Here is a 72,089-nt window from a genome sequence, read left to right on the forward strand (position 1 = left end):
GAGATGATGCAGCAGGCCATGTGCCCGTGCTTAATGTGTGACCTCAGGAGAGAAGAGGAGGGAGCTGTAACTTCAGCACCACGGTCAGAGCTCAGGGACTGGCGACCAATAACACCAGCTCATCCAAAACACTTTACACCTTCATACTGTGCGAGATTAAAGCAAAACGAGAACGTGCTGTTCATTTTTACTCACCCTCAGCCATCCATGATGTAGCTGACTTGTTTCTTCAGTAGAACAGAAAGATCTTTAGCTGAAATTGTGGCCATTGTTGATTCATAAAATGCAAGTCAATGACTACCGCCAGTTGATAGTCAAAGAGCACATACAGGCAATGCAAAATTAATACCGTGGCCCCTGACTATACTGAAGTATAATGAAGTGAAACTGAGAGCATTTCTTTCTGCTGATGCACTGGTGCGATTAAAACTAAAACATGAAATAAACAAGAAATTAACATGTTATATAATTAGTAACTGCAATTAATGCAAAACAATAATATTTATTTTTAATTCTCCCACAATGCCACCATCTGCAGAAATTAGTGGTGCTCGTGCCACCTCATGTTTACATTTGATTTATTTGTTTAGTTGTTTTTTGTACTGGACACATAATTTGTTTGCATTTATGAACGTTTTAATGTAATGAGCATTATGCCAAATTAAAAGAATACCGCACATTCGCATGCGCATGGTCAGGAGCCATGCGCATTCATTTATTTATTTATTGTTTGGCTGCATAGGAATTGTTTTTATTGTATTTATTTTTTTAAGTGACGGTAGCTTTTGCATATTCTGAATAACAAAAGAGCACAGTTTGACAGACGTCACCGGCCCGTTACGTCACGAGCGCTCGTGAGAGGGAGACCCCGGCGTGAGAAGCGTTAATGGGAAACAAGAGCAAACACATAGTAAGCTGCGCTGAGTGAGATGCGAGGAAGATTGTGATGACAAAGCCACCCCTCTAGGAGAGCTGTCGGTCTTTATCAGTGTGTGTTCCTCTCGTTGACCGGTTGCAACAGTTTTGAATTGCAGCTTTTTGAGACCAGTTTTCCCACGACTGTGTTGTGTGCGGTGGTATATCGACCTCCAAAGTACAATAAGAATTTTATCCAGGACTTTGCAGAATTTGTGGCGGCGATTGCATTGAAATATGATCGTTTTTTAATTATTGGTGATTTTAACATTCATGTGTGCTGCGAATCAAAACCTCTGGTTAAAGATTTTCTCAGTCTAATTGATTCATTTAATCTAACGCAGTCAGTCACTGGTCCGACCCATGAAAAAGGACATACTTTGGACCTTGTGTTGTCCTATGGTTTATGTATTACTCTCAGTGAAATATGTGACACAAGTATTTCAGACCACCTGCCTGTTTTATTTACTCTGGTTGTTCCCAATTTTGAGATTTCACCCTGTGCTTCTGCGCAACCCAATTAACCCTTTAACTGCTTCACAGTTTTCTAATGTTTTTAAGGATTCACTGTTGTACAATCTTGATGACTGTAATCTCAGTGTAGAAGAATTCAAGGCCTTATTTGACTCTACTTGTACTGAGATTTTAGACTCGCTCGCTCCGTTGAGGAAAAAACGTCCCAAAGTTCTTTCAGAACCCTGGTTAAATGACACTACCCGCTCTCTCAGACGTGCCTGCAGAGTAGCTGAGAGAAAGTGGAAAAGAGATAAACTTAAAATCTCGTTCGAAATTATGCAGAACGCATTATGTAAATACCAGAGAGCAGTTAAAGCGGCCAAAACTAAATATTTTTCTGACCTCGTAGCCAGTAACAGCCAGCGGCCTCAGGTTCTTTTTAATGTATTTAATTCTCTCGTTAACCCACGTGATTCAGATTGTACTGTGCCATCTTTAATGTTATGTGAAAACTTTCTGAAACACTTTGTGGACAAAATTGCTGGTCTCAGTTTTCCACCCTTTACAGTTATCAGTAACTCCCCCGGTTTTTCTTTTTGCCCAGCTTTCTTTCAGCAGTTTGAGCCGGTTACATTCTCCTATCTTTTTGACATAGTTAAACAGCTACGTCCTACGACCTGCCCCCTTGACAGTATTCCTGCACGTTTAGTTAAAGATGTCTTTGACACTGTTGGGCAAAGCATTGTATCTTTGGTCAATACATCTCTCAGCTCAGGGTGTGTACCATCTGTTTTTAAACATGCCATTGTACAACCACTACTGAAAAAGAATAACTTGGATCCTTCCAATTTGTCAAATTTTAGACCTATATCTAAACTCCCCTTTTTATCGAAAGTCTTGGAGAGAGTTGTTTTTAATCAACTTCAGTCATTTATTGATGAATTTAGTATATATGAAAATTTTCAGTCTGGTTTTAAGCCCCGTCACAGTACAGAAACTGCTCTTTTAAGAGTTTCTAATGATCTTCTTTTAACTGTGGACTCTGGTAACTCTGCTGTCTTAGTCCTTTTGGATTTTACTGCGGCCTTTGATACGGTCAATCATTCTATTCTTTTATCTAGACTTGAACACTGTGTCGGTATTAAGGGCATAGCCCTTAAATGGTTTCAATCATATTTGACAGACAGAAGTTTTTCTGTTCACCTTGGTGAATTTTCATCATCTGCCCACCCTCTTTTTTGTGGCGTCCCTCAAGGGTCAGTATTGGGCCCTATGTTGTTTTCTTTGTATATGCTGCCCTTGGGGTATATTTTTAGAAAGCACAATATCACTTTTCACTGTTATGCAGATGATGTACAGATTTATTTGCCTGTCAATACTAATAACAAAGCTTCGTTTCTTTCATTACTGAATTGCCTGAAAGATTTAAAAATATGGTTGGATCAGAACTTTCTTTGTCTTAATGAAAATAAGACTGAGATTGTTGTGTTTGGTCGTCCTGGGGATTTAAGTGCTTGTGTAGATGCACTTGGTAATTTAGGGTTATTTGTTCGTCCATTTACCAAGAATCTCGGTGTGATTTTTGACAGTGCTTTTAAATTTGAAAAACAGATTAGTTCTGTTGTAAAAGCCAGTTTCTTTCAACTAAGACTGTTAGCTAAAGTCAAGCCCTACCTGCCACGTAAGGAGTTTGAAAGTGTAATTCATGCTTTTATAACATCTAGACTAGACTACTGTAACTCTTTATATGTTGGTCTGGATAAGTCATCTCTTCAACGCTTACAGTTAGTCCAAAATGCAGCAGCTCGGCTTTTGACTGGGACTAAAAAGTATGAGCACATTAGCCCTGTCCTAGCTTCACTACACTGGCTTCCTCTCCGCTTCAGGATTGATTTCAAGATTTTATTGTTTGTTTTTAAGATCTTAAATGGGTTGGCGCCTGCGTATTTATCAGAGCTTTTACATGTCCATGCCCCCGTTAAAGCATTGAGGTCATCCAGTCAGGTGCTCCTCAGTGTTCCAAGAACTAAGTAAAAAAATAAAGGTGACCGGGCTTTTTCAGTGGGGGCACCTAATTTGTGGAATAGTTTACCTGTACACATAAGAACTGCTCAGACTGTTGGAATTTTTAAGTCATTTCTTAAGACACACTTGTATTCCTTGGCTTTTATATCAAGCTGAGCTGTGACATTGGTATGTTTTTACTGTATTTGTTTTATTTGTATGTGACTCTCTAGTTTTCTTTTCTAGACATTGTTAAGCACTTTGGTCAACCATGGTTGTTTTTAAATGTGCTATATAAATAAACTGAACTGAACTGAACTGACCGTTAACGGAGACGGACAGAGAGCTCCGAAACAAAGGACGCGCTCGTTCATACTATCTGTGTGTGCTTGTTAACATTGATCTGCGTTATTAAAGATCTGCCATCATTCTGGAAATCATAGCCGTCTTTGTTCTGTTGAGCAGATATTGTTTTAGTAGCTACTTTAATTTATATAACTGCTGTAAAAAGCAAGAGCTTTTGTTGTATTGTTTCTCATTATTGTTCAGAATTCAGAGCTGTAATGCATTATTGCTTTTTTGTTGTTGTTTGTTTGTTCATTTAATTATTAATGAAATAGTCCAGTTTGTATGCTTCTGTTTCAATACATGAAGAATCATAGTAAAGTACTCAAAGATGCACAGTTTTGTAACCTAACTGGTTTTATTTAAGTCAGATATATGACTCAGTAGGTCACACCAATGAGATCATTTTAAAGGGTCGGTTTTTGTGGGTACAATAGCCTACATTTACTTACTTTTTACAATAGACTGTCGACTACCAGTATTGGTAACTATTTGTTGGTACTACAATCTTAACTGGTTACAGTAATAAACATGACCTACCAGTTTATTAATCTTGGATAATGTTAATTTAAAACAGATTGCTACATACTGTAAATGAAAAGTATTGTGGTTTAACTTTATTTTAAGGTGTCCTTGTTATGGTGCAATTATATATTTAACTGTATGTACTTACTATATGGTTGATGATAACTAATGCATTAATGTAAACAAAGAAAAACACTTCACAATAAGGTTTTATATCACATAAATGATGCATCAATTGAAGATCCATTCATTGTTTTGATCACACCCTTCCTCCGCAGGCACCATCCACACCTCCATCCTCTCTCTCTCGCTCTCTCTCCACACGTTCATCTGGATGAGAAGGAACTCAAGCCCATCTTCGAGCAGTTCGGCAAGATCTACGAGCTGACTGTGATCAAGGACAAGTACACAGGCGTGCACAAAGGTAAGGAGACGCGTGAGTTCACGCTTCAGGAGGGGACAGGGCTGAGCGTATCTCACATGTGTAGAGTGCTTTTAAATAAACAGTGTGATTTAACCCTTTCTGTACTCTGGTGTTCATTGCATGCTCATGCTACACTCTGAATGTGATTTATTCTAGCTCCTGAATCTATACTCTGCATCATGCATTTCATTTTCTTGTAGTATATTTAGTGCAGTATTATTTTAGTGCATTTAGGGAATGTGTGTATATGAGTGGTGTTTTTGTCATGGGCTGGACGGGTGTGATGTAGAGGACAGTAGCAGCAGCACAAGCCTGACGGTGCACAGCATGAGTTCTGTGTTAGTATAAAAGGGACAGTATGCTTTATATACCAGGAAAGCTCTCACCGTCTCTCTGTTGTCATCTTCATGATCTTCTCTTGCTCTCTGTGCCCTGTGGTTGAGTATAAGGTGTCCACTCTGTGGTGCGACTCTGTTCTGGGTGTTTGCACTGAATGAACCCTGTTCGGGGGCTCGACCGGGATTTAATCATGTGGATTTCTAAGTGGTTTTAAGGTCGCTGAGGTGATTAAAGAAGAAAGACCTTAAGGGAATAGTTCTCCCATGCATTAAAACATATGCTACTTACTCTTCAGTGGCGGAGCCAGGATGTTTTCATTGGGGTGGCCTGGGAGCAGTCAACAACCAGTCTGGGGTGACACAGAAACAATAAAAATGTGTTTGACTATAATGTACAGGACTGTTTTAGTGCCTAAAACACAACTGAGTACAATTAATTTCTACTTAACTGTAATTTAGATATTTGTGAATTAGATCAAGTGAATTAGTGAATTATTCCTCACCTCCAGGTATTTTAATAAAGGGGCTCAAGAATAGCTTTATTGCTCATTCAGCTTCTCAAAACTCCCAAATGCTTGCTCTCCAACATTGCATACTCATGGACGAAACATCCAGATAGTGATAAAAATGTGAAAAAGGTCAGAATTCAACAGTAGACATAAATGCCAGAACATGTAGGCGCATCTCAATAAATAAGAATGTCGTGGAAAAGTTCATTTATTTCAGTAATTCAACTCAAATTGTGAAACTCGTGTATTAAATAAATTAAATGCCCTCAGACTGAAGTAGTGTAAGTATTTGGTTCCTTTAACTGTGATGATTTTGGCTCCACCAATTCAACAATCTCAATCTCAACAAATTAGAATATAATGACATGCCAATCAGCTAATCACCTCAAAACACCTGCAAAGGTTTCCTGAGTGCATTGAATTTATTTAATACACGAGTTTCACAGTTTGAGTTGAATTACTGAAATAAATGAACTTTTCCACGACATTCTAATTTATTGAGATGCACCTGTAAAATGAGTTATTTTATGCATTTAAATGGTTTCATTTTCTCATATTTTTTAGTATAAGTGCACTGGTCTCACATTTATTTGTGCATTAAATAAAAAAATAAAAAATACATGTCTGCTTGTGCCTTATATTGTGATCTTGAATTGCATATATTTTATATTTTAGTACAGGCATTTGAGACGTTCTTGTGTGCTGTGTATACATGCACAGTATGAATCTTTAATCACCTTTTTGGTCATTTTAATGACTGAGACAAAAACTGCAGTTTTGAGTGGGGTGGCCAAAGGCTCTGCCCCTGTCACTCTCAGATTCATATGAATTTATTTCCTTTGTGGAACAAACACAAAAGGTGAATTTTTGATGAAAATTATGTGTTTGAAGAAAATAGTCTACATCTTTTCTGATTAAGGTCAGGAAGTGGTCCTCATCATGTCTCATGCACTATAGTCCTCTGAAGTCATATGATGAGTAAGTAGTTACTCACTAAAATCTTTGCGGCAGCTTTTAAATCACGTGCGATGGCATCTTAATGCATGTTTTTTTCCTTCTGGAGCATCAGTTGAGCATTTGATTTATCTGTAATATTTGCATATGAATCCCTCAATTGTCCTCAGTGTGAAGAGATGCATTGCAAAATGATACAGTCATTGTTGGAAAAGGTTCAAATACACCGAAATTCTGGAAAACCAAAGAAGAGAGAGAGAGAGAGAGAGAGAGAGAGAGAGTTCAGGGTGAGCTATCCCAGAAGCCTCAATGGGAAAATGTAATGAGTGTGAAATAACATTTTTGTCCTTCATCGTGTGTAATCATGTTGCATATATTCTGTATGAAGTACGGAAAAAAACTACTTGAAATTTAATTTAATTTAAAATGTAGGTCATTGCTTAATGAATGAATATAATTAATAATATCTTAATATGATTGATGATCATTTTGCATGAATTAAAAATGTCTATTTACATAAATAAAAAATATGAAAAATGCAAACATAAACTGTGAATGAATACTAATAGTGTGTCTTTCTGTCTTAGGATGTGCCTTTCTGACGTATTGTGCACGAGAGTCAGCCGTTAAAGCACAAAGTGCTCTTCATGAACAGAAAACCCTGCCAGGGGTGAGTCTTTTCTGTGTGTGTGTGCGTGTGTGTGTGTGTGTGTGTGTGTGTGTGTGTGTGTGTGTGTGCGTGCATGCGTGTATGTGTGTGTGTGTGTGTGTGTGTGTGTGTGTGTGGAGGGCATGACAGCGGTCTCATAACATTTTATCCCCTTTCATGTCCTGCCATCTATCTCTGTGTGTGTGTGTCCTGTAAACACATCCAGACCGCGCTCAGCTCAGAGAGCGTGTGTCCATCTGGATTACTCCACTGGTGTGGGGAGCTGTATGTATCCGCAGACATTATTTGGAGTATTCCCTTTTCAAGCTGCAGGCTCTCAGAAATGTGGCACTAAGATGTAAAGGCGGTGCAGAGCAGAGCCAAGAGCGGCTGTCTGTCACAGACTGGGTCTGAGAGTGATCATGGGGTGCAAATGCAGTAATGAATCCTATTAACAGCGTGACACCAGGCTGACCTTTAGCTGAAGATCACTCCGACTATCTTCTCTCTTTCTCTCCACTCTGCCTCCTGCTTCTCTGACACTCTTGAGAGTTGTATCCTTTCTTGTTTTTTTTCTCCTAATATGTTGTCTTTGTCTCTCATTTGATGTTTTTTTTTTTTTGTCCTTTTCCTTTTGTTATTCCATATTTTTGTCTTCATTTCTGTCCTGTTTTTTGCTGAAAAGTGATATTGGTCTGATATTTTATCAGATGAAACACAGGCGATCCCTGGTTGAGGGACACAGGTGGCCCTTTCTGTGCATCACTGAAGCACAAACAATGGTTTAATTTCAGGAAAGACAACAAGACAGTGGGCAATAACTAAGGGCAGCCAAAGACAGACATTATACTGCTCACAGCTTTTCCTTTCATTCCCTTCTTTCTTCTGAGGAAGCATCATGTTAGTGATGAGTGTGTTTGTGTTTATGTGTGTGTTGTGGCCTTGCTGTCCTCTGGGAAGTGCTATTATGAGCAGTTCACTCTCTAATGCTTCTGTGTGTGTGTGTGTGTGTGTGTGTGTGTGTGTGTGTGTTTATGTTTTATGTTTACAATCTAGCCTGTTCATTTATTGTAGTTCGAAAAACTGAGTGCATAGACACAATCATGGTAGAGAGGGAGAAAAGGAACATGCAGTGCAGAAATATATATATATATATATATATATATATATTAGTGCTGTCAATCGATTAAAAAAAATTAACTAATTAATCGCACAATTTTAAAAATTAATCGCGATTAATCGCGATTAATCGCAATTAAAAGACTGAAACTTTTTGGATATGTAAATGTAAAATGTTAATAATTAATGTAAACTCAAGACAAAGAAACTATTTAAATTCAAAATATGATTGTTTATTGGAATTTTTGTTTAACTTGTAACACAGATTTTCTCATGTAAACAACATACCTGCAATAAACAATCAATATCCTCCAAATTAACTGTTGGCTTGAAAGCCATATTTATTACAGAAATAAAAACACAGAAATGTAAGTACCATTTGAATTTCAAAACAATCAATGCCAATAAAAAACAAAAATGATTTCCATGTTGAATTCTAAGTGGACTGCAAAAAAATTCCAAAGTATAGTCATTGCCAGTGCTTTAAGTGGGCCGGTACGCACTGGTACTCAGTACCGCCACTTCCAAATATAGCTCTTGAGCGTACCGCCACCTCTCCGTGCGCCCAGAACGTGCTTGTAGCGTACCGGTACGCTCATTTGGACATCTGTTTTAATAGAGGTTTTAATCTTTTACCTGCACTGCCGATTTTCAGAGCGCCCTTCACAATGCAAGCTTCCTAATTCATCCCACCCAGAGCAGAAACTACATTACCCATTCACCCTTAAGTTACACAAGTGAATAGCGCATGTGTCGCTTTCCCACTGTTAAGTGTCAACAACTCAACGTGGCCGGAGAAGGTGTGTGAAACTCGTTGTGAGTTATACTAAAGCAAAATCTTGAGTATTTATTGTCTGATAAACATTAAAAACTGTCTGCGGAGGTTGAGTCGTCCTGCAGCACCCGCTGGCTGTTCATTGGCTGCAGCATCTTTTTTCTAAGTTCTAAAAAAATACCGTAGACGGCAAGGCACAAATTTAGATATTCCTTTATCTAATTAATCTATAGCCTATGCACAACGATAATATGATCTTTTTGTCCCCTTTTTGTTTTAAAGCTTGATGAAGAGAGAGAGCGCAAGTTGCTGCAGCTGAGGAGGACAGTGATGCACGCGCACAGGAGTGATTGACAGTTCGCGGCACTGTGTACCAAAAATACTCCGCTACACAATTATTTCGTTATTTTAATGTTGCTGTTTATTGTGGCAGACTAAATGAAAATGTTTCTTGTGGCAGACTGAAGAGTAATCCGGCAGAGTTTTATACTGAAACTTTCCGTCTAAAAGTCCTTCCTTGGTCTTATCCATATTTCTCTGCACGTTGAACACACATAGGCCACAACTGGAAATAAAAAAAACTGCAACCGCGTTAATTGCGTTATTTTTTTTTTAACGCGTTAAATATTTCAAATTAATCGAATGCGTTAACGCGCTAATTTTGACAGCACTAATATATATATATATATATATATATATATATATATATATATATATATATGTAATGGGATGGAGGTAGCATTAGTAGTATTAGTAGTGGCTCCATATTAGGCATGCTTGGGACTACAAATGTGTTGGACTACAGATCCCATGAGTCCAAGTACTATAAAGGGGGAAATCAAAGCTTCTGGCCTTTCTCTTTGTGGGACCATGTGCTGAGTAGCAGAAGCTGTGTGGTATGTTTCAATGCTTGGTGATAATGAAACTAGTCGTTATTAAAGTAAATTGTGGAAGTAAGGGTTGTGACTCATGGTTATGGTTAGTGCGGTCCATTTTAACGGGTGTTTGTTTGTTTGTTTTATAGTATGCTTAAAGGATATATACTGGTGGATGCCTCAGAAATTGAGTAGATTCATTCATTAACACAGGTACTGATTTTGATTGAATATTGGAGTACGTGAAGTTAGCTTTTTTTGTGTTAAGTGTTTTTAATTCTGTTTTTAATTCTAATATTTTAAAGGGGCAATCATGAATTGTATTTTTGTTTTGCAGATGATGCATGATTGCCGTTTACTTTTATCTAAAATATTGGTGGGTTAATGTTGGGTTGTAAGATATGACTTTTAAAAGTTACAGTATGATGAAGTGATTTGAATTTATTGTGGGACTTTTTTGTTTTGTTTATTTGTTTTTGTTTTGTTTTAGTTTTGGTTTTTTTCAACTGCTTGCACACAAAATGATTACTTGTCACACAATTTCTAAAACCTGACACTCAAACACCAGAACCACACACTAAATCTGCAAAACCATACACAATTTTTTGGCCTTTTACTCCGTTTTCAATTTCGTTAAACACTTTTTGCAAAACACAACACACAATTTTCTATGCAACACACAAAAATCTGACAGGAAGTTTCTTGATTTCCTTTTATAAACACAACCAGTCAAAACGCCACACTAATTCATCAGTGCCTCACACTAACTCCTCACATGTGCAAACACTTGTTGCTTTACTTAACAAAAACCAATCATAACTTTAGTAGTGGCCTATAAATAGGCCAAAGGTCAAGTAATAGCTTTTGGACAATGGAAGCAAACAATGCAGACAGAGTAAGAGGAGTTGGAGGGAAAGCCAGAGAACGAGTTCGACTATGAGGAGTTGGAAGGGAGCAAGGGGAGGAAGAGGACTAGTCAGAAATGGAGGACAAGGAACAAGAAGATTCAATTAAATTAAAGTTACTCTAGCTGCTGCATTTTGGACTACCTGTAGCTTGTTTATTAAAGAAGCAGGACAACCACCTAGAAGTGCATTACAATAATCCAGTCTAGAGGTCATGAATGCATGAACTAGCTTTTCTGCATCAGAAACCGATAACATGTTTCGTAGCTTGGCAATGTTTCTAAGGTGGAAGAATGCAGTTTTTGTAACATTGGAAATATGATTTTCAAAAGACAAATTGCTGTCTAATATAACACCCAGATTTCTGACTGTAGAGGAAGTAACAGTACATCAATCTAGTTGCAGATTGTGATCTGCAAGATTCTGTGTAGTGTTTTTTGGTCCAATAATTATCTCTGTCTTATCTGAATTTAATTGGAGAAAATTATTTGTCATCCAATCTTTTACATTTTTAACACACTCTGTTAGCTTAGATAATTGGGAAGTTTCATCTGGTCTCGTTGAGATGTATAGCTGAGTATCATCAGCATAACAGTGGAAGCTAATTCCGTATTTTCTAATAATATTACCAAGGGGCAACATGTATATTGAAAATAGAAGGGGACCTAGGACGGATCCTTGTGGCACTCCATATTTTACTGATGATAAATGAGATGACTCCCCATTTAAGTAAACAAAATGTTAGCGATCGGACAGGTAGGATCTAAACCATCTTAGAGCCTGCCCTTGAATACCTGTATAGTTTTGTAATCGATCTATGAGTATGTCATGATCTATGGTGTCGAACGCAGCACTAAGATCAAGTAAGACTAGAAATGAGATGCAGCCTTGATCTGACGCAAGGAGCAGGTCATTTGTAATTTTAACAAGTGCAGTTTCTGTGCTATGGTGGGGCCTAAAACCTGACTGAAATTCTTCATACAGATCATTTTTATGCAGGAAGGTGCTCAATTGAGCAGAACTCAACTTTTTCTAAAATTTTAGACACAAATGGAAGATTTGAAATAGGCCTATAATTTGCCAGTACACTAGGATCTAGTTTTGGTTTCTTAATAAGAGCCTTGATAACCGCCAGCTTGAATGGTTTTGGGACGTGACCTAAAGATAACGATGAGTTAATGATATTGAGAAGCGGTTCTTCGGCTACAGGTAACCGCTCTTTCAGTAATTTAGTGGGTACAGGATCTAATAAACATGTTGTTGGTTTAGATACAGTGATAAGTTTATTTAGCTCTTCCTGTCCTATGGTTGTAAAGCACTGCAGTTTATCTTTGGGTGCGATGGATGAAACTGAAGTGTTAGATGTTGTAGAATCTACATTCGCTATTGTATTTCTAATGTTATCTATTTTATCAGTGAAGAAATTCATAAAGTCATTACTATTTAACGTTGGTGGAATATTTGAATCAGGTGGCGTCTGGTAATTTGATATCAAATTGAATATTTGATATCATTGTTAATACCTTGTCACCTCCTGGCACTTCTCTACTTTTATGCTGCTTTCTCCCAGAGGGTCTAAAAATAAAGTCGTCTTCTGTGCTGGCATGATCACCTTTAAGGATTTTAAAATACATAGAAACATGGTTATGCACACACTAGTGTAGCATTTTGGTTTAGTTTGCTTAAAAAGAACAAATCAAGTTGCATCCTATACCATAACTGTCCAGTGATAGTGGCCGTTTATGATTCCTATTACATAGTGGTACACTGACAGGTCAATCTGAAAATACAAAGCTGAATTCAAAGCTTTTGCAGCTTTATATTAATTCAACAGCTTTGTTGAATGGCCTTTCCAGATGCTGGCCATTTCATAGCTGTCAATATAAAAGGCGCGCTACGCTGACCGACTATTACATTTCTTGACCTCTAGGTGCATGAATGCATTGTTGTGTTTATTTTGCATAACGACAAAGTAAAAAATAAAAAATGTTTGGTTGTGTACCTCACTCTTGAGCTCCTCACCAGGAGAAGTTTTATGTCGGAAAAAAATGTTTTGTAGGGCCCTATTTTGGAAAGCAGCACATACATCATCTTTCCTCCCCATGCATCTTTAATGCCTGTATTTAAAGACATATTAATTGTAATTTCACCTTTCAAAGAACTTTCCCAAAGTTTAATCACAAACACAATGTATGTAACTCACACTGATCTATGCTTGGACTGAATTCTCGCGGGGTTCCATAAATTGGCTCCGCTGCTTCTATTTTTGCTGTTAAAAGGTGGATGATAACACAGTGATTAATTATTTAATTCTAGGTGACAATACAATAATTTGAAATGTGTCTTGCCTTCCATATGCTAACTAAATAAATACATTTACTGAGTTAAGCTAGTACAGTTCAATAACAAATAAATAATAAAAAAACAACTTGAACACAATATGGGGGAAAACGTGTGTGCATCTATATTTTACTGTTTGTACGTGGAGGTGTGGTCAGAGACCGCAGACGATGTTCAAGCCTCTTCATTTCGACTTTGCTCTCATTAATAAGCCGCACAACATGATGTTGTACTTCCTCGTATCGCCTGCTGACCTGCCTTCTCATTGTCTCTAAAAAGTGATGGAGAATGTGAATTAGGAAAGGGGTTTCTGTGCAAGAAGCCCTAGTTGTAACTTATTCCTTTTGGTTATCCCTCAGCAATACAGCAACTGTGTAAACATATAAATGCACAGAATAAAAAATAAAAGCAAAATAAAATAACAATTCCTAATTTATCCCTGATACACAGCCCGCAAGCTACGACTTACCTAACCTAAACTTAATCGTTCATTCATTTATTCATTCAATCAATCATTTGATGACATACTTTAAAGACATTTGATAGAGTGGGACCAAATTTTGCATGGCAGAATCATTTCAACTAAATCAAGTCTTACCTTCATCCATTGTTCCAAAGTTCATTTCTGACAAATCAAGCATGAAAAAATGACAAATAAGCACCATTCAAAAAGTGCAAATGATAAAGATCAATGGGTGTTTATAATAATATAAAGGCGTTTACAACGGAAGACAAAAGTTTGTTATTGAAATATGTTTGTGATATTTTGACTGTGGTGTTTCATTTTGAAAGAGATGTGAGGCGTTTTGCATCTTGTGTGTGCAATTCTTGAATTTGTGTGTTAAGTTTTGGAAAAAAAAGAGGAAAACTTTGGAAAATGTGTGTAAGCAGTTGAAAAAAACTGTAATCAACCAAAGACAAAGGGGTTCCCATTCTTGTATGTATGGTTGACTCTCTTAAGGTGATTGGGCACAATTTGTAGTGGTTTGAGTTAAGTGCGTGTTGGTTTTCTATTACACTTGTAGTGTTATTGGTTTTGTGCTTTGATTTGAGTGTACTCTTTAATAGTGGAATTGCCATTGTATGGGATTGGGGAACCCTATGGTCTGTGGTGGGTTAAACCTTTTTGTTATTTTCGTTTCTTTGCCACTTCTTATTACCATTCGTGTTTAATCAATTTGTTTGTGCTTTCAAGGAAACACTGTGGTTGTTGCCCTTTTACACCTTCCCCATTACTTGTAAGCCCTTGGGAGGGTTACAAATGGCGTAGTCGGCAGGGTTTGTTTGATGTTGGGCAGCACTACAGTGTGTTACTTTGGACCTTGTTATTTTTTTTATTGTTATTATTATTATTATTATTATTATTATTATTATTTTTCACTGATACCCACCATTTTGTGTAGGTATTTAAAAGGTATTTGTATAAGTAAACGGCAATCGTGCAAGAAGAAAACACTAACTATGGAACAGGAGCTGACAGAGTTGAGGGAACATATACGTAGTCCACAGGCTGCAAATGAACAATTAATGCAACAACGTTCTGCATCCAGCCGTGACTCTCTTAACCAGCCTGTATCCAGCATTAATGCTCCTCCTCCTGTGCCTTTCACTAGAGTGATGTATGTTCCTCGGGAGCGGAAGTGTCGACGGTTCTGTGGGAACTTGGACTCTACTTCGAGCATAGAGGACTGGATTGAGGAGGCTGAAGCCTGCGTTGGGGATGACAGTTGGACTGTGCGAGAAAGGGTAGCATTCCTTTTAGATCATTTAGGAGGGGAAGCCAGAATGGAGATTAAACTCCGAGCAGCAGCTGAACGTCAAACTCCCAAACTCATATTTAAGGTCTTAAGAAGTATGTATGGAGCGAAACAAACATTTGTGCAGTTGCAGAAAGGGTTTTATGATCGAACAAAGAGAGGGTGAATCCCTGATTGAATTCTCTCATGCACTTATATCTTTGATGGATTCTATTCTTGTAAATAGTCCAGATGGTGTCCCGAATGCTGACCAAGTTCTCCGTGATCAGTTTGTGGAGCAGGTTAAAGATGTAGCACTTAAACGTGAACTTAAATGTTTTGTAAGACAAACTCCACACTGTACCTTAGTTGATGTTCGAAGTGAGACTATCAGATGGAATGAAGGCAAAGGAGAGGCTATTCCCCCTGCTGCTCAGTTATGGTGTAATGCTGCTCAGGGTAGAGTAACTGTATCACCTAGGCCTAATGAATCTACTGAATTAAGAGAAATTAAGGAGTTGTTAAAGCACCAACAACCTCAAATTGATGAGATTACGAAGCGTCTTGATGATCTTAAACCCTCAAGTAATGAACCCTCTGTCCCTTTGACAAGGCCAAATGGTCCTCGAAGGTGTTTACGTTGTAATAAATTGGGTCATATTGCCCGATATTGTCGACAACAATGGCCTGTTGATTCTGGCTCTAGGTCAGGTGGGGGAACAACGAGGGGAAAACCAGTGGAGGAGATATATGAATGTGCCTCTCCTGTGGTTACTAGTCAAGAAACTGAAATAGGCATTGAAGGTTTAAAGACCTCAAGAATTGTCTGTCCTACAGTGGTGCAGCGTCTTATCGGCAAATGTCCCACAGTGACGATTCAAATGGGGGGTGTTCCTGTTTTATGTTTGCTGGATACTGGCTCAATGGTGACCACTATAACAGAGACTTTTTTTTACCAATGTTTTCGACAACTAGCACCAGATGCTCTAAAAGAAATGTGGCTGGCTTCAGCTGAGAGCTGCGAATGGTTTGAACATCCCTTATGTGGGATATTTTGAAATTGATGTTAATGTGTTGGGACAAATTCTACCGAAACAGGATGTATTGGTTGTGAAAGACCCTGAAAACATTGTGGCTAAAAAGAAAGAACTGGTCCCTGGTCTGTTGGGGCTGAACATTATAGGGCAGTGTTAAAACAATTTGTTTGAAGAACATGGTTTAGCCTTATTTTCAGTCCTACAGGTTAGACGAGCAGAAACTGGTTGGAAGGATGCATTGTTGCAGTGCCAGAGAACCAGTGATCCCTTTGGTCCTGGTTATATTGGCCAGGTACGAGTGCAAGATAAGCATCCAGTGCAGATTCCTGCCGGAACAATGAGGTTAGTTTCAGCTTACTGCCCTAAAACTTTTCCAAATGTAGCCACTTTATTTGAACCCCTTGGTGGTGATGGGAGCGGTGGATTTCCTGCAGGAATTTTGATGATCTCTGCATTGTTACAATCCTCCCAAACTAAAATTTGTGTATCTGTGGTTAATGTCAGCACAGAAACTGTATATTTACCTGCAAAAGCAAAGTTGGGTATGATTAATGTTGAGATGGTTAATCAATCTGGGGTGCGTTTCCCAAAAGCATCGTTAGCCAACTATGGTTGCAAGTTCCGTCGTTACCAACATAGTTCAACGATTCGGTGTTTCCCGAAACCATAGTTAAAATGAACATTCGCAAATTGCATTGCAAACTTGTGTCGTTAGAATGACAGCTCTCCACCTGTGGTTAGAAGCACAGTTCGTCGTTAATTTGCTGTGTAGACGTCATTGATTGCACAGCACCTGGGCTGTGTTCTATTCAGAGTTATCGACCCTATGACCTATTCCTTTAGAAGATTTCACCATCCACTTTGAGTGATTTAAAAGACTTAAAGTTGTGGTTTAAGTTTATTACATAATTCGCCTTTTTTATTATTACAAATTCAGTTTGAAACTATAAAGCAGCGTGGCCCTCGCGATTATTCTCCCTTCGAAGTGCCCTCTGAAAGCATTAATTTTGCCGATTAGAAGGCAGCCATTGTTTCGTTTTTGGGAAGAAACTGTGAGTTTGTCAAGTGAGTTATATTTGTTTAATTTTAATTAAAAAAAATTCCAAAATACATATGTCTCATATAACAATATTGGTAAAACAGTGTGTTAGAGGTTTTCACTTATATAAAATGTTAACACCCAAATTACTGTAGGCCTAATTTTATAGTAAATTAATTTTTAATTTTAAATGAATGTACCTAAATAAAGTAACAAAAAAATGTATAAACAAGTGAGTGATTTTGTTGTTTTTACAGAATTAGAATATAGAATACCCTCTACAAATGTGTTTGTGTGTGAATACATAGAGAGCGAGAGAGATGGTATACACTGTTTGCAAAAGTTTTTTTTTTATGTTTTTAAGTGTTCATTTAATACATATCGGCAAAGAAACCAAATATTTAACAGAAATTATGTCAGCTTAAACAAATGGTTTAAACTGCAGTGGTGGCTGGATGCTGCACAGGTGACAGGACGTATGGGCGAAGAGGACATGTCTCCAGCAGCCAGCTATCACCAAAGCCATGCAACCTCTTCAGCCACCTGCAAACTGCCGAAGTGGCCCACACAAAAGAGTAATGTATGCTTCCATCACCCACCCATTAGGCCATCACCCACCACTTCCTAATAATGCAGTGTAGCTAACAACTGAATTAAAAGTATTGTTTTTTCTTATTGCCCTCTGAAGATGTGAAGCATGATGTTGAAGGGCCAGACCATGACACGCCCATAAATGGTCCGTGAAACGCCCACAAGTTAATATTCATTGATTGCGAAATCATGGCAAACACAGAGAGGAAATAAAAAAAAACGTAACTTCACTCAATGTGAAGTAGAAGTTATCGTTGGCGAGGTGGAAAAGAGGAGAAAAATGTTGTTTGGAGGGCACAGTGTGGGCATTACTAATGCCAAAAAGGCACTTGAGTGGCAAACGGTGGCAGACGCCGTAAATGCTGTAGCCTCACAACCTCAGACCGTGGCCGAAAAAAAAAAAAGAAATGGTCGGACATCAAAGTAGAGGCAAAAAACGCCTAGCGCTCCATCGCCAGAGTGTATCTGCCACGGGTGGGGGAAAGGGGACACCGGAGCTGACCCCTCTTGATGAGAGACTGGCAGCAATTATTGGGGAATCCCTATTAAGTGGAGTGGTGACTGAGGCGGAGGGGTTCCAGCGGGGCCAGTGGTTACGATGCTGCAGCTGAGCAGCTGTCTGGACTTGAGCTTTCTTGTTTGCCTGTTCACCCGCCATGTATGGAAACTTTATGGAATCATGGGACGAAGCTATTATGCCTTTTAACACGTCTGGCATTACCCGGCTAAGGGTTGGTATATAAGAGATATTCCTGACCTGTCTGCCAATTCCCTCTGAAAAGTGCCAGTCGCCAGGAATCCTAGTGTTGTTAGGACTTGAAGTGGGACTGGCACGGCGTGGTTCCTCCGAGTGCTCCTTTGTAACGCTGGGCCCAAAAGCCTGCAGAGGTCCAACAGGACGGCTCGAGGAAGTCGGAACCGGCTCATAAGCCACTCGTCTTCGTTTGCCAGCAAGTCTTCTTGCTGTCTAAAGATGCGTTCACTCCGAATTCTTCCATTTGCCACATCTTCTAAGAGCGCAAGATCAGCCATTGTGCGTCATTAAACTAAAGGCATATGCATGAATACCATAATTCCGTAGCTTATGAAGAAATGTTTTACTATGAAAACAACTTTCCCCAGTGGACAATTAATACATCTATCTATCTATCTATATATATATCTCCTTAATTATCTATCTATCTAATTGCAACTATATCTGCTCCGCCAGACGGACACATTGACAAGAATATCAGTTTTGTACATTATTTCGTTCTGTTAACTATATTATTTATGAGGATGAATTGCACAACATGTCAATATTGCAGAACATATTTCACCTTTCTTTTTGCAGATATGTGTTCATTTGAATTTCTGTTGTAATTTTCGTTTGTTTTTTTTGTTTTTTTTTCACTGCTGATCGATCAAACGGGTGTTCGTGTAGGCTGTTAATTGTAAGACTTGCTTTGTGAAGTCTTCATGTTATTTATGAGAGGCAGTATTGTCATTTTCACTTTCACTTTCACGTGTTTCTTCCATCTGCCCACGGTGTCGCCATTTCTCATTTCACCCATTTTTGTGCGTACGCCTGGGTCAGAGCTTGCGTGAAGGACTGCAAATTTTCCCGTCAAGTTTGCTTTTTATAAATATAAATTTTTGCTAGAGAGTGGCGTACGCCTTTTGTGCGTATGCAACGTTTATAAATGAGGCCCCTGGACTTTGAAGGCAAAGGCCTGGTTGATGCACATGTATCCATATCTCCAAGGATCCTTCCATTGCAACAGGCCCCAGGATGGCCAAAACTGTCTCTTCCTCTGTAGGGACAGGAGGAACTGAACTGATACCCCATCAGTCTTGTTTGCTTCCCTCTTACGTGCCACAGCCCTCTGTTTTGTCACACTTGCAAAGTCCCTCCACTTATTCCTGACTTTGTCTGGGCTTTGTCCATATCCAGCTAGCATTGTTTATTTTTTGAGTGATTTCTGCCCAGATTTTATTTTTGTCAGCATTTGTAATGCTATTTTTCAGCTTTGAAAATAGCTGGACTTTACTATTTTTCACCACCTTATTGAAAGAACAGCAATTTCAAGCATTGGAAATTGGGGTTTTCGTGTCATTTTCATTAAAACATCAGAATGGCAAGAAGACATAAATAGGAAAGATTGAGCAAAATAAGCAATCCACAACATTAGCCTACATCAGTTTTTCAAAACCCATCTTTTTTCAATTGTGGTTAAGTAGCCTATCAGTATAACATAAGAAATAGTATTTATCTGAAATTGTGAAATTATTGACATTGGGATCAGAAAAGAGCACGTTTTTATCTCTGTGTGTGTGTATTATGTATTACTCGACTCTAACGTCATTTCAAAAGCGTAATTCGAGTCGAAGAAAAGAGAAAATAAAACCAAATTACTGTAGGTGGCAGTATGTGCTCATGTCTCCAGTCAGCCATTATATCGAAGAAGAAGAACGACGGCTCAAACCAACGTAGTTTGAACTATGGATCTGCGACACCGGTACTATGGTTTCGGGAAACAGTGGTGACTAGGTTGTTCATTTTCATAAAGATGCATCGTACTATGGTGGTTAAACCAGTGAGTTGCATCGTTGTACGGGAAATGCACCCCTGACCAAGAAATTTCATTTAAGGAAAATTTGCAAGGCAGTGTCAGTGAAATTGTTATTCAGTGCCAGATGTCAGCTTCCGTTTCAAACCACAGTGAGCTAGAAAGGGTCGAATTACCAGGGCTTTCAGAGGCAGAAAGGGAAGTGGTCAAACATCTTTTGCATAAATATCAGGATGTTTTTGCTAAGGATGATGGCGACTTGGGCTGCACTACTTTGATAGAGCACCATATCCCATTGTTGGATAATGTTCCAGTGAGTCAGCGTCATCGTAGAATTCCACCTAGTCAGTGGGAGGCTGTCAAAGCCCACATTAAGCAGCTGTTGGAGAGTCAGGTCATTCAGAATCAGAAAGAGCTTTATTGCCGAGTATGCTTGCGCATGCAAGGAATTTGTTTTAGTGACATAAGCTTCCAGTACAAAGAGACAACAACACACAGACAAAAAAAAAAAAAAAAACGCTAAAAGAGGAGATTTACAAATTGGCAAATAAATAAGTGTATAAACAATTGTGCTATAAATGGTAATGGAATAGGATTGAGATGCAGGAATGTTCTAGGATGGAGGGTTAACAAATAAATATAAGGATATTGCACATTTATAAGCATAAGTAGGGAACATTTAACTGTTCATGAGGTAGATTGCCTGGGGTAGAAACTGTTCTTGTGCCTTGCTGTTCTGGTATTTGCGGCTCTGAGGCGCTGGCCAGATGGCAAAAGTTCAAAGATGGGGTGACTGGGATGTGAGGGATCCAGAGTGATTTTCTGAGCTCTTTTCCTCACTCTGGATGTATACAGTTCTTGAAGGGTGGGCAGAGGAGCACCAATAATCCTTTCGGCAGTCCGAACATTTCTCTGTAGTCTTCTGATGTCTGATTTTGTTGCTGAACCAAACCAGACAGTTATTGAAGTACACAGTATAGACTCAATGTTGGCTGAGTAGAACTGTTTCAGCAGCTCCTGTGGCAGGTTAAACTTCCTCAGCTGGCGAAGGAAATACAACCTTTGCTGGGCCTTTTTACAATGGAGTCAATGTGATTGTCCCACTTCAGGTCCTGAGAGATGGTGGCTCCCAGGAATCTGAATGACTCCACTGCATTCGAGAGAGTTGTAGCCCATACTCATCTCCCATTGTGCTGGTAAAGAAAAAGGATGGTCCCTTGAGAATGTGTGTAGATTATCGTCAGTTAAATGCAAGAACTCGGAAGGATGCTTATCCACTTTCCAGGATTGAGGAGTCCTTAGATGCTTTGACTAGGGCAAGATGGTTTTCTACATTGGATTTAGCAAGTGGATACAATCAAGTCCCGGTGGCTGAATCTGATCATTCCAAGACTGCCTTTTGTACTCCTTTTGGACTCTTTGAATTTTTTCGGATGCCTTTTGGGCTTTGCAATGGGCCAAGCACTTTTCAACGGTTCATAGAACGAATTTTTGGTGACCAAAGTTTTCAGTCCCTACTGCTCTATCTTGATGACGTGATCATTTTTTCAACAACAGTAGAACATCATCTGCAGCGACTAGAATTGGTACTGAGTCGTTTAAGGCAACAAAATCTTAAAGTTAAGCTCAGTAAGTGTTGTTTTTTTTTGCCCAAAAGTAAGTTATTTGGGACATGTCGTTTCGGCTGCAGGAGTGAGCACTGATCCAGAAAACATAGCTGCAGTGGTAAATTGGAAATGGCCACAGACTCTTCAAGAACTTAGGTCCTTTCTAGGTTTTGCTAGTTATTATTATAAGATACGTTTCAGACCCTTAAGGTAGCTTTGACCTGTGCCCCTATGCTTGCTTATGCTGACTTTAGCAAGTCATTCATCTTGGAGATAGATGCAAGTTTTCAAGGCTTGGGTGCCGTTTTGTCACAGGAGTACAAGGGCAAGTGTAGACCAGTTGCTTATGCAAGTCGAGGGTTGAGGCCAGCAGAACGTAATAAGCGAAACTATAGCTCAATGAAGTTGGAATTTGTGGCTCTAAAATGGGCTGTAGCTGAAAAATTCAGAGAGTGTCTGCTCGGGCAATAAGTGTACAGTATATACGGATAACAACCCTCTTAGTCATTTGCAGACAGCAAAGCTGGGGGCACTTGAACAAAGCTGGCTTCGATTGCAGTTGTGCCAGAAGAGGCAGTCTGTTACAGATCAGGGTCAGGTCTGAAGGGTTAATAATGTATCTGTCTTTCCCAGACCGTTGAAGGAAAATTTGGGTGTGTTGCAGGAAGCTGACCCTGTCATAGGAAGGTTCATGGTATACTGGGACCGCAGGCAGCAACCAACATTACAAGAACGCTCTCTCGAACAGCCAGAGCTTTTGGACCTAGTCCGTCAATGGGAGAAGTTGGAGAAAATAGATGGTATAGATGATTTTGGCCACAAGAGGGTCATAAGGAAATCCAACAGGTAGGGTTACCATCTGCCCTTAGAGAGGAGGTTCTTACCTGCCTTCATGATGACCATGGCCATCAGGGGACGGAGCAAACTGCAAGGCCAGTAATAGCACGCTGTTATTGGCCAGGAATGTATAGGTATGTTGAGGACTGGTGTAGGAAATGTTAGCGCTGTACCCTCTCGAAAGTGGTTAGACCGAAGGTGCATACATTCATGGGGCATTTGATAGCTGACCGACCCCTTGATACTGTAGCACTCGATTTTACATGGAACCATCAACTAGTGGAATGGAAAATGTATTAATCATGACAAATGTGTTTTCAAAATATACCCAAGCAATCCCTACTAAAGATCAGACAGCTAAAACAGTGGCCCGTGTATTAGTGGAACGATGGTTTTATTTGTTTGGTGTCCCACGACAGTTACATTCAGACCAGGGAAGGTGCTTTGAGAGCCACCTGATAAAAGAACTCTGTGAAATCTATGGTATTGCAAAGACTCACACTACACCATATCATCCTCAGGGGAATGGTAATTATGAGCGGTTCAATAGAACGATGCATGACCTGCCCAGTACACTCCCTGCTGAAAATAAAAGAGACTGGCCATCTTACTTGTCACAGTTGGTGTTTGCATACAATACCACAGAACACCAGTCTACAGGTTACTGTCCTTATGTCCTGATGTTTGGACAAGAACCACACTTACCGGTAGATTTTATGTTAGGACTGGATGACTATGGCCCAACAAATGTGGACTGGATAGTTGACCACCGAGATAATTCCCGAGCCCATCTTCAGAAAGCTGCAGCTCAGCGTGCCCGTGTAAATGATGCTAAGGTGTCACAGATGACATTAAGGGAAGGCCATTTGGTATATAAAAAAGCACATGATCATCAAGGCAGAAAGAAAATCCAGGATGTTATCAAATTGTTCGATGTCCCGAGGGGCAAGGGTCTGTATATTCTATTATTCCAGTTGATGGTGGAAAAGTGAGACAAATACACTGTAGTGAGTTGTGACCAGTTTATGTCCCATCAGAAGGTCGAACCGAAAGTCCAGGACTATTCCCTTTAAGTGAGGATCCTTAAGGAGCAGAGAAGGGATATGATAGTCATGTTATCAAGTGAACCTGGTGTGCCTGCAGAGAATGAGTCATGCATACCACTTCCAGCAGAAGAAGGTGATCCTGAAGAGCTGACTTTACAGCCATGTCGACAACCGGAACAGCCAGTGCAGCGACAGGTGGACCTAGTAAGGCGGACAACCCGGTCCACAGCAGGGCAGCATACAAATCCACATAATCTTCCTCAGTCAGCCGTGTGTAGAGAAGTCCATTCAAATGGTTATATCTTTCTCCCGAGAACAGAGCTCTCCAGTGTTACAAACACCCTGTTTTTTTGACCATGGTCATAGAAATTTGATCGACGGGACGTCAATTTAAAGTAAGGGAGGTATATTGTAATGGGATGGAGGTAGCATTAGTAGTGGCTCCATATTAGGCATGCTTGGGACTAAAAAATGTGTTGGACTACAGATCCCATGAGTCCAAGTACTATAAAGGGGGAAATCAAATCTTCTGGCCTTTCTCTTTGTGGGACCATGTGCTGAGTAGGAGAAGCTGTGTGGTTTGTTTCAACACTTGGTGATAATGAAACTAGTCGTTGCCTTGTGAACATTATTAAAGTAAATTGTGGAAGTAAGGGTTGTGACTCATGGTTATGGTTAGTGCCGTCCATTTTAACGGGTGTTTGTTTGTTTTATAGTATGCTTAAAGGATATATACTGGTGGATGCCTCAGAAATTGAGTAGATTCATTCATTAACACAGGTACTGATTTTAATTGAATATTGGAGTATGTGAAGTTTGCTTTTTTTGTGTTAAGTGTTTTTAATTCTGTTTTTAATTCTAATATTTTAAAGGGGCAATCATGAATTGTATTTTCTTTGTTTTGCAGATGATGCATGATTGCCGTTTACTTTTATCTAAAATATTGGTGGGTTAATGTTGGGTTGTAAGATATATGACTTTTAAAAGTTTACACTATGATGAAGTGATTTGAATTTATTGTGGGAGTTTGTTTTTGTTTTGTTTATTTGTTTTTGTTTTGTTTTAATCAACCAAAGACAAAGGGGTTCCCATTCTTGTATGTATGGTTGACTCTCTTAAGGTGATTGGGCACAATTTGTAGTGGTTTGAGTCAAGTGCGTGTTGGTTTTCTATTACACTTGTAGTGTTATTGGTTTTGTGCTGTGATTTGATTGTGCTCTTTAATAGTGGAATTGCCATTGTATGGGATTGGGGAACCCTATGGTCTGTAGTGGGTTAAACCTTTTTGTTCTTTTAGTTTCTTTGCCACTTCTTATTACCATTCCTGTTTAATAAATTTGTTTGTGCTTGCAAGGAAACACACTGTGGTTGTTGCCCTTCTTTTACACCTTCCCCATTACTTGTAAGCCCTGGGGAGGGTTACATATATATAAAAAACATGTTGTTGGATGTTAAATTTAGGTTTAAAGTAATCCAAGCATTTAACTATAGTAACTATGATTGGATAACAGTGTGTAATAGCATAGATATGTTCATCATACAGTATGTTTATAGCTTTCAGTTGGCACGTCTGTTTGTGGACAGCATTGGGCTGTATGTGGAGTAGTGTATACAGTCAGTATAAAAGAAATACTTTTTATCTGATTAATCGTTTAATATGAAGAATTATCGAGCAACTAATCCGTTATCAAAATAATGGCTAGTTACAGCCCTACTTACTTTCATGCTGCAAGATGAAAAAAAGTTTAAAGCTGTGATGTATGGCCAAAGGTTTACATAGACTAATAATTATACAGCATATAATGCAATTAAAGTCCTGATAGATAGATAGATCAAAAGTTTGTGGTCAGTCCAATTTTTTTTTATTAATACTTTTTTTGTATCAAGGATGCATTAAACTGATCAAAAGTAAACACAGTAAAGACATTTATAATGTATAATACAAAAATAAATAAATGGTGTTCCTTAAATTCTGTTCATCGAAGTAAAACATGTCACAGTTTCCACAACAATATTGTGCAGCATAACTGTGTTCAACACTGATAATAATCAGAAATGTTTCTTGAGCAGTAAATCATCATATTTTCTTGATTTCTGAAGATCGTGTGACTCTGAAGACTGGAGGAATGATGCTGAAAATACAGCTGTGCATCAAAGAAATAAATTACAGCTTAAATTACACTTTTTTTCACAGAGAAAGAAGTTTAAAATTTTAATAATATTGTATTTAACTGTATTTTAATAAAATTAATGCATCAAATCCTTGATGAGCCTAAGAGACTTCTTTAACTTAAAAAAACTGACCACAAACAGTTGAACAATAGTGTTTACTCGGTGAATAACTAACACTTTGAAACCTATATGAAGATCCAAACTTAAAATGCAGTCAGATTTATGATTAAGATCTCTTTTTCCTCTCTTCTCTGAAGGAAAAAGGGATGAGAGATGAGTTGAGAGGAGTTGAATGAGCTCAGGAAGGTCAGAGAGAGAATGAAGAGATGAATAGAGCTGTGTGAGGATGGGAAATAAACCTCTGCCTTAATGAGAGGAATACAGCGGAGGCATCTGACAGGGTTAAACTGATGTGACCCAGTGTTGGTGAGGATATGAGCAGCACAGCTCTTTTAGGAGTGTGTCTCAATGTGCACTCATTCTAATAAATATTATAATGAAGCCATAACACAGTGATGCTATCAGAGGGAAGTTATAAATGGAGTTTGTTGAGGCTCATGCAGTATCAGATCTTGAGGTTTGTTGAGGAGAGCTATTATATTACACCTCGCACTCAATGTCATCTACACCTTAAAACTGCTGGCAAGTATTTGTGATGTTGAAATGCTATATCTACTTGATTTAACCTATGCAATTTTGTTTCATTCAGTGATATTACATAATATTGACTTGAATAAACCCAGTTAAATTAGCTTTCTTTTTTTCCAGAATGTCACAGCCACATAGACAACAGGTGCAATAGTGCAACAGGTTTAGTATTACAGTAGTAACAGACATATGCACACACACACAATATAAGAGAGAAGATTGGATTGCTATGGAACATAAATGATACAACAAGAGAACGTAGAATGGAAATTTGGGAGAGAAAGAACAATTTTGTTGTACAATTAAATGTGTGTGTGTGTTTATATGTCTGTTACTACTGTAATACTAAACCTGTTGCACTATTGCACCTGTTGTCTATGTGGCTGTGTGAAAATCTGTTTATGTGTGAGAGACTTAATATAAACCCTACAGATGTGTTTAAACCAAACCCTCATCAGGATTATGATGAGGTGCCTGAGGATTCTGCTGTCTGGACATGTAGATGTGCTTTATTAAAATTAAATATCATGCAATTATTTTTTTTTTCCTTTTTCTTTGGAATGTTACAAGCTCTTGGTGCATAAAGAAGATCTGTAAAGTTGCAAAGACTAAAGTCTCAAACACCTCGTTTAAACACACCCCCACATCTCTACGTAGCACTGAGATCTAGCAATACCAGCACTGATATTTTGCCAGAGTCACAATTTAAGCGAATATCATTTATTATCTTAATGAGTGCTGTCTCTGTGCTGTGATGCGGTCTGAAACCAGATTGAAAATTGTCCAGGTATCTATTTGAGTTTAAGTATTTGTTCATCTGATTAAAAACCACCTTTTCTATAATTTTGCCTATAAAAGGAAGATTAGATATTGGTCTGAAATTGCTCAAAATTGTGTTATCAAGATTGGTCTTTTTCAGGAGGGGCTTTACAACTGCAGTTTTTAGGGAGTTTGGAAATGTCCCAGAAAGAAGTGAGGCATTCACCACTTCTAAGAGATCTGTTTTTAAGCAGTCAAGCACAGTTTTTAAAAAAGATATGGGAAGTGTGTCAAGACAACAGGTTGATGATGTCTTCCGGAATGTTGCTATCAATTGTTTCAAAAAATAGACATAGTGTCTTTTTGATATTTTGGCCGGATCTGTCTGACCTCTGCATTACTTGAGGATGTGCTAATCGCCTTCCTTATATTTATGATCTTATCAGAAAAGAAAGAAGCAAACTCATTGCATTTGCTGTCTGAGAGCATATCACTGGGAATCTGACTTGGTGGGTTTGTCAGTCTCTCAACAGTGGCAAAAAGAGTATGAGTGTTATTTAAGTTACTGTTTATAAGGTTTGAGAAGAAATTCTGTCTAGCTGTGACTAGTTTCACATTAAAAGCATGAAGGCTCTCTTTATAGATGCTATATAGTGAATTTCAAGTTTCGTCTTCCTCCACAACCGCTCGGTTTTTCTGCATTGTCTTTTCATAGTCTGAACTGCTGTTGATCTTCTCCAAACTGATTTCTGTCTGTTTGTTTTCTTACTGACTATTATTGGTGCAATATCATCAATAACATTCTTAACTTTTGAGTTGAAGGAATCAAGGAGAATATCAGAAATGCTTGGTGTTAAAGATATAGCCTCCATAAATAGTACACTTGTGTTCTCGTTAATGCATCTCCTTCTGACAGAGACCGATCCAGATTCAGTGGTAGCAGAGATCAATATATCAAAGAAAATACAGAAGTGATCAGATAATGCTATGTCCTTAGTAACAATGGATGAAATGTTTAGACCCCTACTGATGATTAGATCCAGAGTGTGTCCACCTTTGTGTGTGGGTCCATGCACATGCTGAATCAGGTCATAAGTGTTTAGAAACCTTATCATTTCTTTTGTAGTTTTGTTTTCTGCATTATCTATGTGAATATTAAAATCCCCTGCAATTGCAAAACAGTCAAACTCTGAGGAAATTATTGATAACATTTCTGTGACCTCTTCAACAAAGGCTGGAGAGTATTTTGGAGGCCTGTAAATAATAATGAACAGAATGTGTGGGGCACCTTTCAGCACAATCCCTAGATATTCGAAAGACAAGTACTGACCAAATGACATTTGCTTGCATTGATAGACATCTTTAAATAGAGCAGCTACACCCCCACCTCTCCTAACAGTCCTGCAAACACTCATGTAAGTGAAGTTAGGAGGGGCTGCTTCATTGAGGATTGTTGCACTGCAGCTGTCTTCTAGCAATGTTTCATTTAGAAACATAAAATCCAGATTGTATGTGGTTATAAAGTCATTGATTAGAAATGATTTATTTTTTAGTGAGCGAATGTTTAAAGATGCTAAATTGATGGCAGTGCTTTGTGTCTTTACATCAGTCTTAGTATGATTCATAATAGGCCGCAGATTAGATGAGTTTGCCCTTCGGCTTGAGAAGGCCTTAGACTTTCTATCACGTGATAATACTGAAATAGAGAAAGCTTCAGGCACAGTGGGTTCCCGCTTGTTCTGTAGGCATTTGTGAATGTTGCTGTTATTATAGCGGGGCTCGACACATATCACTGAGAGCTGCTATCAGTTGTTTGTGGTTCACCTTCAGCAGATAGAGGGTTTGGATCCTGGCGTTGTGGCAGCGGTCGGAGAGCTCTCATAGGAACATGGCCCACAGGCTTTGGTGGTTGGGGGGCCCGCCGTTTTTTTGTTGATATCTGCGGGCTAGCAGCGAATGAGTGGGAGAGTTTAGTCCCAACATACACCAATTCCTCCATTTTCTGTGAGGAAAAAAAAAAAACATGTGTTGTGTTGTCCTGGCTTCCCTGTATGTTTTCCAGAAAGTCATCCCTGGGTGCTGAATCTTGTAGCTGTTTTAAAGGGAGAAAAGAGGTTCCCATCATATTTAGTGAGTTCATTTGATTAAATTGTTATTTGTCTTATATTTGTTTGGGATGATGATCATGTTGGAGTCTTTTATGTTACACTCTGTATTTTACACCCGTGTTATTGTGGTGGATTGTCAGTGTACTTCAAGCTGATATTGTTTGTAAATTAGTGCTAATTTATGTATAACGATGACACCTTAAAAAAAGGTGTTACCAAATAATGTCTATTAGTATGTATGTCTGATTTATGCACACACTGTCAACAGATAAGACAATGGTTTATTTGATCACTCTGGTTTATTTTAAACACACTTAATGAATGCTCTATATTAGTCTTCCTCTTTCTCTGTATTTTCTGTATTATCTTGTTTATGTCCAGAACTCTCTCTATCTTTGTATTATATATATATATTATGGTCTTTATGTTTTATTGTTATTTTTTTCTCCCATACCTCGTGACATCAGTCATGGTGGTTTAATTTGAATTCTTTGTATTTATTTTTATTTTTTAGATGAACCGGCCCATTCAAGTGAAGCCTGCAGTGAGGGGAGAGGAGGTAAATCATCTTTATTCGGCTTATTATAAAGATTTCTAAAGATCTTCTGCTCATCAAGGCTGCGTTCAGTTGATCATAAATATAATTATATTGTGAAATGTTAAAATTTAAATGAACAATTTTCTTTATCTTTGTGAATATCTAAGTGTAATGTATTTCTGTGATGCACAGCTGTATTTTCAGCATCATTCCTCGTCTTCAGTGTCACATGATCTTCAGAAATCAAACTAATCAAGACTAATAATTAGAAATGTTTCTAGAGCAGCAAATCATCATTAATGCTGAAAACAGTTTGCGCATATGTGTGTAAACTTAAAACAACACCATTTGCTTAAGATCAAAATGTATTTTATTTATTTTATTAATCGTAAATCCTTCCATTGGTTTGCTAGTACAACCTTATAATTCAGTCAGCACCAGAAACCACTATTATAACAACTAGAAAAAGGTTTGAACACTCTCGACAAATATAAAGCTGTACACATTAAACAGAAAAAAAAAAACATGAAATCCATATGACAGAAATAACAGAGAATATATGAAATAGCAATGGCCACGGAGTCAGAAAAGTGCTAAACAGGAGCTATACTGTATGTGAAGTCCCTTCATGCATGAGGTTTTTAATGATTGTTCCTGTGGCTCACTGGTAGAGCATTGTGTTAGCAGCACAGAAGGTTGTGGGTTCAATTCCCAGAGAACACACATACTGGTAAAAACAAATGTATAACCTGAATGCACTGTAAGTTGCTTTTGATTAAAGCATCTGCATAAATGTAAATGTGATCAGGAACAATGACATGAATGCACTGTGTGAACATTGCAAAGACTGATTTGTCATATCATATTAAGTTAAGTCCCTGCAACAGCAAATTAATCAAAGCCTACAACACTGACTGCAAGGAAATATGACAAACAAATTTGCTGCTAAATAACATGTTGGCATTCTTTCATCCACACACAAACACACTAAAACCACTAAAACAGTCTTTTACAGTAAAGAAAAACTTCATGCTGGAGTGAGTAATATTTAAAATGGATAGTTTACAGTCATCACTGTGTGGATGTAAATGTGCTCCTGCTTCTCAAGTGAATTCAGTTCACAGCAATCAAAGTTGGCTCCAGTAAATCAATGTTTGATTGCAGTTTATTATTCAGCAGAAATGCTGTGAAAGCTCTTCAGCTTGCAGTGTGAAACAGGCCTAGCTGACCGTATCTTCACAGGCCTCGTTTCACCAGACTACAAGATAGGCCTGGTGTTGGAAGGCTTTTCTCCCATGGACTCGCTCTCCTGAACAGGATGAGTGACCACAGACTGACTCTCACTGACAGGTGAAGCTGTGCTCATAGCCGGTATCGGCATACGGTCAGTCTCAGTGGTGTCACGCTCACTGGTGGACATGGATTGACGATCACGTAGTTTTATTTGGATCAAACATGTCACACTTATCACTGAGATGAGCCCCAAAACTGCAGTGAGCACGATCAGAATTGCTTCGTTGCAGCTGGAGTGTGTCTGGTCTCCTGGATCTGAGTTTTTCTCTGTGCGAATCAAACAACAGAATCAGGATTATGCACTGTTATTATATCAACGCTGACTCGTAAAATTAAACGTGATACAATGCGATCAAGTTTCCCATGTCTTACCGTTCACATGCAGCACATAGGCGTGAGGGTTTCCTTTAACCGTTTCACTCTCCACAAAGCAGCGGTATAATCCAGCATCTGCCTTGCGAACACGAGTGATGGTCAAAGAGAAATTGCCGGTTTTGAAGCAGTTGTTTGCCAGCATGGCTCTTCTCTCGAAGCCTTTGCCAGGATTCACAGATCCGTTCATCTTGTAGTACAAAACTCTTTCGTTGTTACGCAGCCACGTCACATCTTTGGCACTGAGCTCATAACAGTTCAGAGTGATGCTGTCCGTTTCTTCTACACTCTTATTTAGAGCATCTATACAGGGAACATGACGTTAATCAAAATCACTTGATGATTATGAGCTGATGATGACTTTCAGTAAGTAGCTCTCTTATACACGACCAGTCAAAAGGTTATTTATTTACTTATATAATATATAGTATATATATAATATTTTCTATAATATTTATCATTTATTTAAAGGTCCCATTTTTCATGCTTTTTTGAAGCTTTGATTGTGTTTACAGTGTACAAAATAACATGTGTTCATGTTTCGCGTGTAAAAAAAAACACAGTATTTTTCACACAATTCACCTATCTGTATACCGCTGTTTTCACTGTCACAAAAACGGGCTGATGACTTCCTTGTTCTATAAAGTCCCTCCTTCAGAAACACATAACGAATTCTGATTGGGCCAGCGGTTCCTGTGTTGCCCTTTGTGTAGTAAGTTACAGAAACTGTTAAACGCACAAACTTAAATAATAAAATATACTTACCGGTTGTGGTCCATAAACAACACCTTCTCCAGACAAAGAGGGAACTGCTCCATCTTTCAAGAGTAATCTTTGTGCGAATCCTGCATTAAACTGATTGAGATTGAGGAAGCTGTCCTAAGCAAAATGTGCTGCACATAGTTTTACATGTAGATTATAATTTTCGGGAACCGAGTTAGACATAAATTGTAACGATTAATCTCCAAGTACAGCGTCCCTGGGAAGCCCAAACAAAGATGATTGGACTCTGAGATGAAAATAACAGCGTTTCGGCGACAAACACAAACGCAGCTCTTCCTTCTTCTCTGTAGGAACGCAACAAGGCCACGCCCCCTTTTTGTGTAATCCTGTGGGCGGAGGTTAGTCAAAAAACTGTTTTAGTGACGTCATTACTGCAGGAACTAGAGGGATGTAGTCCAAACGGGTCGTTTTTTGTAGGTGAATTCTGTTAAATAAAATATCTCGCTTGGCATTGAACTTTGAACATTTTTATGATTATTATCAACTTCGAAAACAGTTGTGCTGCTTCTTTTTCCTCAAATATTATCAATAGAAACTAAACTAATGCAAAAAATAGCATTAAATTGATCAAAGCTTTTATTAATTATTTCTAATTCCAAATAAATGCTGTTTTTAAATTTCTATTCAATTCATATTAAAAAAAAGCATTTAAAAAAAATCTCAATAATTCCAAACTTTTGACTGGTAGTGTATGAATCAGATAATAGGAAAGACTTACATAAAACATCCAGAATAAGTGAAGTTTTAACCCCATTACAGATGAACTCGTAGAGCCCCTGGTCAGTGTATTGTGATGATATCAGAAGCAGGTGGCTGTGTTCACACGTGAAGTCTTCCTCAAGACCTTTGGCAGTCATGCACACATGGTTTTTGTATGTGGCGATAGTGGTGCCTGGCATCTTTCTCCATTCAGCATGAATACAGCCGCCGGCGTTAACGGGGAATGTGTACGGTTGGTTTAGTAACACAAAACCAGAAGGAATACCCTGGCAGAACGCTCCTGAAACAGATTCACAGAAGAGACAGGCTCTCTAATGAAGGGAATTTGGTTACAAAAAAGTACAGTGCATTTACACAAAAAAGCACTAAATAATTTTAATACACTCTTAAAAATAAAGGGTCCTTATTGGCATCTGTGTAACCTTTCCGTTGCAAAAACAAGGTCCGTTATTGTGGGAAAAGGTTGTTTAGATGATTTAAATGTTCTTTACACTAATAATAAACTGGTTCTTTTAAGAACTGATCACTGAAATGTTCGAGGAACCGAAAATTGCTCCTTTTTTTTTAGCATTGCTGCGATAAACATCCCTTTGGACACTTTATTTATAAGAGTGTGTTAACATATTTGATTTAGGGTTAGTTGCGTGAACCCTGGCATGTTTTTATTACGTTGATATAGGTACGTATTGCGGTGGTTCAGAATTCAATTAAGTTAATTCTCTATAGTGTTGAAAATATGCCCTCCACCAAAACCATCCCTTAAACCTATGATAGTGTTAACAAATGCAAAACCGATATAAAAACGCATTAGCTGATGCAACCGTGCCATTTCAGCTTCCTTATAAGCAGATTTGAACTGCATTTTTGGGATCTGTACCAGCGCTCCTTACCTCTCAAGTACATGTTCTCACTCAATGAGCTACCAAACAAATCTACCGTCTCTGAAAACACGTGTGATAACGTTCAAAGCATCAGTTTTCAAATCTCCAAGCATATAAATATTGTTTTGAAGTCATAACGTGATATATACACTTTATTAATCGAAACTCTGTAAATTTGTGTGAAAAGGAATAAAAGGTTTCAAAGTTTTACTGCCAGTAGTGTTCATTTATTTTGGAAAGAAGAGATGTACTTATTTGTAATTTTTTTTGTCTCGCTAAAAAGTGCACCCAGGTACATTTATGCCATGAGACCAGGTAGATTATTACTAAGTGTCACTGGGAATTTATTGCAAACAGCAAGGTAAACACTGAATAGTGAACAGATGCATTTCAAATGGAAGAAAGTTATTACTCAACCAAATACATATGAAATATACAGTACAGTATAGTGCCCTAGTACTGAACATCAGTATGGCTGTGATTAATTATACTGTATAAAAGCACAACAATCAACCTAAATAAAAATAGGCAAAGACAAAAAAAAGAGGTTTCCTACCTTCATAAAGTACAACTATAAAAGTTGAAGCCAAAATCAAATTCCAAATAGCCTCCATTATGATGCACTGAAACACACATCAGCATGTCAGTCATTGTGCTCAGCTTCAAATGCAAAAATGCAATGATAAATATTACACTTGTGGGCTGGTCATTAAGATTAACTGCAGATTTATCAGTCTTCTGATTGTAATGACGCACTTACAAGTGAAAACAACCGTGACTCTCTATAATGCGAGACCAAATATTTAGTTCAACTCACTGCAAAAGCACACAGCAGCAACAACTGGAAGTTCCAAGTGCTGAAAAGAGAGGGTTTTCTTCCTTCAAAATGACCATAAAAAGTTTAAAACTTTATGATGATGCCATTTCAGCGCATAACAACAAGGTGTCTTTTACTTCCGCTTTTGTCGGTGTTGATGGCCGATTCGTGAACGAATCGTTCAATTTAACCGGTTCTTCTTAGTGAACCGGTTGAACCAGTTCACAAAATCGAACTGAATCGTTTGAAACGGTTCACGTCTCCAATAAGCATAAATCCACAAATTACTTAAGCTGTTAACTTTTTTAACGTGACTGACACTCCCTCTGAGTCAGAATAAACCAATATCCCGGGGTAATCCATTTACTCAAACAGTACACTGAATGAAATGCTGTGAAGACCGAACTGAAGATGAACACCGAGCCGAGTCAGATAATGAACGAACACGCCCACTGCTGGAGCAGTTCTCGTCATAGACATATAAATAACTAGACGCCTCATTGGCCGCTCTGAGCCGTTGCTGTGATACGTCAACGCATCCGCCATGTTAGAGAGGGCAAGACTACCTTAAAAATAAATGGAAGTAAACGGGGAGCTGCGGTTTTTACCAAGGGGCAAGGAACTCGACCCGAAGTTGAAGTCGGGTGGGGGCTGCCATCTTTTAGCAGAACTTCACTTGCGTTAGCATTCCCATTGACTCCCATTCATTTTGGCGTCACTTTGACAGCGAATAACTTTACATTTGAGGCGTTTAAAGACTCTGTTTGTCCATTATTTATTTCTAAAGATACACGACAATGTATAAAGGGCTCCATTACCTTCTATGTTACATTATGGCCCCGTATAAACAGTTTTTGTAAAAAATAGGCTAACGATTGCGTCATAACCACTCGGCTCTCTGTCGCATTACCGTACAGACAGGTGGAGAAGCTCGCAGGCAATTAACTTAATGTGGCGTACTGGCGTTACATTTTAAAATACTATACAAAATAATTAATCAGAATACTTACTCCTGCTCACTCACGACAAAGAACTCCCCGCTCAAGCTCGCCGTCTCTGCAAGATTAACGATGGCAGTTTGCACGCACAGCCAATTAGAAGATTTACATCTGGGCAGACAGGTTGCTGACGTCGTCAAGCTTCGTTTGAGTCTGCGCGTCAGAAACGGAAGTGCTAAAAAACGCTAAAACTGGGCTTCATTCGTCTCAATTGAGTTCCAATTGGGTCGCTGTGTCCATTTCTTTTACTGTCTATGGTTTTTACTCAATAAAAACACGATAACGTTCACATTTATCAACCGATTTCAGGTTTGTGATCTACGTGCAGTTAAAAAAAAACTTTGCCTCCAGTTATTTAGTTAGGTTTCGAAAATTATTAATTTTCGTAAGGAATTGTGAAAGCTCACATTTGTCTCACTTGTTGATTTTGTAGATTATTTTAGGTTTACAATTCTAATGTTAATTTAGTATAACTGTGACATATGCATGTACTGTGATTTGAATGTACATTCAATTAAATGTAGTTGTTTTATTGCTTTCTCTGTGTTCAATCCCAACATTTTTTTTTCTTTCTTGTGTCTCAGGTCAAAACACAGCTCATTCCTTTTTGAAATACTGAGGGAAAAAATCAAAATAATACATCTTTAAACATGAATAATTTGCTATTACTGCGAAAATTGAATAAAACATGTACATACAAATCAAAAAGTGTCACACTTGTAGTCTGCTTTTCATTTGATAGCACTCCATAGCTACAGATGAACTCCACAACAAATAATCACACATGTAACTGATGAGGCTATGGATCCAGTGAAAATTAAAATATGCACTGATACAGTGCACAGTAGAAATATAGTAAAAGTGATATGTTATATTAAAAAGTATATGTAGTACAACTTGAAGTAAAGTGAATAATATGAAAAGCGAGTACAATAACAAACGTGATATAATAGATTTATAATAGCAAAAATTACATGTATAATATGAATAATACCATAATAAATAATTGAAAAAAAAATAGATTAATAATAGCAAGAAGAATATGTAATATCAAGGGTGGAATAATACAGAATAGATAAAATGAAGAATAAATTAATAGTTCATTATAGAGTAAAATAAATAATTGTGAAATGTAATTTTAAAATACTATTTGGGTAATAATTATTAAACAAATAAAGACACAACTAATGACAGAACACAAAAAACTCCAGTTCCAAATTGTGTTTAATTAATGAACTCTTTAAGTATAATATATACATGTACACACATACACAAACACACACACACACACACACACACACACACACACACACACACACACATATATATATATATATATATATATATATATATATATATATATAAAATCCTCAGAGAAATCCTCAAGAAACACATTTTATTTCAGTTCTGTCTTTCTCTGTGAATAGAGTGGTTTAGTTGTGAAGACAAAACCTGACAAATAAAGATTAATTCTTCACCGCTTCCCTAAAGATTTTCTATTTTATTAAATTAAAGAGTCAAATAATGTAAACTTGATGATGCTTGATATTTTGTTCTATAATACACATTACACACACTCATGCAGAAAACACACATTTTGAAACAGTGGTTTGTTTTTGTTAACACCTATGAATGTTTGAGTGTGAGTATGTGAGGTTTACCTTGCACAACAAAATCTCAAAGTATAGTTATGTTTATCACAGACCAGAATATGAGATGCTCCCCTCAAAAAACTTGTTATTAATCAAAACTAATAATCATTATAAAAATATCACAATGATTTCATTAATGATATTGCAGCTGGACTCACTATGAGTTACAGTGCTTTTCATTTCTAGGCTAATTACATCATGTAGTTTTTGTGTAAAGACACACGTAGTACATTATCAGCATTAAACAGCCTGTGCAAAGCTTTTTAAATGCAGTCTATAGTATTGTGATCGACTGAGGAAACTGGTTATATTTAATTATTAATAACTAATAATTCCTTACAATTATATAGTGCTTTTCTGGGCACTCAAAGCACTTTACATAGAAGGATGAATCTCCTCAAACACCACCAGTGTGCACATCCACCTCCAAATATTTGACAAAAAATACAGAAACATTTAATTAGGTAATTATATTATTTATATTAAATTATATTGTTGTAAAAATTATCTTTACAGAGAGAAACAGAGGGTGGGGGGGGGGAAATATGAGCAGGGTCAATCTGTCGATTCATTCAGAGCTGCTCTGGGTTTGGTACAAACACAACACTAGTCTGTGGAGGTATAGTCTTGTCTCTTGGAAATGCAGAGAACAGCTTTCCTCAGCTTTCCTTGTCCTGTTTGCAACTGGCTAAAGGGGAAGAGAAAATAATAATTAATTACATAGAATCAGTTCACAGTTTTATGAAAAGCTATGAAATCCTTAAAATTAAGCGATGATAAACTTAATCGGTAACACTTTAGAAAAATGGTCCATTAGTTAATGTTACTTAACTACTTTAGTTAACATGATCTAAGCAAGAACAATACTTCTACAGCATTTATTAATCTTAGTTGATGTTCATTTTAACATTTACTAATGCATTATTTAAATCAAAAGTTGTGCTTGTTAACATTAGTTAATGCACTATGAATTAGCATGAACTAACGATGAAAAACTTTATTTTCAATAACTAACATTAACAAAGATGAATAAATACAGTAATAAATGTACTGTTCATGTTAATTAATGGATTAACTAACATTAATGGACCATGATTCTAAAGTGTTACCACTTAATCTTTGTAAATAAGTAATGGTAGTGACACTTTAGCTCCATCACTAATCTAGACAGTCAAAGTACTCACTGTACATATTGTGCTCATAACACCATTTTAGTTTATGATATAAACGTAAATGAGAATTCATTTAAACTTTGAATTTTTATAAAGTCTCAGCTTTCACTGCTAACTACGTTAGAGATATCGCTATCTATTATTAATAGTCTGACATTAGTGGTTAATTAAGCTATCAATAAATCGTCAGGGGAAGTCGTGGCCTAATGGTTAGAGGGTTGGACTCCCAATCGAAGGGTTGTGGGTTCTAGTCTCGGGCCGGACGGAATTGTGGGTGGGGGGAGTGCATGTACAGTTCTCTCTCCACCTTCAATACCATGACTTAGGTGTCCTTGAGCAAGGCATCGAACCCCCAACTGCTCCCCGGGCGCCGCAGCATAAATGGCTCCGGGTGTGTGCTCACAGTGTGTGTGTGTTCACTGCTCTGTGTGTGTGCATTTCGGATGGGTTAAATGCAGAGCACAAATTCTGAGTATGGGTCACCATACTTGGCTGAATGTCACTTCACTTTCACTTTTAAAAATGACCAAAAAACATCGAGAAATAACGGTTGAGTTACCTGTGAAAGATAACACCCCGAGATCAGTTTTTATCGTGTGACGATTTGTAGGTGTTCAATCTGTCGATGAGTCTGGTATGTTTTCTTCTGTGCTGATGTGAGAGTTATGAGAGTTGCCCGCTCCAATATGGCGGCGACGTTGACGTGCGGTCGAGCGTCCAATGAGGCGTCTAGTTTAGGGTGACCACCTGGCTATTGCTGTGTTGCAGGACAGCAGACCTGATTTTGCGGGACAATGCGGGACACGAGGGAGAGAAATTACTATTATTATACTAGGTGAATAAATATTAATTTTTTATTAGATATCTTTTTGCAGTGATGTTAACATGTTTTAAATTGCTAAAAGGGTTTATAAAAATGTTAATGACGGCGCTGTGAACGTCACTAATAATATTTAATAGTAATATCAGTAAAAAATTATTTTAACAGCACGTCTCTATTCAATCCAAATAATTAAGTGAAAATAAAAATCCAATCGCTACAAAGCACATTTACAAATAAGCACATAAATTCCATTAGGAGAGACTAAGATTAAATGCGTTCTTACCGGATTCATTGCATCTTGAATTTATATTTTTTGTCTGATCTGGCAGCTTCGAGTAGGGCCTTCTCATTCATTATGTGTCTGTAGAACTCCTGGCAGGTGTAGCTGTAGTTCACTTTCACCAGGAGTTCACTTTTTATGAGGTCCACAGTTGCGCGGTTCCTTGTCTCTGTCCACGCAGCAGTCATGAGAGAAAACACCCTCTCCACGAACGCATTGGTGACAGGAATGCTCAAAGCCAAAGATACCAGAGCTGTTATGTTTGGGCCAAGGACGTGCTTCAACAGAACTGTCCACGTAGATGCAACTGGATTTGTTGTTGTTGCGATTTCCTTTACGTGCGGCATAAGAAAACACAGAATTCATCATACAACTGGTTCATGTCCAGTTTAAAGCTCATTTTTAATGCTTCAGCTGCTCCACGGAGGTCTTGGAAGCTAAATTCCCTCTTGATAGCCAGGCATGAGATGTGCTTTAGGTAGTTGCCATCAGTGAAATCAAACCACTTGTGTAGGCAACCAAGCGCTCTTTCATAGAACATAAGAAAGTCCTGCTCTATAACAGCAACCTGTGCGGTGGGAAACTGTTGCAGGAGAGAACTGGTCTCGAATCCAAAGAATCGATCATTTTTCCTTTGCTTTAGTTTCAAATTGAGATTGGTCATTAACTCGAAAAGTTCACACACAGTTGTCTCGTCTCCCTCAACTTTAAGCACTGCGTCGAAAAAAACTTTGAGGCTATTTTGCAAAAACAGCAAGTATGCCTGGAGTTCACAGGGCACGTCTTCTCCATCCTCACAATTTGCGAGCAATTTCCAAAGTGCTGATGGACAGCGCTCTTCTACAAGAGATAAAAAATAGCTTTTGACAGCTGGCCAGGAGTCGTGCAGACGTTTGACAGCAGGCCACAAACTTAGCCACCGTGTCGGCACATTCTTGTAAAGAGCCGTGTACTCCTCGTCCACAAACTCAAACACTTCCTTTAATTCTTGCACACGTTTAGCTGAAGACGAAAAGTGGTTGCAAACTTTTGTGACTATGTTCTCAATGTCAATTCTGAGCTTATCGCCTGCATACCTCCCACAGTTGTGCAGAATATGGGCCACGCAGTTGGCCTTGATAACTGATGCATTCTTGTCCGTCAGTTTTTTATACACAGAGTTATGCACACCATAATTGACGCTGGCGTTATCAGCTGAGTATGCAGAGATCCGTTCTAACCCCAGGTTTCTCTCCTCGAGCCTTGAAACAACCTGGTTGAAAATTGCATCAGAGTTTTCATTGCAATCATCATAAAAGTCCAACAGTTTGTTCTGCACTCCTAGGTCGGGTGTGTAATATCTTAATGCTAACGGGAATAACTTGGTTGTTCCGTGGTTTGATGCATCAGACGCAATGGAAAAGTGTGGAAGAGAATCCGGTCTATCTGCAATCATTGGCGTATTTAACTGTTTCAAGCATGTTTCTAAAGCTGCTGGCGCAAGCACACCTGTAACAATAGATGCACTCTTCGTTCTTCCACAAGCCAGCTTCTTTGCTATTTCTGAATCGGGAAAAATGACTGGGGCTAGTTTAGTAGTACAGTCACCTGATCTATACGATAAACCATGCTGCACATTATGGTAGACACTTGTCACTTCAGCTGCTGTGATTTTATTTTGGTTCCCATCTTTCGGTGGAGAGAAAAAACTTGTCATGCTAGCGTTAGCATTTCTTTGTTGTGCATTTTTCTTGTGACTTTCCCCATCTCCGTGCCTCCTTACATCCCCCTCACCTCCATGCGTGATGGTGAAACTTCGGTGGCATACACTGCAATCTCCTTTCTTAGGGTCACCTGTAACTGGTTTTAACCATGCATATTTTTTCTCCCATTCCTTATTATACGAACAAAGACGCTTTTTCTTCTCGGGAGCTCCGGATAGATCCATTTTTCTTTTGCGTGTTTTTTTTTCTCAGTGTTTATTTTCCCGCTCTGGCTAGCCGCTAGAACCAATAATAACGGCTGCGCTGCGCATGTTCAGTGTTTTTTTTTATTAACATTTTTTTTAATTGTAGAATTGTAATTTAAAGGAAGATTTAATAAAATGACGAAGACAAAATTAAAATGCGGGACACTGCTTATGATTTGCGGGACGCGGGACAAAGCTTCAAATTTCGGGACTGTCCCGGTGGTCACCCTAGTCTAGTTATTTATATGTCTATGGTTCTCGTTCTCGAGTCAAGAACCGGTTGCTTCGGTTTTCGGATCACCAGTACACTCAACCGAGAATCGTTTCTGTCGAACGCGTCCCAATTGAGAACCGATGAACTGATGATATTGCGCATGCGTGTAATTTTGTAAGTATTTTGTTAAACATCGGAAAGTGTGATAAAATAACTTTATTTTATTTTGATTTTTTTTATTATTTTTTTTTTAGATTAATGTTTCCAATCTGTATATTGTATATAATGTATAGGCCAAATGGGTTTTCAGGGAAGTTGGACAATAATTAAGACTCTAAAGACTCTTATGTTTAATAGGAATAAGGGATGATTTATGAGATATCTGTACTGTATAATGATGACATTCACAAATTGAGTTTGTAGTAAACAGAACATGAACACGAGTAGAGCAGCTGATGACACTGAACTGCAGCACGTGCCGGTTAGAGCGATTCTCGTTCTCGAGTCAAGAACCGGTTGCATCGGTTTTCGGATCATCAGTACACTCAACCGAGAATCGTTTCTGTCGGATGCGTCCGAATTGAGAACCGATGAACTGATGATACTGCGCATGTGCGATTCAGCGTGAAGCCAACTGACTCACAGCATGTCTGAACCGAAGGTTTTGGTGATTGATTCTGAATCTGTACTAGTAATGTTATGAGCGCGGGTATTTCGAGGGCTATGATGAAGGGCAATCTGGCGAAACGTAAGTTCATTTAATAACAAATACATCGCAATGGATTAGGTTTAGTAAGTGGATCAGGGTTTCTACGCTGATGACACCTAATTTATTTACTTTATATCTTGAAGACTTAAATCCTCATATGCACATTATTGCTGTTACTGTATTTAGGTGTTGTTGCAAAACTCAAATGTAAACTTTTCATGATTATGAGGTTTTAACTGACTAAAGTTATGATTACTGACTTTATATATTTGAATGTTTGATAGACGTGACGCCATTACGTCATCGCCAATGACGTCATTACGTCGAGCGTGAAAGAACCGATGAACCGGTTTTTTCAACCGGTTTATTGAATCGAACCGTCCGAAAGAACCGGTTCGCGGAAAAGAATCGAACTTCCCATCACTATGTGTTAGACAGCGAGAGAGAGAGAGCTCCTCCCAGAGAGCTATGGCAAGACATTTGGACATTTAAATGAAAATTAACTAGACTTAAAATAAAAACAAAAAACAAAAAAAAACAGTATAATTAAATTTAAATTGTTAATTTAGCATTTGTATGTTACTGTCACTTTTTGTTTTAAATAATACAATGTAATATGAAAGTGACCAATCGGTTTTCTTTTACTAGAAAATATCAATGCAAGTGCTTTTAATTTAAAAAAGTTAATTCATTCCAAATTTAGTAAGCCCTCGTAATATTTCTAGTAGCTTATCTCAATAGTATGCAATAATATTCAATGTTAAATAGTAATGCAGTAAAAGACAAGAGATGAGATTTCTGTTTCAGTGTTTTATACCAATACAGTTTAAACAATAAATGTTAAAACGGCCTGCCATACAAAGAGAGCAATGTGGAATTACTGTAGATAAATACTAGGAATAGAGATGTGATGATCTCAGAGGCATGTTGCAACAGTGTTGTATTAGACATTTGGGCCTTAAAAGTACTGTATCATCAACCAGATCATCTCTCCCTCTCCTGGAAACTGATGGTACTACAACAATACTGACACACTTCACAAAGTCATGAAACTAAATTAATGGATCACGACCATTTCTCCTTTTTCACTCTTTTTAGAGGATAGAAAGCTGTTTGTGTGGATGTTGGGAAAGCAGCAGTCTGATGAGGACGTGAGGAAGATGTTTGAGCCATTTGGGAGCATTAATGAGTGTACGGTACTGAGAGGACCTGAAGGCACCAGCAAAGGTCTGTTAAAGGAATAGTTCAGCTAGAAATTTAAATGTCCTCACCCTTAGGCCATCTCACATGTGTTGCATTCAGGGATGAGCCGAGACAGCGTACTGATCACACAGCATAGCAGGTACGAAACTAAACTTTATTGAACACTCGCACAGTGTCAAAACTAGAGATGTTCCGATACCCTTTTTCTCTTCCCGATACCGATTCCGATACCTGGGCTCAGGGTATCGGCCGATACCGAGTACTGATCCGATACCTGGGTGTGTATCTGTATATACAGCTGTATATACTACTAGCCCTGTGTAAATTGCTAGAATTCTTTTTATGGTGTGCTTCAGACAGATCCCTCAATAAAACATGAACAAATACATGGTGAACTACTGTATTTATTACAGTATTTTTATTATCTAACATGAATTTGACAGTATTATTTATTTTCATATGCAAAAAAGAACTTCAAATGCAGCCAAAAATCTAACACCGCAAACTAAAAAAGGTATTTAAGTTTTACAATATAACTGTATAAAAAAACTGCAACAAATAAGTCTAGGAATATAAAAAAAGATCTATTAATCAGATAATCTCTTTACAACAAAACAAGTAAAAAACAAGCAACCATCTAGGCATAATTATTATTATTATAGAGACGTATTATTATTACTGTAGGCTACAACAGTAGCTTTATATATTGTCAATTTACTCATGTAAACCAAACATTTATTTTAATGGGCTGCCATGAAGATCTTTGAGTGTCTGTGTTTATGATATGACAGTATTCTCAAATGAAACGGTAAATTCTCATGAAGTGACGGTTTATGCGTTCGTGTCCTCATGACACACAGCAGAGACTACAAAACAGCGAGCTCTCGCGCATCTGTGCCAGTCACCCACAGAGATGTAGATTTTGCGGGAGTAATATTTAAATAGTATTTTGCAGTTTAATATTCACAGACACTAGTATATATTCGGCTACTGTCTGGAGCCCTGCGTTTTGACTTACACGGAAGCGACTGAACGCAGCTGCCGGTACTGAATATACTCGAGAGTCTGTAACTACCGGTACTACAGAGACATACTGCTAACCACTGATCTATAATATAGAAGCGGCTTCACTGTCTTTTGGCAGTTTAGAATGTGATGAGTGATCCAGTCATATATAGATCAGGGCTGCTAACGCGTTTTCATTTCTTCTTCGCTGCTCTAAACAGGGGTTGCTTGTGGCAACACAGCACAACTTCCTGTGTTTTCAATGCATTTTGAGCAGCGAAGAAGAACCGTGCAGCAGTTAGGCAAAGCTTGCGGTCATAACTAGGTATTTTTTAAGAAAATGGTATCGGATCGGTATATGGGTTCATGTACTCGCCGATGCCGATGCCAGAATTTGTTGTGGTATCGGAGATATTTCCGATACTAGTATCGGAATCGGAACAACTCTAGTCAAAACCCCCTGCTTAGGGGCGTGGCTCACTCAGTAGCGATCTCACTAATCAGATATCACTACATCTCCCCTTCCCAAAACAATGAACTTTGTAAACCCCAAAGTGTTACTATTTGTAGAATAATAAACATACTTTAACCATTTTAACCAATTCTAAGTACGTCATGCATATAATTATTGCTTCAAGAACATCTTTTATCACATTTTTTTCCCTTTCACATTACAGTACAATATCTGTGTTTTTTTGTTTTTTTTTTCATAAAGGAGGTCAGGGTGGACTACCTGAGCACTCCTGGCACAGTGAGAAGATTATTCTGCCTCTGTGATCACCGGCCAAGAACTAAAGGTTCATTCTTCTTGGTGGAACAGACAAACGTCCTGACTTTGTGTAAGTTCCATGTTGGGTGGGTATGGCAGACTGCAAACCTGGAGATGGTTGATGGACTGTTGGCATCTGGCTGTTAGGTATGTGATCATCCTCAAATAACTCTGGCCAATCGACTGCTTGCTCCTTGTCCGTTTCCGGGTGGTGGAGTCGCACCAATGCACGTCTGTTGCGTCGAATTTTCCCCTGTGAGGTTTTCACGACAAACGACCTTGGGGCCTGCTGTCTGATCACTTTCCCAGAGATAGATTGGTCCCTAATCCAAACAGTCTGTCCAGGTTTCAGTGGTGATAGAGATCTAGCTCTATGTCTCTTATTGTATGAATTTCTTGTGCGAGTACGTAGACTGGATTCAAACCGTTTCAGTTTGTCTGTGTCTGGAAGCTTTGGTGTGAGAAGAGACGGCAGAGTTGGTAATCCTGTTCTCAGTCTTCTGCCCATTGACAGTTCAGCTGGACTGTAGCCGTTTGCAAGTGGTGTAGAGCGGTATGCAAGCAAAGCTTTGAATGGATCTGATGTTTTCCCCAAGAGCTTTTTGACTGTTTGTACCGCTCTTTCAGCTTCGCCGTTTCCTTGCGGATACCGTGGACTGCTTGTTATGTGCTTAAAGTCATACTCCCTCGAAAACTCCCTGAAGTCGGCGCTGCTATATTGTGGCCCATTATCAGATATAAGTATCTCAGGCACCCCATTCCGTGTAAACACTGCTTTCAGATGTTCAATAATGGTTGCAGAGGAAGTTGATGACAATTTGGCCACATCAACATCTCTTGAATAGTAGTCTACTGTTAAAAGGTACTTCTTCCCTTTTAGCTCAAACAAGTCTGTAGCTGCTCTCTGCCATGGATACGATGGAAAGTCTGTAGGTTGTAGCGGTTCTACAGTCATCGTGGAAGCCTTTCTACATTCATCACATTGTTGCACCATAGTTCACAATTGGGAACTCAGGCCGGGCCACCACTAAGACTGTCTTGCCCTTTGGCGACATTTTTCAATTCCTTGGTGTGCCTGATGAATGTGAAGCAGAACTGAACTTTGGAGTGAGGCAGGGATTATCAACCTTGTTCCATGTAGAAGCAGTCCATCAAGGATAGAAATCATGTCTCTTTCCAACCAGTAAGGTCTGAGTTTGTTGTCGGCCTGCATCGTTTTCGGCCATCCATACTCATGGAACCTCATTACTTGGCTACATACAGGGTCTTTCTTTAACTCCTGTCGAATGTTATCTAGGCGGCTCTTTGAAGCAGGGAAACTTTTCCCTATTTGGGAGAGGTAAATATTTGTGTCTTCAATGAGAGTTGTCAGCATCCGTTACATCACTCATAGAGGGCATCCTTTAAAGTGTGTCTGGAGTTGTGAATTGTTTCCCTGGAACATGGCTGACGTCGTAAGAATATCTCATAAGTCTCATTCTGAACCGTTGCAGCCTTGGTGGTAAATCATCCAGATGCTTTGTGCTTAGTAAGCTCAGAAGTGGCTTATGGTCCGTCTCGAGAAGGAAATGTTTCCCAATGAGATAGCAGCTGAAACGTTCACATGCCCAAACAAGAGCTAGTGTCTCCTTCTCTATTTGAGCATATCTCTGCTCCGTTGGAGTTAATGCTCTAGATGCATACGCAATGGGTTTCCATGCTCCACTGGACTTTTGAAAAATCACTCCTCCCAGACCAAAGGATGATGCGTCCGCTGCGACTTTGGTTTCCTTGCTCGGATCGAAGAGTGCTAAAGTTGGCGTTGTGATAAGCTCTTTTTTTAGCAATGCAAATGACTCCTGCTGTGGTGTGTCCCAGGACCACAGACTTTTCTGTGAGAGGAGGTCTCGCAAGGGCTTTGTTTTCTCAGACAGGTCTGGAATGAACTTCCCTAATTGGTTCATCATTCCAAGAAAGCTGCGTACCTCAGACACATTGGTAGGTTCACGCATATTTTGAACTGCGGCCAGTTTGTCTGGATCGGGCTGTAATCCATCTGAGGTCAGCTTGTGGCCTAAGAACTTGACTTCTCTCTTTGCAAATTCACACTTCTTTCTGTTAAGCGTTAGGCCAGCACTCTGGAGCTTCTTTAATGCTGCATCAAGTCTCATATCATGTTCCTCAGGAGAACTTCCATATATAAGGATGTCATCCATGTGACATGTTACTCCATCTAGCCCTTCCAAAATCTGACACATTCTCATCTGGAACAGCTCTGGAGCAATGGAGATACCAAACGGAAGCCTCTTAAAGGAATACCGCCCATATGGCGTAATGAAGGTGGTCAACGGTTGAGACTCTTCAGCTAAACGGATCTGCCAAAATCCAGAATTGGCATCTATCTTTGTGAAAATTTTAGCTCTGCCCAACTGGCCTAGTGTGTGGTCTACTGACGGCAAAATAAACTTCTCCCGTCTGACAGCACTGTTCAGTTTGGTCAGGTCAACACAAATTCTCACCGTGTTATCAGGCTTAAGTACTGGAACCATACCCGAACACCAGTCACTAGGTCCCTCTACCTTCTTGATGATATCAAGCTTCTCCATCCTGGATAACTCCTCTTTAACTTTTTCCATCAATGGTACTGGGATCCGTCTTGCTACATTAACAGAGTAGGGTGTTGCATTGGGCTGTAACTTGATACAGTACTCTTCTTTTAGCTCACCTAAACCTGTAAAAAGTTCTGGAAATTTCTCTAGCCACTGACCTTCCGTGACATTATCCAGTCTTGCAATGAAGTTTTTCAATGGCATGTCTGCCCAGGAGTGGTGTGAAGAGATTTTTGACCACATAGATTTCTTCTTCTATTTTTTTCTCCTTTCTAGAGATGCTGGTTGAAAATACCCCTTTCACATCTAGGACATACTTTCCTGGTCCCATCAGTGTTTTTCGTGTTTTCTTCAGACCAGTGTTGCTATTTGAGGTAAGCTGTGAGAAGACTGATTCAGGTATCGCCGTGACATCTGCCCCAGTATTCATTTTCACCGGCTGTTCCAAGATCAGAACGGTTGTGCACCATCCTTGAGTATTTGAATCAACAGCTCCGAGGAATGCTTGCCCTTCATCTGACTCACAGTCCTCTTTAACCTCATGAAGCACTGTCTTTGAATGACATTGGCTCATGTAATGGCCTGTCCTATTGCACTGATGACAGACAGCCTCTTTGGCTGGGAAGAGATCCTTTACATGGTATGGTGATTTTCCACATCTCATGCAGCATGATTTCTTTGATTTCTCTTTACCATTTTTTTGGTAACTTGTCCAATTTCTGCCTTTTCCTGGCTTGTTTGACCTTTTCGATGAATCCTGTCTGTATTTTTCTTTGTGTACAGCCTCTAGCTTTAGGTCTTCTTCGTCCTCTTCCTGCCTAAGTTCTGCCTGCTGTTTTCTCACCATTTCACTCTGCCTGGCCATAGTTATAGCATTCTCCAAAGTTAGGTTTGCATGTAGTTGAAGGCGCTCTGACAGTTTGACATCTTTCAACCCGACAACAATTCGATCTCTAATAAGTTCGTCTCTCAGAGTTCCAAAAGCACAGCGTTCTGACAATGAATACAGTGCAGTGATAAAGTCATTAACTGGTTCATCTGGCTCTTGTTTCCTGGAGTTAAACTTTGCTCTCTCATAGATCACATTTATTTTGCCAGTGAAATATTCTTTGAATTTATTCTGCACAGTTTCATACTTTCCACGCTCTTCTGTTGTCATGGCCAATCCGCACAAAATGTCATCAGCTTTGTCTCCCATACAATAAATCAGTGTGTTAACTTGGTGCAAATCTGATGCTTGTGCAAGATTACTTGCAACTCTGAATCTTTCAAATCGTCTGAGCCATCTTTCAAAGTCATTTGGCTTTGTAAAATCAAATGGATCAGGAGGTCGGATTTGATATGAAGATATGGGCGATGGTAATTCCTCCATTTGCTTTGTAGATTATTATTATTGGTTTTATTTTTGTTTCTTTTTGCAGATCTTTCCGAACCTCCGCGATTTATTCAGCATTTGTACGTTAAATCATAATACGCTTCTGTGGGCCTTTTTCCCAATGCCTGCACCCCGGTTGCCTGGCGACCGCACCCCTGCCCCGCTGTTAACTTACGATGCGGTGGGTAAGCGCGTGCTGATCCGCTTGCTGACCTTCCTTTTTTCTTGTTGGAAACAGCATAAACTACGCTCTTACTTAAGCGTTTCTTTTGCCGCGGCGTTTATCGTCTTATTCAACAGTTTATCGTTCGTTGGAGACTGTTCTAGCCGCTTCTGACACCATGTTGCGTTCAGGGATGAGCCGAGACAGCGTACTGATCACACAGCATAGCAGGTACGAAACTAAACTTTATTGAACACTCGCACAGTGTCAAAACCCCCTGCTTAGGGGCGTGGCTCACTCAGTAGCGATCTCACTAATCAGATATCACTACAACTGCTGTGTCCAAATTCAGGGTCTACATCCTTCGGAGGACGCATTTGAAGGATGTTACGTCACAGCGCCGCGACGAAGGCTGTCCAAATTCGTAGGATCCTTCAAATGCGGCCCACAAATGCGTCCTCCTTTTCCCCGAATTCGAAGGATGGGTGTGATGGATCCTTTCGCGTCCTACCTATCCCATAATTCTTTTCGGCAGGACGAAGCGAGCGGTAGCGGAGTGGGGGAGGAGTATTATTTTCGATGTTTTTTAAAAACTGGCTTTTCAAAAAGATATATTTTCAGTGGTTTTCTAGTTAGGCATTTTGTTTTAGCATTAAGCATTTTTTTTTTTTTACATGTGTACGTGTATATGTAAAAGAAAAACGTTTACTTTCGTAAACTAGCTTCTTCCTTACTGCCTGTGTGAATATCCCCTTACACACAGCTTATTTGTTAGTGATTGAAGCTGTTTTAACGCTTCTAAGGACGAAAGAGCAGACAGAAGTGTTTATAAAGCTCCGGGGAGAAAACGATGAGCTCTTCACCCGCTTCTTGCTTGCCGCTGTCACGGTTGCTAGGCGACAGGATATGAGCAACGGTTAAGGGAGGGAACTGAAAGAAGGGTAGGCTGTCCAAATTCACAAACACCGACTTCCGGTTTTTGCGGTCGTCGGAGGACCCATCCTCCTTCAACCGGGTAGGAAGGATCCTAAGGAGGATGCAGACCCTGAATTTGGACACAGCTAACATGTAGATACATTTTGTAGAAATGAAGCATTGCGTCACTCTCTCACCAGTGAATGCTCTGCAGTGAATGGGTGCGTTTAGAATGAGAGTCCAAACAGGTGATAAAAACATCATGTTAATCCACAAGTAATCCACAGCACTCCAGTCCATCAGTTAATGTCTCGAGAAGACAAAGGCCACATGTTTGCAATGCTACATTTCTCCAAATCTGATGAGGAAACAAACTCATCTGCATCTTGGATGGACAGAAGGTGAGGACACACTTTGATGTTTGTCTTGTTTTCACAGGTTGTGCGTTTGTGAAGTTCCAGAGTCACTCAGAGGCGAACTCTTCCCGTGAGTGACCTACTCTTTATTCTCTCCTCTTTCCTCAGTTCAATTCAATTCGAATTCAAATGAGCTTTATTGGCATGACTTCCACACATCGTTCATTACATGAATAAGGAATAAACGATTATATAATACATAAATATAACAAAAAAAGTTTAGTAAATTAAGTAAATGCATACTTTATTTCCGTTTCGTCTTCTCTCTAGAGCCAGACAGTGATCACTCAGTCTGTCTTAATTTGTGATATTTTAAACAGCTCAGGTATTCTGCTGTTTTGTAGTTTAGGTCTAAATACAGCTCCATCTTATTTTGTAATTTAGTGGCATCTTTCCAATAGGCAATGTAATTGTGTTTTTGTAACTGTGTGATTTGGTTGGGCTGGATTGTGCTGTGCTGGTTGGGTTTTTAGAGGTCTCCATATCTCACTGCCATAAAGAGCAATTTGCTTGTTTATTGCTTTTAGGATTTTTAGCCAGTTTTGAATTGGAATTTCATACTGAATTGTATTTTGATCATGTAAGAAGACTCTCAGTGCCTTTGCTTTCAGTTCATTCACAGCCAGATTAATGTTTCCCATTGAGGTGATTTTTAGTTCCAGATAGGTGTATTCATGTGTGTGTTGGGGGACCTGGTTTCCCACGCTATTTATTTATTTTAACCTGTGGTTCTGGTTCCGGTAGAAGGGGAATGCTGGCATGTTGGGCTGCCGCTTCTTTCTCCTGTTTTATTGTTTTTAACAGCTCTGAAATTTAGTGGAGTGGCTTTTTGGAGGTTTGGAAAGTGCCTGGTTATTGCCCCCTTCAGCGTATTATGCATCTGTGCTTTATTTTGTGGACCACTGTTTTTTATTAGTGAGCTCTATCTGCGAGGATCTCTTTTTCTTCTGGGATCAGGTTTTACATGGCAACAAGACTTCTGCTGCGAATGATTCTCTATTCATGGCCTTAAGGTACACTGCTCAAATCTACCAAAACTAAAGAGGAATTATTATCTATTGAACGACAATTATGAACTTTTCTGGAATGTTGGTATTCTGCAACCTCCATGAAGCATACACCGCACATCAAGCTGCAAGTTTACTCACTCCGCATCGGATTATATTGTGGTGCCATCATTTTGGCATCATTTTCACATTGGAATTTGCTGATTTGTTGTCCTTGCTGTGCCTTATCTTTGACTGAACTCTTATCATAGACTTTAACATCCAGTTTCAAACAGAATGAAAGAACACCTTGCTCCTCTTGGTCTGTCCTCCTCTCTCCTTTCGTTCTCTCTTCCTCTGTCTGTCATCCTCTCTCCTCTCAGTCTGTCTTTCTCTCTGTCTCTCCTTCAACTCTCATCTCGTTCTCTCTAACTCTCTCCTCTCAATCTCTCCTCCTTTCTCCTCTCAGTCTCTCCTCCTTTTACCTCTCGGTCTCTCCTCCTCTCTCCTCTCAGTATCTTCTCCTCTCTCCTCCTCTCTCCTCTCAGTATCTTCTCCTCTCTCCTCTTGTCTCTCCTCATCTCTCCTTTCGGTCTCTCCTCCTCTCTCTTCTTTCCTCTCAGTATCACCTCCTCTCACCTCTCAGTCTTTCCTCCTCACTCCTCTCAGTCTCTCACCTCTCTCCTCTCGGTCTCTCCTCCTCTCTCCTCTGCTCCTCTCCCTTCTCAGACTCTCCTCCTCTCCCGTTGGCTGTAATCTCTGTCTGTCTGTGCTCAGGGTGCCTCCTCCAGTCTGGTGGTGAAGTTTGCAGACACAGAAAAAGAGCGCGGGATGCGGCGCATGAATCAGGTGGCCTCGCAGCTCAGCATCTTCAGTCCGGTGATGCTCAACTTTAATGCATATAATGACTACACACAAGCAGTGAGTACAACACATGTTGGTATTGGTGGTTTACAGGGGCTCTCCATAGTCATAATGATTTTAATACCACACCTAACCCTATCCCCAATCAGAAAACTTTCTGCATTTTTAGATTTTCAAAAAAAAAAAAATTCCTCTTCAGGAACTTGAGCTGCATTGGAGAATGCTTTGGCAATGCCCTTGAGCATTACAGTCTAATGGATGGGGAAAACATCATAGGTAGGTGACAGCAGAGACCAGGAAGCTTAAAGCACATGCAGCGAAGCCAGCATCAGCCTTCTGTCATTCGGCAAGCACTCTGTATGTGTGTCAGTCGCTATCTGTTTGTGATTCTTATTCAGTTTGTCCACTGATAAGCTCCATTATGTCAAAACTTCAAGAGAAGGTCGCAGTTGCACAAACATCAGTTGCACAAGCATCAGTTACACAAGCAGTTACACAAGCATATTATGCCTTATATTATGAAGAGCAGCATTGAGGAGCGTAGCTTCTGCAGTTGGCTCTCAGAAAAAATAAGGGGGCTAATTGTGCTTTTCCTGCTGTTTAGTGGTCTGCTCTTGCTTGGCACGCTCCGAGAAGTGTGTCCATGCTTGTAATCTTGGGATTCTGATCCTGCTGCTGCTGAGGCATGGCGGTGACTAAATTTGTGGGGATTTTCACGTTATCTGGTGGACGGGCTGGAGACGGTTCTTCTCTACCCTGGAACACCAGGTTGGCAGACTGATCTCCTGAGGGCACTGAGGAGAGGCGGACACCATGCAATGCATTCTCAACCCACACTTTCACGACTCAAGAACATGGTGCAATAGGGGTGTAACGGTACGCAAAAATCACGGTTCGTTACGTACCTTGGTTTTAAAGCCACAGTTCGGTTCATTTTCAGTACAGTAAGGGAAAGAAATGCAAACATTAAACTGCAGGTTGTTTATTACTATAAACTTTTTTAACAATTTGTTTACACTTTTTAAATACTTTTTAATAAAATAAATAATAAAATATAATTTATAATAAAATAAAAAAAGAATAAGAAATAAAATACTGTTGCAAATTTCTCCACTAAATAAAATACTCTCAGTCTCAAACCATATATCATATAATAAAATATAATGAAAAATATAAATAAATAAATAACTATGATTACAGTGCAGCATTACCAATCCCAGCTTGTAGGCGTGCTCATATTTAAAAAAATATATAACTTTTCCAAAGTGTAAAGTGCAGCATCAACAGTTTCAGTTTTTAGACCTGCTCAGATTTCGTTATAGTGTTGGACCGATCGGAATTGAGAGCAAAGGTCTGTTTAACTGTCGACGGGAGCTGTGTTTGAATTACAATCGTTTTTTTCCTAGTTATAGTGATGTACACACTCGCGTGATGCCTTTTGAAAACCTTAGGCCGGTGACACACTGGCACACTGCACCTGTCAAACATAGTCTATTTTGCCGTCAATACTGTTGACGGTGTCTTTTATCAGTAGGCTTTATATTTATGCTCAACATGAAGTATAGATATTGTTATCGTGAAGACAAGATCCTGGTCTGTAGGCAGCCTCCCTCTATGTCACCTATAGCAGCAGCAGCGCGCCAGCGCCGCGTCAGGCACAATTCTGGTGTGTAAAGACACAGAAAACGCGAAGCAACTCACACGCAGCAGAGACGCAGGCTCATGCCACGCAGCCAGTGTGTCACCGGCCTTAGAATCAGCTGCAGGGCGGGATTTGCGGTGAACACGGAGACTTACGCCACTTAATATGTTCGTTTGGAAACACGAAAATGTACCTATGTTCCCCAAACAAAATATTGCATTCGGTACACACATGCACCTTACCATACACGTACCGTTACACCCCTATGGTGCAATGATTGGTTTATTGGTTTAGCTCAATTAGACTGGATGGCAGTTCGACATTGAGATGTTGTTCTCACTCACATGAAAGAGCTGGGGTTAAGACTTCATGCCAAGAAAAGTGTGCTTTCTTAAGTACAGTGAACCACTTATCTGGGTGTGGTGTGGGTTTCAACCACGGTGCAGGCACATAATTCTCCGGCTCAGATTGAGTCAATCCTCACTGCAGTCACAAGAGTAAGAGAAGGCCAGTCACTTACTGTGAAGCAGTTCCAGACTGCTGGGTCTGATGGCAGTTGTGTCCAACTTAATAAGTCATGGCCTGCTGTAAATGAGAGTGCTGGCTCAAGACCAAGGGGTTCTCCCTGAGGGAAAACACACTTTGCATGCTAAAGGTCCTACGTGCCTTAGACATGTGGAGGAGACCTTGGTTCTTGTCTCAGGGCCCAGTGCTGGGAGATCCTTGTTGCTGTATAATGCTAGCAATGGACTCGTCCCTTACCGGCTGGGGTGCGGTCATGAGTGGCCACCATGCCCGCGGACTGTCGAGGCATATAAACTGCCTGGAAATGCTGGCCGTGCTTTAAGCAAAAGTGGAGAGTTTTTGGCCATGCTCAGGTTTATCTTTTTTGTGACTCGAATGACATCGCACTGTCTCCTCTGGTACTTTCTGACTCATCCAGCTCCACTGGGTCTGGATGCCGTGGTTTACATGTAGCTGAGGCTTCGTCTGTACACTTTTCCCCCAATTGATCTGCTCCAGGTAGTTCTGGAGAGAGTGCACCGGGATGGAGCCCAGCTGCTGTTAGTAGCCCCATTTTGGCCGGGCCTGATTTCCCTCTTTGATGGGATTCCATGGGAGTTTCCCATCCGGAGAGATCCTCTCACAGGCAGAGGGTGTTGCTTCATTCCTAGAGGCTAACGCAGGCTTTGCCACAAATGCTTTTAAGCTTCCTGGTCTCTGACGTCTCGCCTATCCATTGGACTGATTACACACGTGGTTCAGAGCCGGTCACGCTATAGGGCATTCTCAAAGCGTCCTCCGAAGCACTGTCTCGTTCCTTTGAGGAACTACGGTTACATGCATAACCTGAAACATTTAGTATGTTTTTTAAGACTTTTGAATTACGGGAACATAGCCAGTGTCCCCCATAAACTTCACATAAATGTCATAGTCATTCTACAAATTTCTTTAAACCACCTAAACCAGTGCACACACTCACACACAAACACATACACACACACACACACACACACACACACACAACGACACATTACATGTCCATTAGCCTTATAAGATTTTAAAGTTCTCTTTTTATCAATGTAGAAAGAAAACTAGTTTTAAATAGGGTTTTGCATTTACATTTAAATTTAATTAAGCAGACACTTTTATCCAAAGCGAAAACAACAAAAGAGCAATTATATGCAATTGTTACAAAAAGTCTCAGTTAGCTTAATTCAGTACACTTATTTATAGTTATACTTCAATAAGAACAATTCAATGACAGGAAAGACATTTATAATGTTAAAAAAGATTTCTGTTTCAAATAAATGCTGTTCTTTTAAACTGTCTATTCATCTGTGAATCCTGAAAAATAAAATGTATCACGGTTTCCATCAAAATAATGTGCACCACAACTGTTTTCAACATTGATATTAATCAGAAATGTTTCTTGAGCAGCAAAGCAGCATATTTTCATGATTTCTGAAGATCACGTGACACTGAAGACTGGAGGAGTGATGCTGAAAATACAGCGGAGCATCACAGGAATAAATTACACTTTACAAAACATTCACATAGAAAACATTAATTTAAAAATTGCATTCATATTTCACAATATTACTTTTTTGTACTATTTTTAAGTGCATTCTTGTTGAGCAAAAGAGACTTCATAATGTAAATTATTTTCCCTAATAATATAATATAATATAAGTAACCCAGTACCTTTGTGATTCTTCATTGACATAAACAGAGAGAAGTAGTTCCGGCTACGATGTTCTTCCGCAAGACGCAAGCAGTTCTGTTTATTAACCGCTAGAGCGTCAAGTTACCTACCGCAGCTTTAAATGCATGTTATATGCAAAATATAATTGTGTAATTTCATAATTATGGTTAAAGTGTTACTGCTGAAAACTGACAAGCATTTATGATAAACTAAAATATACTTTAATGACAATTCTATTGTAACTTGTATTTTAAATACATTTGCAATTACACATTTGTAATGAAGTTGCAATTTAGTACATTTAAAATACATTAACTTTAATATGTAATGACAAATAACACACTTTAGAATCAAATCACAGTTAAAATCACAGTTAAAATCAAAATCAAGTTCTTGTGCTTAAAGGGTTAGTTCACCCAATAATCAAAATTATGTCATTAATAACTCACCCTCATGTCGTTCCAAACATGTAAGGCCTCCTTTTATCTTCAGAACACAGTTTAAGATATTTTAGATTTAGTCCGAGAGCTCTCAGTTCCTTCATTGAAGCTGTGTGTACGGTCTACTGTCCATGTCCAGAAAGCTAAGAAAACATCATCAAAGTAGTCCATGTGACATCAGAGGGTCAGTTAGAATATTCTGAAGCATCGAAAATACATTTTGGTCCAAAAAATAGCAAAAACTAAGACATTGTCTTCTCTTCCGTGTCTGTGTGAGAGAGAGTTCAAATCAAAGCAGTCTGGATATCCGGTTCGCGAGTTATTAATGACATAATTTTGATTATTGGGTGAACTAACCCTTTAAGTATGTTAGTCAACACATCAAAATAAGTGTTCTTCTTTAAAACATGACAAAATATTATTTTTTAAAATGTCATTAATTTTATATTATACATTATAAGTGCACTTTTCACAAGGTGATCTGTATGTGAAGAGTTCAGCTTTTACTGTTCTTTTACTTGTCTGTTTAAACTCCACACTGCTCTGTGATTGGCTACAGGTACAAACACTCCGCCCACTATTGCAGCCACTCCCATCTCAGCTCTGCCTCCACCAATAGGAGTGAACGGCTATAGTCCTATACCGGCAAAAACCAATGGGCTGCCAGCTTCAGAAATCTACACTAATGGTGTTCATCCATATCAAGGTGAGTAAGGAGAATCCCTAATGCTTTGAAACTGCACAGAGCACACTAGAGATTACTCTCAATCAGGGACAGCCCGGGAATAAAAAACAGCCCTGGATTTTCCCCCAAACAGCCCTGCCACAACTACAAACTCCCGCATCTTATCTCACAGTTTTACAGCAGTCAATGTATTGCATTTATGCCAAATAACATCAGAAAACCCATGGTGATTAAAACAAATGTATTATTGTATGAAATAAAGTACTTGAAATCTACATAAAAAGAGAATGCACAAATGTATTTTATGACATAATGTTAAACATAAAATTTGAATCTAGAAACCAGAAACAATTTTGAGTATTCGCATGTCGTTGTGTGTGTGTGTGTGTGTGTCTGTGTAGGCTACTTCATTTACACTGTAAAAAAACCCCACTGCCTTTAAATGTTAAAGGGATACTCCATCTCAAAATGAGAATTTTGTCATGAATCACTTACCCCCATGTCCTTCCAAACCCATAAATTCCTTGTTTGTCTTCGGAAGACAATTTAGGATATTTTGGATGAAAAGCTGAATGCTTGTGACTGTCCCATAGACTGCCAAGTAAATAACAGTGTCAAGGTCCAGAAAAGTATGAAAATCATCTTCAGAATAGTCCAAGTCGTTTTCATCCAAAATATCTTAAATTGTGTTCCGAAGAAGAATAAATCTTTTATGGGTTTGGAACGACACGGGGGTAAGTGATTCATGACAACATTTTCATTTTGGGGAGGAGTCTCTCTTTAAGTTCAGTCAACTCATCCTCTAACAAGTGATCTACTCACATAATGGGAGTGAGTTTAGCATGCACAAAACCACTCAGATTTATTCAGAAACTGGTGAATGCTTTCTCTTCATCATTCCTCCAGCCCAGAGTCCGGCAGGGGTGGTGTTAGATCCCCTCCAGCAGGCGTACGCAGGCGTGCAGCACTACACAGGTGACTGAGCTCCTCAGTCTCTCACCGAGGATGTTTTGTGTCACATCCGTCTGTATCAGCATGTGTCAAACTCTCTGCTTCACAGCTGCCTATCCGACCGCATATGGATTGATCAGCCAGCCGTACATACAGCAACCCACCCCGGTTTCCCAGCAACAACTGCAGCAGCAGAGAGAAGGTGATGTCATTTCCTGTTAGAAGAAAAGGACAGTTTGTGTACTTCCACAAATTAAAAAATTGTTCTTCTTAGGAAAATAAAGTGTCAAATGATTGCATATTTTCCTGACATATTTCCTTAAGTAAGACGTTCATCTTTATATGGCATTACATAATTAATATTGTCTTTGAAAAATGGTTAAAGTGCAGCTCAATGTCCTGACAAAAGCTATAACTTTATGATAAGCTAACACAATAATATTATTTCTATTGAAACTTGTATATATATATATATATATATATATATATATATATATATATATGCAGTTGCAATTTAATACATTTAAAAAACAAAATGTACTTCAAATGAAATCTAAAATAACACTATAATTAAAATCTAAATAGGTGTACTCTTTTAAAGCACAACAAAATAATGAAAACATAATGATTTAAATGAACTTTAAAATAATTATAATAATTACATATAATTACATTCTAAAAAGTATACATAAAAGTGACTTTAAGTGATCTTTTATTTTATAAATATTATTTTACCTAGAATTATTTTAAACATACATACTTTTAAGTACACTACAAGTGCACACTCAGTACAAATAAGTGTAAGTTTTCACAAGTGTATTGCTAATTATTGTTTTATTTATACATATGTGTTCATAAATAACTGCATATGAGTTTCTCATTATGTATGTGTGTGTGTGTGTGTGTGTGTGTGTGTGTGTGTGTGTGCTGCAGGTCCTGAGGGGTGTAACATCTTCATTTACCATTTGCTTTAGGAGTTCACTGACTCTGCAAAAGTCTTTGTCGACCGAGCCACCAATCAAAGCAAGTGCTTCGGTAAGAACGAGCACCGTGTGTGTTCAGGAAAATACTAACTAGGGAGCAACTACCTAGAAACCTCCCACAATTCCCAGCCATCACTATACAATGGTGATATATATATATTATAAAAAAAAATTTTCAGTTTTTATGTTAAGGTTAAAAAGTTTATTAATTTTGTTTGAGTGTTTTTGTTTTTAGTCTAGAGCATTGTGTTAACAGCACAAAAGGTTGTGGGTTCAATTCCCAGGGAACAATGTAAAGCCTGAATGCACTGTAAGTCACTTTGGATAAAAGTGTCTACCAAATGCATAAATGTAGTTAACTGTAATAATCCTGGCACTATCGACCAATCAGAATCTGCACAGCAGCACTTTTCTCTGTCCCTCAGGCTTTGTGAGCTTCGATAACCCAGCGAGCGCTCAGACGGCCATCCAGGCCATGAACGGATTTCAGATCGGCATGAAGAGACTCAAAGTGCAGCTGAAAAGACCAAAAGATGCCAACAGACCCTACTGAGACCCAGACAGGTAAGAGCAGACAAAACATTAGGAAATAGGGAGATTTGTCATGCAAAAGGAGGGAAAAATGAGAAAAAAGATGAGAAAAAGAGACAATTCTGCAGGGATTTGTCTTAAAAAGGATCCTTATGATAGATAATACAGAGGCAGTGCATGCTCAAAATATATATGAACAAATGACCCAGACGACTTCAGACTTCACTTAGAAATTGCTAGTAATTTCACAAATAATTTTACATTTTACATTTAGTCATTCAGCAGATGCTTTTAATCAAAGTGACTTACAAATGAGGTCAATAGAAGCAATCAAAATCAACAAAAGAGCAATGATATACAACTGCTATAAAGCCTTACACAGAACTTTTATTATATAATAAATAAAAAGAAAACAAATAGATAGAATACAAAAAGATTAGAAAAGCTAGTGTTAAGTTTTTTTTTTTATTTTTTTTTAGAAAACAAGCAGTTGATAAATGAATAGATTGCAAGTCTAAAAGGGGCAATAAAAAAAGAGATTAGAATAGAATAGAGAGTGCTAGAGTCAGAGTCAAATAAAAATAGAAGAGAAACAAATTACAAAGAAACAACTTGACACAACTAACTTTGGCAAGACAAGTGAAAAAACAACTATGAAATATGATATAAAAACTTTATAAATCACATTTTTTTTTCTAAAGTAACCCTGCCAGAAATGATACACTTCACGTTTAAATGTGACAAACAAGCATAATAATAAAAACTATGATCAGTTTTCTTTCCTGGTGATGCTGTTTCGTGTTCTCCTGATGAAAGTCAGAGACCCCATGGCTATGGTTTGCTCTAGCAGCAGATAATCCACCAGCTCTGAAGCTGTAGTAAGTTTATTGGCTTGTTTGGTTCGGGCTGCATGGCATGATGACGATGGATTGTTTGCTGCATTTGATTTCTCTGATGAATTACTGTGAGATCTGACTGATCGCTTTCAGTTCAATTAGAAATGAATTACACATTAGTAACCCGCTCACTCTCTGTGATGATGATGATGAAGTAGACTGCAGTCTCTGAAGTGTTTTATTTTGTGCTGTAAATAGCGTGCTTATAGTTATGAATGATTCAGAACGTGTATCATATAACATAAGAGCAGGTAAATAAAGATTCTGTCATCATTGGCTCACCTTCCTATTGCTCTTGACCCATATTCTGTTGAACATAAATGAAGATGTTTAGAGGAATGTTCAGGCTGCTCTTTCCCATAAACATGAATGGAGCAAAATGTACAGTCTTCTGAAGCCATTGTGCAAGGAGCAGACTGAAATTTAAGTCTCATATTCAAACTTGGCAGATTTTAAGTCATAACATGAAAGTGAATAAATGACATGACATTCAGTCGTTCAGAGAGATGTCAGTTTATTCAGTGAATGATTACGAACCATCACAGGAATCACTCGACTGGAAAGAGTGTCATCTAACATGAGCGAGATGAGCGTGAGTGATGATGATGATGATGATGATACAATAATGTTTTTATTCACACTGACTGAGGAGCCTGAAGAAACAGACATTAACCTGAAAGCTGAAGCGCTGTCTGCTCTTGGACCGGCTGCTTTTTTTCCTGTGATCCACAGCAGAGGATTTAACAGTGTAATGCAGTCGATCTCTCTCTCTTTCTGTCGTCAGGATGGAGATTACTGAAGCGGACCCCAGACGCTGAGCTGCACAGCTGAATTGTTAACGTGAGATGTTTGTTATCTTGCACACTCATGTGTGTGTACATGCTAAGGACAAATATAAGATCATGTACATAAGTCACATGCATTCAAACACACATGCACACAAAGTTATGGAGAGATGTCAGTGGTATTAACACAAACACACACACGCTACTTCTGATGGACTTTCTTACAACTACAAATGTATAAAACTATCATTTTTCATACAAAATATATAAAAAATAAAAAACAAGAGAAGACAAGACAAGCCACAATAAAATGACCATGATCAGGTTTAAATAATTTAGCTAAAAAATAAACTATTTGAAAAAGAAAATAAGAATAGTTGCATAAAAGCAAAAGATGATAGTATTATTATTGTAAGAAAAAACATCTTAAGATCTCCACATTTTCATTATAAATGTGATGTTAGGGGACTCAGGAACTTCTGGGCAGTTTTAATGCTTTATCTTTTCATTTATGCACGTCCTGATTTTGCCAAGTCCGATGTGTTCCTAGGTCAACATATTTTGTTGACCCTGGAACAACATTTTACTCCAAAAATATATTCTTAACCATATCCCTACACCTAAACCTAACCTTAACCATGAGTAATCCCCAAAATCAGAGGAAATGATAGATGAATGACACTGATGTACAAGCACCAAACACTGATTTTAAGCGTAAACTTCACAAAATCTATAAACTGGTTCTTCAAATCTGATTGGTTAATCACAATGTTGTCCCAGGAACATGTCTCACTTGGTAAAATCAGGTTAGGCTCCATTTATCTATTTATTCATATTTGAAAAACTTGGTTTGGGATGTGGTCTCTTGGTTTTCATGTTTTTGTTTTTGTTTAGAGAACTACATTAAAGCAATTGTAAAACTTTGTAACTTTTTGAAATATGAATCGCAAAGATGATATTTACTTCTTAACTTTTTTGATCAAAGTTTTGTTTCTAATTTAAATAAAATAAAGGTATTAAAACAAAGGTCTGTCATGCTTTACGTGATCTGTGTGTATCAACGAGGGTGTCATATACTGAAGAAGCCTAAAGGTCTGGATACTGAGATGATATTATATTTCAGGGAAATGAAGCAGACTGTAGAAAAGACACAGAGCTGGACCAGGAGAGGATCAACAGATCGTCCTCTGACAGTCTGACACGCGCATTCACAACGCTGCACCATACGGCTGCAAACACATCATATACATGTTTACATGACCTTTCTGATGTAATATTGTATGTAAGGATGCTGGCCTATATGTAAAAAGGAGCTTGTTCATTGGCCAACATTTGAAGGACGGGGCAATGAGAAAATCTCAACCAATAGCGTGAGCCTTGGGCGGGGCTAGCAGATTGTGCAATCAATTGTGTTTTAAGGCCATGATTAATAGTTAAATGAATGATTTGGTATTTGTGTTGTGTGAATACCATTACTGTCAAACCAAGATTTATTCAGACACCTTCAGCATTTCTCACATTATTAGCTTATTCGCTTTAGTTTGGAAAATGGTAATGCAATATGACAAGACTTCAGAGTTAAACCGTTTCAGAAGAAATTCATTTTGTGATAGTAATGTCAGATAACAATGATAGAAAGGTAATGGATTCAGATGAATAGTTGTCAGCTGTTAAATGTAATCGATAATGCCAATTTAGCTCAACCAGTTTCCAAGCAATGCTTCATTTTGTTCAGTCTGTGGTGGTAAAAGGTCACGTTAGCAATCAAAGAAAAAACACTTGACACAGGTCAAAGTGTCTAAATCTTTTTTGGAACCAAATTTCTATGGTAGTCCACTGTGTGAAGATTTTTTTGGGTATAATATGTCACACTTCGCTTTATTTTGCTATCCTCACTTCCATAAATTAACTATAGTGTCCTGCACCCACTAGTAAAAAAAGATCAACAATTATATCTGGTGTCTGAATCATTTAGGGTTTGACTGTAAATGGTTAATAATTAATAAATCAATGAAAAGAAAACGCGGGGAACATTTGAAATACATTTTAAGTGCATATACAAACTCGATTCCAAAAAAAGTTGGGACACTGTACAAACTGTGAAAAAAAACAGAAAGCAATGATGTGGACGTTTCACATTTCAATATTTTATTTAGAATACAACATAGATCACATATCAAATGTTTAAACTGAGAAAATGTATAATTTTAAAGGAATAATAAGTTGATTTTAAATTTCATGGTGTAGCAGAAATGAGTCAAATCAGACAAATCAAAGAGTCTATCAGAGCTGTGTGCATTGAAACATGAGCTGAATTCCTCAGGAAGTCATAAATCAGTTCTAGTGCCACAAGAACCAAGCAAGATAACCAACCAACCAACTTGTTCACACAACAGCTTTCAACATTAACACCAATAGAACAATTATTGACAATTTTAATTCGAAGAAGAGATTGTCAAATTTATTGTTCGTGATTGGAATGCAACGCTGGACATCACATGTAAACCCAGGAGATCAAGTTAAATACTTGCATTGACTCCCCCCCCCAGCCAGTGAAACCAGACTGAAATTCCTAAGGGGGAAGGGCTTTAAACCTTTGTCTTCACAGAAAAGTCCTTTGCCAGAGAATGGCAAAGAAACTGCTTTTTATACATTATATATGGACCAGAATGAACTCAAAAAAGACTTATGAATGAATCATTCCATTGCTTAACTCCATATTCATTTATGTGTAACCCACACATTTGACTATCATGTATAATCACTTATTGTGTATGTCTTTTGATAACTATAGGATACCTAGTCATGTCTAGTATTCAAATAATCGCATTTTCTTGCTTGATATTGTCCTGACAATCATTTATTTGTAAAATATATCATAATCCTGTTATAGGAATCATGTCCAAAATTAGACCCTGTGAGGCAAGAACCACATGCTTGGTAAGATAAACAAATGATTTATGATACCCACCCCAAGAACCTATCTGATTGGTCAAGGCAACATTTGAGGGGTGGCCAACAGGAAAGTTTAAATACTTTGGACACGATGAAGTCTTGCTTTTAGTCTGCTTTTAGTCTGCTTTTAGTTCTAGTCTAGCTGCTGCTATTAGCCATGTCGGCTTTTAGTCTAGCATGGCTTGTGCTATCAGTCATGCCTGCTCTTAGCTTTTAGCTTGTAGCTTTGCTACCTAGCTTTAGCTTGTAGCATCTAGCCATGCGGTAGTCATCATTGTTCTTTGAGCGCGGTTCCAGCGTGCCTGCCTGCTGCTACTATGAGAAGGAACACAACCTAGTCTCGTCAAACTTTATTTCTTTTCTTTTCCGTTTGAGAGTTTCGTGTTCTGAGTTAAATTTTGTAACGTCCATTCAACTTCAACCAGCGAACACGACTCTGCACTTTCAGCCAACGCCCAACAACCACGGGCTTCCCAAGACGTCACTTCAGAGACTGAACTTCCAGCCAATCAACGACCTCGGGATAGCCCTTTCACCGAGGCTCCTTCTTCACAGGAGATGCAAGTAACTTTACCTCCAGACTGTGACCTTTACTGGTGTATCTAATATAATTTTAACCTCATTGAGGAACTCAATGCGAGCGCTAATTACGTGATTGATGGTTGTTCATGTTTATGCAATTTAACGTATTGCTGTTAACTTGGGATTCCATATTTCCATTCTCTTAAACTCATCTTTCCCTAACTTTCGACCTCCCTGCAACTTGTGTGAATGTGTGTGTGCGTGCGTTTATGTGTTAGATTAGTTTATATGTCTTAGATTTATCTAATAAAGCCTTATTCATATTGAAAAGAGAAGTATCTTGTGTTTTGTGCTTACAAGTTAATGTCTTAAACTGTCGATCTTGTTACTGTGCTAATTGATAGTGGTTTCACTATAGTTTGGATATTAGTATCCAGCGCAGATTTGATGTTAAACGGCTCGTTCACTGAACCGCAGGCGCGTCTCCGTGAACAGCCGTGAAACAGTGATTCTGTTCAAATTCCCTTTAAAATCTTAAATGATTCCCTTTGAGCTAAATTGACCTGTTTCCCTTACAATGGCATCAACACATCTCAAACAAGTTGGGACAAGGCCATGTTTAGCACTGTGTGGCATCCCCTCTTCTTTTTATAACAGTCTGCAAACGTCTGGGGACTGAAGAGACAAGTTGCTCAAGTTTAGGAATAGGAATATTGTAGATTCTTGTCTAATACAGGCTTCTAGCTGATCAACTGTCTTAGGTCTTCTTTGTCTCATCTTCCTCTTTATGATGTGCCAAATGTTTTCTATGGGTGAAAGATCTGGACTGCAGGCTGGCCATTTCAGTTTCCGGATCCTTCTTCTACACAGCCATGATGTTGTATTTGATGCAGTATGTGCTCTGGCATTGTGATGTTGGAAAATGAAATGTCTTCCCTGAAAGAGACGACGTCTGGATGGGAGCATATGTTGTTCTAGAACTTGGATATAACTTTCAGCATTGATGGAGCTCATCTTTCCAGATGTGTAAGCTGCCCATGCCACACACACTTATGTAACCCCATACCATCAGAGACGCAGGCTTCTGAACTGAGCGCTGATAACAACTTGGGTTGTCCTTGTCCTCTTTAGTCCGGATGACACGCCGTCCAAGTTTTACAAAAATAACTTCATATTTTGATTCGTCTGATCACAGAACAGTTTTCCACTTTGCCACAGTCCATTTTAAATGAGCCTTGGCCCAGAGAAAACGCCTGCGCTTCTGGATCATGTTTAGATATGGCTTCTTTTTTGACATGTAGAGTTTTAGCCGGCAACGGTGAATGGCACGGTGGATTGTGTTCACAGACAGTGTTTTCTGGAAGTATTCCTGAGCCCATGTTGTGATTTCCATTACAGTAGCATTCCTGTATGTGATGCAGTGCCGTCTAAGAGCTGAAGATCATGGATATCCAGTCTGGTTTTCCAGCCTTGACCCTTACGCACAGAGATTGTTCCAGATTCTCTGAATCTTTGGATGATATTATGCACGGTAGATGATGATAACTTCAAACTCTTTGTAATGTTTCTCTGGGAAACTCCTTTCTGATATTGCTCCACTATTTTTCGCCGCAACATTGGGGGAATTGGTGATCCTCTGCCCATCTTGACTTCTGAGAGACACTGCCACTCTGAGAGGCTCTTTTTACACCCATCATGTTGCTAATTGACCTGATAAGTTGCAAAGTGGTCCTCTGGCTGTTCATTATATGTACATTTAACTTTTCCGGCCTCTTATTGCTACCTGTCCCAACTTTTTTGAAAAGTGCAGCTCTCAGGAAATCCAAAATTAGCCAATATTTGGCATGACATTTCAAAATGTCTCACTTTCAACACTTGATATGTTATCTATACTTTTATTGTGAATAAAATATAAGTTTATGAGATTTGTAAATTAGTCCATTCCTTTTTTACTCACAATTTGTACAGTGTCCCAGCTTTTTTGGAACTGGGTATGTATCTGGCAAAAGATGTTCTCAAACTTTAGAAAGTGTGTCATATGTACAAAACTTTCCAAGAGTCCGGAAGAGAGGGAACTCTCTCTCTCTCTCTCTCTCTCTCTCTCTCTCTCTCGCGTCACGATGTTTAAGTCCCGCCTGTTCCGTTATTCCTCTCTCTCTCTCTCTCTCCCCCCGCTCCCGCGCGCTCATCACCGGAGCCAAGCGGAAGAATAACTTTGAATCCCCCGTGATATCTCTCGATCAGGAAATACCATTCAAACTCGCCATATCTGGGGAGGGGAGATGCGGTTAGTAAACGGTCTGTCCGAGCCGTGAATCCACTAACGGAGCGTTAAACACCAGCGGAGAGAAGCGGGAGACATCCATCATCACGGTCCGCTGTTTCTGACCGACGGCTGAAGTGAGTCTCTCCGCTTTACCGTGCGGGTAACATTATAGCTACCATGTTTGGGTGACACATTTGTATCCAGAGCTGAAGCTGACAAAAAAACTACGTTTGGGCACGTCCTCACTTGTAGAAACAGTATAAAACCAAGTAGTTATAAATAAACCTTTTTAAAATTGCATACATACAGAAAGTTTTCTGTTATAGTCTAAACGTTAGTATTTATAACTATCTTATAACAGTAAAAGACTAATGTCCCTGATTAGACAGTTAAACGTGTATGAGTGTAAACAGACATAGTTAGGGTCAAGATTTCTAAATAAATGACCCCCAAAGTTCACTAAAGTGAAAGAAAGCGCTCATTCAAGCACATGCTGTAAACTGACTATGGGGGATAATGGTGCTAATAAACTCCTTATTTCAAAGGATAGCTCACCACAAAAGCACAATTCTGCCATCATTTAGTCACCAACACGTTGTTTCAAACCTATACTAGTTTCTTTTTCAGCTGTTGAGAACAGAATAAGATATTTTAAGGACTGTTGGTAACCAGATTGTCCACCATAGTAATGGAAGCCAATGGCTGCCGTCAATTGTTTGGTTACCAGCATTCTTCAAAATATCTTATTCTGTGCTCAACAGCTGAAAGTAATTCATACAGGTTTGGTACAACTTTTCGAAACGATGAAAGAATTTTCATTTTGGGGTGAACTGTCCCTTTAAGGGAAATGAGATTTTGTTTTGGCCCCAAAGAGTGTGACTATCAAAACTCTGTTTATTTTGTATTTAATATCGCTGGAGTAACATAATGAAATAGTTAAAGAAGACAGTCTGATTAAAGACTAAATGAATGCTGTATTGAAGCTAAAGGATGTGGGATCAAAGGTCAGAGGGCAAAAGGCCTTGAGGTCTTGAACTATAGTGATACTTGATGTACGGGAAGCAATATGACAAATATGATCACCATATGCAAACACATTTTCATACTTATTCCAAATAACCAGCAAAATATCTCATATCACAGCCCTTTAGGCATTATATATTTCCGAAGAACTGTAACGTATTTAAGTGTACTATACCTCGCGGCTGCACTAATTGTACAGGCGTTTCTCCAGTGTGATTTAATCAGTCAGTATGAGCTCACTTTCACATGATTCTTCACAGCCAATCCATCTCCCTCACTCACGGAAAACATTGCACTGCGCTAAAGGCATTCAGCATCCTCCTCCTCTGTCAGGCTAGCAGTCTTCTGGGGAGATTTTTAGCCGGAGTGTGTCTTTTAAGTGAAGTGTCTTTACTCTTTATTTCAAGAATGCATTTTAAAACCAGAACAAGTCTTCTGTCTCAAAATCAACAGGTGTTTAGAAAAGTCCTGTGATGGTGTTTGCTATTTAGTTTTATTAATGTTTGTGGGAGATAATTCAATAAAAAGGACATTTTACTAACTTAAAGTTAAAATACTGTTTTTAATATAGAGTTTATAAAGTAATTAAGAAGAATAGAGTTGAGTGTGATCCCAGACAGCCAGACAGACATGTGCATGAGTGGATCGTATGATGAACCACAGTTCAAGAGTCCATGTGTTTTCCTTTCGTCAGCCCTTTCTGTCCATCTGCTATGAAACATTACCCAACATTTCCTCTTCATTGTGCCACACACACGTTTGCGCTGAGATTTCATCTTAAATTGGAGCTTTCCCAGAATAGAAAGCCTTAAAGGAGTCCACTTGAGCCATGTGTGTGGAAGATTTGACTAAACCATCAGCTAATGGCCAGCATGACAAACTTCTGCTCTTTGACATAATTAGAGTCAGTCGTGCTCCAGAAGTGACCGATACAAGCAGAGGAAGACCGGTGCTAGCTGTCACACTTTACTCTAGTGAATAATTCATTATTGTTAAACTCCCTTCAATAGTTGGAACTCGTCTTTTAAACTGGATACTAGAGGTTTTCAGCTAAATTTAGAGTGTAAAACAATTCTGAAAATACGTTGACGCAAAAATCTTCCCCATTCACAAGCTCTCAGTATGATAAAGACTTGTGTCTAGGTTATTAATATTAAACCATGCAGTGGAAATCTCCATGCCAGAGCTGTTAAACTTCAGCTCGGAATCATTCAGCTCACATTTTCCATTTAAAAGCATAATATGATCTATAAAACATTTGTAAATGAATTTGCAGTCTGATTTTAATACTCAAATGAACCCGAAAGCAATGCAAAATCCCTCCATCTGCATGATGGGGTGTGCGAGGGCATCTGCTGCTAGATGTTCAGGTGTGTTTAACACGTTTTCCCACATCCAATGATCCGTGAAGCATGTCTCATCAGTTCACTGGTCAAACTTTCCATTCCTCACCCCTGGTTTCATGATTTATTGTTTGAAGTGAATGATTTGTGTGTGCTATCGGCATGATCTCTTCAGAAGGACTGATGGTGTCGGAGTCAGTTAATAAGAGTTCTGTTCAACCTGTGTAGTGTTGTTGTTAATCTAAAGTAGTTAAACTAGGACCACCGTCTCACTGTGTTTTACTCTGAATTTTACACAATTTTAACTCTAAAAAAAAGCAATGAAATGCACACGATTGTGTTTTTTGTTTCCTGCATTCACATGCGGCTGAATGGATGTCAATGGAACAAAAAGTAGTGCGTCTGTCCCTTTACCTTCCTTTATCATTATAAAATTGTATCATAATGTAAATGAGTCAAAACATAGTGATACATTTGAGTATATTAACTTAATTTCTTTACAAAAACAAGACCAATGTAAAAGCAATGCCACGCAGGCCCTCGATGAGTTTTTTAGTCTGCGCCATTATCATGATCTGCGTGAATGATCCAGTTTCCCAAAACGCTGTGACTGACCCAGTATGGCTATTTGCACTTCATTACAAAGCTATATTATCATGAAAAGACCTAAACTAATGTCATATTATTGAAAAATGGAGTTACGTTTTGTTGGTTACACGCAACACTGAAACTATGACGCCATTGATTTTGCAGAAAATAACCTTGACTCGCTTTGTAAAACAAATATCCATTGATAATTAAAATGTTAAATACAAATGTACAGCTAGGAAACATTAGACATGAGATTGGTGTAGTGGTAAAATCTGGTTTGTCTCCTCTGAACTGGAGCTAGATCTCAATGACACAGGATCCTTGCAGACTAGAATAAGACAACAATGATTTAATTGATTGACTCTGCAGGGAAATAAGTGAGCATGATATATTATACAGACACACTGGTGTTGGTTCAGCTGCATAAACAGACATATAATCAGCAGAAATCATCCTGTAACACACCCCAGTGTAATTACACACAACAAACCCATTTACACAAGGCCAGTAATGGACATTTGACTCCCAAATATTAGTTTCTGGCTTGACAAACACTGAGCAGGCTGGACGCGCTGCTGTTGATTAGTTTACTGAGTTCTTGGCTCATCACTGAATGACTTCACATGCATCTCGCTGTCAAACAAACCGCATCAGCATTACTAAACAAAACCTCAGTGCTGGAAGCACCTGGACTCATCCATCACTCGAGTCTCTCAGGGGTTTTGATTCCTCTGGGTGTCTAAAGTGATGTTGATGTGCCACAAATGTAATTATGTAAAAAAGATTTATTTTTCTGTTCTTAAAGGAAATGTTGTGGTGAAAAACTACATTACCCACAATGCTGTATGTCATCAATCAGAGAGTTGTGGCAAGTAAATTGTGCTGAAACACACGGTAAATGAGTCTCGCTACGCTGTTTTGATTTGGCAATAAATTTAAATGTTGTTCTTATATATATGATAAACAACTTTAAATCAATATATTTCTACATCGTTTTTCAGTTTGATTGTGTCATTTGCAATGCCTCTTGGGAGTGTAGTTCTCTCCCTTATAAAAGCTGTGAATTTCCCAGTTCTGCTCCTTTTCATTTTTGTCTGAATTTTTGTCTTAAAATGCAATGTTTGCAATGTTGTGATTCTCCTCATTGCTGGTCAGTTTTGTTCATAGCTTATAATGCTTTAACAAAGACTTATAAAAAAACCCAAGTGGAAAATGTATGGAAAAAAAAGAAGAAGAATCAGAAGCAGACTGATGTTGTGAAGTAAAGTGCTGTAAGGCATTGCTATGTGGTTACTGGGTTGTTCTGAGTATATTCAGAGGATGGTCAGTTCAAGAGCATATTTGACCTTGCGACCTTGTCCGACCCACATCTGGGATTGGAGCGGCTGCATCAGGCATCATTAGTGCTCTGTAAATAGACTATAATGAGTCTTTTAGGGCTGTCAGTTAGAGCTGAATATCTTTGCCCAAACCGGACGGGACGTGACAGGACCTGACCGGTTTGTTGGGGTCCGGGCTTAATTT

At 38.7% G+C, this 72,089-nt stretch overlaps 3 protein-coding genes and 2 long non-coding RNA genes across 5 annotated transcripts in view; 4 read left to right on the forward strand and 1 right to left on the reverse strand.

Moving 5' to 3' along the window:
• Window positions 1-4,589: 4,589 nt before the first annotated feature.
• LOC113059696 (CUGBP Elav-like family member 3-B) lies at window positions 4,590-58,862 on the forward strand. Its single transcript, XM_026228235.1, has 6 exons — window positions 4,590-4,669; window positions 7,058-7,140; window positions 29,777-29,821; window positions 52,660-52,803; window positions 57,594-57,740; window positions 58,780-58,862. Exons 3-5 carry the CDS (start codon window positions 29,777-29,779, stop codon window positions 57,651-57,653), a joined length of 249 nt encoding a protein of 82 aa, XP_026084020.1. The 5' UTR covers window positions 4,590-4,669; window positions 7,058-7,140; the 3' UTR covers window positions 57,654-57,740; window positions 58,780-58,862.
• On the forward strand, window positions 9,888-10,385 carry LOC113059697 (uncharacterized). The gene is made up of 3 exons (XR_003278131.1): window positions 9,888-9,909; window positions 10,038-10,101; window positions 10,226-10,385. It is a non-coding gene; the product is annotated as an uncharacterized LOC113059697 (long non-coding RNA).
• Window positions 23,115-24,876, forward strand: LOC113059698 (uncharacterized). The gene is made up of 3 exons (XR_003278132.1): window positions 23,115-24,153; window positions 24,292-24,355; window positions 24,483-24,876. It is a non-coding gene; the product is annotated as an uncharacterized LOC113059698 (long non-coding RNA).
• On the reverse strand, window positions 30,548-34,847 carry LOC113059695 (uncharacterized). Its single transcript, XM_026228234.1, has 5 exons — window positions 34,667-34,847; window positions 34,406-34,472; window positions 32,967-33,248; window positions 31,466-31,768; window positions 30,548-31,360 (listed from the first exon to the last, which is right to left on the reverse strand). The coding sequence occupies exons 2-5, from the start codon at window positions 34,461-34,463 to the stop codon at window positions 31,059-31,061; spliced, it is 945 nt and encodes a 314-aa protein (XP_026084019.1). The 5' UTR covers window positions 34,464-34,472; window positions 34,667-34,847; the 3' UTR covers window positions 30,548-31,058.
• An 8,635-nt stretch (window positions 58,863-67,497) lies between the features above and the next one.
• The window catches only part of LOC113059700 (ceramide synthase 2-like), a 16,207-nt gene continuing 11,615 nt past the window's right edge, over window positions 67,498-72,089 (forward strand). The window contains exon 1 of the mRNA XM_026228236.1: window positions 67,498-67,742. The gene's annotated coding sequence lies outside the window, so the exon portion shown is untranslated. The remainder of the gene's footprint in view (window positions 67,743-72,089) is intronic.

This window comes from Carassius auratus, chromosome 41, assembly GCF_003368295.1.
Source record: "Carassius auratus strain Wakin chromosome 41, ASM336829v1, whole genome shotgun sequence".
Classification (NCBI taxonomy): domain Eukaryota; kingdom Metazoa; phylum Chordata; class Actinopteri; order Cypriniformes; family Cyprinidae; genus Carassius; species Carassius auratus.

Coding starts and splice junctions, on each gene's coding strand:
- LOC113059696 (XM_026228235.1), top strand. CDS start 29,777: ATGAACCGGCCCATTCAAGTGAAGCCTGCAGTGAGGGGAGAGGAG. Junction 29,822..52,659: donor CTGCAGTGAGGGGAGAGGAG/GTAAATCATCTT, acceptor GTCTGTGCTCAG/GGTGCCTCCTCCAGTCTGGT. Junction 52,804..57,593: donor ATAATGACTACACACAAGCA/GTGAGTACAACA, acceptor GATTGGCTACAG/GTACAAACACTCCGCCCACT.
- LOC113059695 (XM_026228234.1), bottom strand. CDS start 34,463: ATGGAGGCTATTTGGAATTTGATTTTGGCTTCAACTTTTATAGTTGTA. Junction 33,249..34,405: donor TATAGTTGTACTTTATGAAG/GTAGGAAACCTC, acceptor AATCTGTTTCAG/GAGCGTTCTGCCAGGGTATT. Junction 31,769..32,966: donor ACTTATTCTGGATGTTTTAT/GTAAGTCTTTCC, acceptor TTCCCTGTATAG/ATGCTCTAAATAAGAGTGTA.